The sequence below is a fragment of the Camellia sinensis genome, chromosome 10 (genome assembly GCF_055761805.1).
Source record: "Camellia sinensis isolate YWXY chromosome 10, ASM5576180v1, whole genome shotgun sequence".
In the NCBI taxonomy this organism is placed as follows: domain Eukaryota; kingdom Viridiplantae; phylum Streptophyta; class Magnoliopsida; order Ericales; family Theaceae; genus Camellia; species Camellia sinensis.
Genome location: NC_138970.1, coordinates 114,953,645 through 115,025,733, shown reverse-complemented (window position 1 = coordinate 115,025,733; position 72,089 = coordinate 114,953,645). Strand labels below are relative to the sequence as shown.

The 72,089-nt window shown below is 38.1% G+C and overlaps 3 protein-coding genes and 1 long non-coding RNA gene across 5 annotated transcripts; all 4 read left to right on the top strand.

The window, feature by feature from the left end:
* Positions 1-15,188: 15,188 nt before the first annotated feature.
* LOC114322599 (uncharacterized) lies at positions 15,189-40,029 on the top strand. 2 transcript variants are annotated; one of them, XM_082892063.1, is made up of 4 exons: positions 15,189-15,922; positions 24,482-24,955; positions 39,225-39,563; positions 39,648-40,029. In XM_082892063.1, the coding sequence occupies exons 1-2, from the start codon at positions 15,342-15,344 to the stop codon at positions 24,732-24,734; spliced, it is 834 nt and encodes a 277-aa protein (XP_082748189.1). In that variant the 5' UTR covers positions 15,189-15,341; the 3' UTR covers positions 24,735-24,955; positions 39,225-39,563; positions 39,648-40,029. The 2 variants fall into 2 exon arrangements, with proteins under 2 accessions (XP_082748189.1, XP_082748190.1); XM_082892064.1 differs by having other exon boundaries at positions 15,215-15,922; positions 24,482-24,905.
* On the top strand, positions 31,479-33,364 carry LOC145800632 (uncharacterized). Its single transcript, XM_082890348.1, has 4 exons — positions 31,479-31,935; positions 32,470-32,862; positions 32,947-33,077; positions 33,170-33,364. Exons 1-4 carry the CDS (start codon positions 31,479-31,481, stop codon positions 33,362-33,364), a joined length of 1,176 nt encoding a protein of 391 aa, XP_082746474.1.
* On the top strand, positions 36,121-50,022 carry LOC145800631 (uncharacterized). The gene is made up of 6 exons (XM_082890347.1): positions 36,121-36,975; positions 37,475-37,572; positions 38,150-38,162; positions 38,248-38,250; positions 39,648-39,694; positions 49,878-50,022. The coding sequence occupies exons 1-6, from the start codon at positions 36,121-36,123 to the stop codon at positions 50,020-50,022; spliced, it is 1,161 nt and encodes a 386-aa protein (XP_082746473.1).
* Positions 50,023-50,871: 849 nt separating this feature from the next.
* On the top strand, positions 50,872-55,434 carry LOC145801267 (uncharacterized). Its single transcript, XR_014342467.1, has 2 exons — positions 50,872-50,960; positions 55,020-55,434. It is a non-coding gene; the product is annotated as an uncharacterized LOC145801267 (long non-coding RNA).
* The last annotated feature ends 16,655 nt before the right edge of the window (positions 55,435-72,089 follow it).

Here is a 72,089-nt window from a genome sequence, read left to right as displayed (position 1 = left end):
CAAAAATGGAGCTAAAATGAAGAAACCACGAAGCTGGCGCTTTTGTAGAAGATAAGGTGTTGAGTGGAAGACAGGTGGCAGCAATTTGGAGGTTTTTTGCATTGCTGGCTGACCGACTAGTATTGGTGGCCGACCGGTCACTTTTGTAGCCAACTGGCCAGTTCTAATGGCTGACAACCATTCTTGATGGCCGGCAGCATCTACATATGGCCGGTGGCCTCTTGTTTGGCCCTCTGGGTCATCCATGTGTTGAAAGTGCTAAGAACTTGTGTTTTCTTCCACTCTTGGTGCATCTTTTCGGTCTCTCTTTAAGAATTTTGTCAAATTGCTTATCAAGTTGTTGGTTTTGCTTATCAAGTTGTTGCATTGCTTATCACGTTGTTGGTTTTTGTTATCGAGTTATTGCATTGCTTATCAAGTTTTTGTTTTGCTTATCGAGTTGTTGCAATGTGATTATCGAGTTGTAATTACATTGATTAGCCTGTCAAGGCCTTGTGTTGTTTATCGAGTTGTTTTGTTCTTTCAGTTGTTAGTTGGTTCACTACCTGATTAAGACAACGCAATTTGAACATGCAATTTTCAACTAAAAAATCAATCTCATTTTCATGTTATGCGATGTTATGCGATGCTCAAAATATAAAATGCAACACTTTTTTTAAAACAAAAAGTTGTTTTCATTCCAATCATGGTTTCTTTTTATAGAGAGTACAAGTTTTTAAGAAAATAAAACTGCCTAAGGTTATACAATGTGCTAAAACTACTAGCAAAAAGAAAACAAAGCAAAAAGCATCTGAATCCGTGCCAGCCATCTCAGGATCGGGAGGCCCTCTTCGTCTTCTTCCGCGGCTGAGCAGACTCTGAGCTGTCGCCATTGGCCCCGCTATCTGAAACTGAGCCGGAGCCCTCCTCAGCATCTCCGCTCTCCTCCTCGGAGCCATCCTTAGCATCACCACCGCCCTCAGAACCCGAGCTGGTGCCGTCACCTCCACCCTCAGATGACTCTGACTACGGGCTCGCTGGCTCCTCGTCCTCGTTTGTCTCATCATCCTCCGAGATAGGCTCTGGTGGACCACTCGCAGCATGAATACGTCTAGCTTTGCCTAGGCTGTGTGCGGGAGTCCCTCGTCTCTCTCTCCCTACTATCAGAGGAGGCACTGAAGGTCCTGCTGTAGCTCCCGCTGGGGCGCCCGGTGGAACTGGCATCTAGAAAGGGACCTGAAAAGGACAGTTTGTCAAATGCATCAGTTATAATATGCACAGATGAGTATAGTGCAGAATGCAGTGTGTGGGAGCAGTGTATTAATGCCGTGATGTAATGAATTCCGATCAGTATGGGGTAAATAGCAATTGAAATACTAATGTATTAGTAGAAAATTTCATGATATGAAGTGCAAACTGAAGGAAAACTTACTGGAATCCTGTACAGACTGAACCATCCCCATCAGAGAAGCCGCCAACTCGAGAGCCTGTCCGGTGTACTCTATGGATGCCTGTAAATATGTTGAAATGATCAGTGGTCTACAAAGCATGACTGAAATGAACTGAATGTACAAAATGTAAAGTATGGTACATACCGGGGTCGGGCCTCGAACTCCAACAAGCTCTTAACCAGCTGGTGCAGGCTCGATGGGAACCTGATAAGTCTCCCATCTTGATCCTCAGCAAGTCAGTGTGGTAGGCAGCTCTGGCCACCCGGCCCTCTGTCTCGTCTGGGAGCCTCTCCTGTCATGGGCTTGAGTCGCCCTGGATCCCCTAGCTCTCCCTGCTGCAGCTGGAGCTCTAGCTCTCTCACCTCCACGAGCGCTAGTCAGCGGCGGCATGAGATATGTCTGAATGAAGGCAGTGTAATCGCCTTCGAGCCTGAAGAAGTCGACGTCCCAACCACTCGTGAAGTCAATCATCTCCTGTGGGGTATATCTCTATGTGACCCTCGTGTATGAAGGAAGCGACATTGGAACCACCGACTCAGGCAAGCTGAGGCTTTGTCGCAGGAATCGCTTCCCTAGGAACCATGCTCGACAAACTGGGCCCTCAAGTAAAATCTGAAATCGGGACGCCTCCCGAGCACCGGCAAACTGATCTCTGACCCCGGCAGGCATCACTGCCCACAACTGCCAGGTGATCTGCAAATAGTGAATATAGAGGTTATTAGCTGCCATCAGAGATGTAATATGATGTAAAACTGAAATGACTGAAAGGTTTGAGTTACCTCTGCTACGGTCACAGTGTCAAAAAATCGGCGGAAGAAGAAGAATGACTCTCGGGGCCTCCGCTGGCATCTCCCGTCGTACCTGTGCGAGTACGGCACCATAGAGGTATCTCTACCTCTGGCTCTGGGGCGAGCCTCGAGAAATAGGCATATACCCATAGCTGCAGAAAGTGGCAGGATAACAGTGAGTGTATATCAGATGAGTACAGATAATGTAAAACAGAAAGCAGATTGTGTGCAGTGCAGTGTACAGTGTGTGCAGTGTACAGATAAAGCAGTGTACAGTGTGTGCAGTGTATAGATAAAGCAGATTGTGTGCAGTGCAGTGTACAGTATGTGTAGTGTACAGATAAAGTAGAAAGTAGAGGGTTTGCAGTGCAGTGTACTGTGTGTGCAGTGTACAAATAAAGCAGAAAGCAAATTGTGTGCAGTATAGTGTATAGTGTGTGCAGTGTACAGATAAAGCAAAAAGTAGAAGGTTTGTAGTGCAGTGTACAGTGTGTGTGGTGTACAGGAAATGCGAAGCAGAAATGTAAAGCAGAAGGGTAGGGTGTACCTCCCAAGCTCTCTAGTAACCTCCTAGCAGATGCTCGCTCTGACAAGAGGAGGAGCTCATGTATCCATATAATGTGGCCAAGCCTGCGCCGCCCCAGTTGTAGAATCGGACACGAGACAGGTCCACCAAAGCGCTCATGAGGTAGAGTCCGACGATGTTTGCCCGGTCGGCAAACAAAGTAGTACCAAACAAGAACATGAGGAACCCCGGGCGTAGTACTCAGTCTCCTCGTGGGTCGTCGGCATCGTCCCTCTAAAATGGTCGGCGAACCATGTATATCGCACCATCCCTGATCGGGAAATGGTGGGCGAATCCCCAGCAGATAGATCTGAGTAGCCTCCTACTCACCCATGTCGGTGTTGTAAGGAATCGGATGACCCCCTACTGCTATGTCAGCGAGTATAGAGAAGTCAAAGGAAGTCATCGTCATCTCCCCTGCTGTAGAGAAATGGAGAGAATCGGTGGTATCCCACCACCTCTCTACTAAAGCACCCAGTAGAGGCCGGCTCGCAATGAGATGCGCCGAAGCCAGCCTCATGGACGATGTGACGTACTGCGTTAGGAAGCTCCATATACCACTCTCTAGAGGAGATGGTCCCGTATCCGCGAAAGGCATGCGAATCCCCCTGTGAGCAAGACAAACAGATGCAAGGCAGTGCAAGAAATACAGTGCACAAGTGTGTTCAGGATGAACAAGTGAAAAGCAGTGAGAACTATACAAGAATTGTAACCTACATTGCAGAAAATAAAGAGGAAGTGTATACCTTAGAGGCACCGTGGGATAAGTGGAACTCCGACCCGCGTAGTAGGAGGTCCTCCGGTGCAACTCGCGCAAACCTCCTGAACTGGTGGATGCCATCGGAAGGCAGCACGTGTACCTTGGGATGGTACGTCACTGGGTCGAACGGTTGAATGCTAAGTGGCAAGGGCTCGAACTCGGGATCCATCTCTATCCCCGGGGGAGCTCCGTCGTGTAGAATGTCGTCCACCATCTCAAGAAAGAATGAAAGAATGGTCGCAAGTGTGGAAAATGTGCGGGAATGCCAAAAGTCAACAAAAGTCAACTCTAGGTGAAGAAAAATGGAAAAAAAGGTCAAGGCTCAGAAGAGGGCACCGAAACCAAGGATAACTCGGGGAAAGCGAACCCCAAGTGGTGGAAATCAAGAAAAAGGCACCAAAACCACTTTTCAATCAGTTCAAAGTATTGTGAACTAGGAAGGTTTCACGAATCAGATGTTTGTGGGATGACCGAAAACGCGTTTGAAGCTCAGATCGGGAAGGGGGAAAGTGGTCTAGAGCACAAGGGTGATGTTTTTTGGCAAAGGAGAAGTAAGGAAATAGGGTTTACAACCCTATATTTAAAGACCCGTGGTGAAATGCCAAAAATGCCCCAAATCTGTCATCGGTGGCCGATGAGTTTAATTTGTGGCCGATGGATGGCCGGTGGCTTCCCAAGGTGGCCGACAGGCCTCTAGTACTCTTCTTGGATGTTGTTTTGTTGTTTTGTGCCTTGATCCCTCAAGAAAGTGCAAGGGAAGTACATTTTTTAACTTCAAGTAGCCTCCGCGGAAGCTCCGGACTGTGTTTTCAGTATGAGATGCTCAGCACGTACGAGGTTTATCATTTTAACTTGCTGCAACCCCTCCGAGAGGTAAATCAGAGGTTACGTTTGAGTTGGTCTTTTTAAGACGTGCGTTTCTTTATTTGGTGTGTTGCATCGAACATGCTATTGATGCTACATTGCATAATGCATTGTTGTTATTATGCATGGAAGACGTATGCCGTGTCGCATTGTATTTAACATACTCTCATATTTGAATATGCATGTTGCATTGTATTGCATTGTGCATGCCCTTACATTCGCATAGAATGTGTTCTTTTCACGTTCGCATAGAACATGCTGTCAATCTTGCATAGAACATGCATTCCTATCTTGTTGTATCTGTTAAGTTTCTTTCCTGTGCATGCATGATATTGTATGTACGGTTCATTCAGAAGAATTTCGGGTAAGATCATTCCTGTCCTTTGAATACCTTGTTTTGGTTAGAAGCATTCGGGTACGCTCGGTGCTTACACCACTCCTTGTTGGTTAGAAACACTTGGGTACGCCCCGTGTTTACACCTCCCTTGTTGGTTAGAAACATTCGGGTACGCCCGGTGTTTATATCAACACTTATACCTTGCTTTGGTTAGAAACACTCGGGTATGCCCAGTGTTTATACCTCCTCTTTTTGGTTAGAAGTGTTTGGACTGTGTGTCTGACGCTTATACCTTACTTTGGTTAGAAACACTCGGGTACGCCCGATGTTTATACCACCCCTTCGGTTAGAAGCATTTGGGATGTGTGTCCGACGCTTATACCACCTCGTTAGTTAAAAGCATTTGGGACATGTGCCCGATGTTTATACCACTCCCCTTTGGTTAAAAGCATTGGGTTGTGTGCTCGATGTTTATACCACCCATTCAGTGAGAAGCGTTTGGGACGTGTGTCCGACGCTTATACCATCTCGTTGGTTAAAAGCATTTGGGACGTGTGCCCGATGTTTATACCACTCCCCTCTGGTTAGAAGCGTTTGGGACGTGTGTCCGACGCTTATAGCACCCCTCTGGTTAAAAGTATTTAGTTGCGTGCCCGATATTTATACCATCCTTTTGGTTAGAAGCGTTTTGAATATGTTTCGACGCTCATACATCTCTGTTTTGGTTAGAAACATTGGAATTTGCTCCGATGTTTATACCACCATCCGGTGTTTGCACTGCTCCTTTTTCCCTCTTGCGCGTGACGCATTAAGATGCTTTGGTTAAATGCATTTGGACGGAATCCAATGCTTATACCGCTCTTTGTTCCAATTGCATAATAGTTGGATGTGTTTCACCTGTTATTATTGTTCTTTGTGGCTCGGAACCTTAGGGTGTGTCCTTAGGTTCGCACCACTTCTCTCCTTGCGTATGCCACGCGCTGAGATCTTGTTTGCCGCCTCAGGTGCGCCCGACAGTTGTTGCTCTTTATCTTTCCTACGTGAAGCGCAGTTAAGATGTCATAATTTTCTTACATCCTTTCTGCATGAGATGTGGTTTGGTTCGTATTAACTTGGTTATGTACGAGTTTGCTGTAATGTTTCTTTGCACAACCTTTACATCTACATGTTTCATTACAGCCCTCATTGCATGATCATAAGTTATGTTCTGCATTGTGTATGCCATTTTGCATTTTGCCCCTGCCTGCGGGCGTATCTATATTGCTATCTTGCTTGTTTTTTTAAGTCTTCGGCCTTGTCAAAAATGGGTCGTCTCTGGTCTTTGACATTCACTTCATTTCATGACTTCCGAATTCTGTCAAAGAGAGGCAACTGTAGACACCCATTTTTGATCGTACTCAAGACTTAGACGTCATCATTTGAACACCTGATGATTGTGCATGCTCGTGTTCGTATTGAGTCTCTGAAGGTCTTGGCTGAGCGCCTTGCCTTGGAGCCTCTCAACTTGTCTGTTTTGTGCTTGGTTGTGGACCAAGAGCTTGTTGCTTTGAATCTAGAGGAGAGGGTGGCTTGTCGGCCATCCCCAATGTCCATCGGCCATGGCTTGTGCCTATCGGCCATAAGTGGTAGCCGGTCGGCTACACTGATGGCCAATTGGCTACATTTCTGGCCGATCGGCCACTACTGATGGCTGACGGCCATTTTTTTCTTTTTCAGATATTTTATCTGCCAGCTGTGCCAGTTGTTGATCACTGAGTGTATCCTCCATACACGTATATGGAGGGATGAAACCAAGATTTTGGCTTGTTTTTCTATATAAGGGGAGGTCCCTCCCCCATTTTGAGGGTTTAGAAAATTTTGTGAGCAAAATTGTTGCCTCTCTCTCTAGAATTCTCTCTCTCTTCCTATTTAGTGCTTGAAAGTGAGTTTTTATTACATTTTTACATACAACCCCTTAACCAAATTAGACTACCTTGTAGCTGAGATTCTTGGAGGTCTTATTTGAGCTCTCAAAGCTGGTTTTCGCTCAGAAAGTGGTTGTTTGTTGCTGTGCTTCAAAGGTATAGGCTTAACTCCTTTTAAGCTTATTTTTGCACACTTGTTTGGCCACCTTTGCATGCTGTTTTTGGCCTACTCTTCAACTACAAAAACCTCTATTTTAAGGTTTAAAAATGGTGGTTTAAGACCTTTTTGGAGTTAGGGGTGGTCCACTCTCATTTGTAGCTTATTTGCTAAGTGTTGAGCCATCTTTTAAAGCTTTTCAAACAACTCTTTTTATGCCTTTTAACCACTGAATTCCAAGGGAATTTCAGTGGCAAAAACTTGTTTTTGAGGTCCAAAATAGGAGGGGGTGGCCTCCCCTCCTTGTGTCTTGTTTGCATGTATAGATGGCCTAGCATGTGAGCATGATTTTCCACTTTTTTATGTCTTGGTCTCAGCTTGTTTTTGCTACTGATTTAGCATGCTTTAACTCTGTTTTGGGCTGCTTTGATCATATGAGCCATGTTTTGTATAGCTATAGTGTAAGTGTCTTCACTAGCTTTGTGTTTTAAGGCCTCTAACATGTTGTGCGTATGTTGATTGCATGTTATAGCATCATTTTATATATGATTTCAGTGTGTATAGCCTTGTCACACTCTCACATACTTCACTCTTTCATTGCTTTTGAGAGTTGTGTTTTGAGCCTAGCTTGCGAGCTAACACATGAGCATGTTTTTTATAGCTTTTTGTGCTTCAATTCTAGCATGATTTAGCCACTGTTTTAGCATGTTTAAGCTCTGTGCAGAACTAGTTTGATCATTTGAGCTTGATATTGCATGCCTCTAGTGTAGTGCTCTTCACTAGCTTTGATATTTTTGGCTTTTAACATGTTGTGCATGTGTTGCTTGCATGTTGTAGCACTATTTTTCATGCCATTTCAGCACTGAAAAATCTGCAACCTCCCTCATTTCTTCATTCTTCCATTTGTTTTGAGGGTTGGTTAACCTTATGTTGTGTTTAAACTTGAGATAGAGCTTGTGCTCAATGGCTTTAACTCTCTTTTGAGGGTTTCTACTAGTCAAAGGCATGATCTCTCTCATGTCTTAAACCATTCTTTGGTTGACCCCTCTTTCATTAGAGGACAATCACATTGGACTTAATCGGTTAAAGGATTAATTGGTAATGCTAAAATGTGTAAATAAAATGAGCAAAGAAAAACTTGTGCAAGATAAGCATTTGTGTTGCATTGCATGTGTTTGGATCGGACGTTAATCCAAACACAAGAAATGTGGGACGTTTCATACTCAAAGTGATGAAACGTGTCACGTTTCTTGGTCGCCGTCACCCTTGATCATGCATGATAGGATGGTGGCCATTTGAGTCTTATGTGTGCATTCATTAAGCTTATACAAGCTTGGTTCCTCGACCATCATGCATGAAAATGTGTAAATTGGTGGCTTGAGAGCCAAGTGTCACACTCCTTTGAGCTTGAAAAATGATAAGGAGGGTGGCAATACACACATTTCCTTGCAAATACATTGCTTTGCCTCTGTTATAGCAAAAACAGAATTTTAGAAAAAAGGGGTGGCCGACCGGCCACTTGAGGTAGCCGACCGACCAGTGTTTGTGGCCGACAGCCACCTTTTGTGGGCGACCAGCCACCAGTGAATTTTTATGCAAAAGTGTTCCTGTTTTGGATCTATGGCAGTCTGGAAGTTGGTTCGATATTCAGAAAATAGAAAAGGTGCAAACAGAAGCAGCTTGTGGCAAGGCGATGGATTTTTGAAAGAGGCAACCGAGCATGCATGTCTCCTTCGCTCGCGAGGCCAATTCATTGCTTTATTAGCTAGTTGGAGCTGATTAGTACATGTGTTGTAATTAATTAGTTTAATCTGTTTTGTAATATTTTAATTAGCTTAGCATAGCTAGTTAATTGTGTTGTAATTAATTAGCTAGAATAGTTAATTAGTTGGTTTGTAATAATTAGCTTAGCTTTGTGTAGCTTAGCTTATTTATTCAGACCCTCCTTCGAGAGGGCACAATGTTGTAATAAGCGTGCGTGTGTGTGTGCATGTCTTCCAACCCCACGTCTTTCTCCCTTTTACTTAACCGCTTTCGATGGTTAGTTTTAGGGCACGTTTTGATTAGCATACCTTGTGCTTGCATGTTTGCATCATTCATTTGTATTGCATACACCGGGCTCAGTGCATCATTCAAACCGCATTGTATTTCAATACTTATTTGAATACGTGTATCAAATTGTTGCATTCATATGCCATCTTAGATAGCCGAGCCTATTAGTTGCATGTGTTGCATTAGGCATCTAGCATAGTTAGGATCATGTATATTTCTAACTAGCTTTTGTTTTGGCTCGGAGTACACTGTAAGTGTTACGCTTTAGCATACTTGCATGAGTGTGAGTGTTGCCATGATCGCATGCTTGCCATGAGGCTATTTGCTTAAGTGCTTAACTGCTTGAATGCCTGTGGTTGAAGGCTTTGTTGCTTGAATTGGAACAATTCAACGAATGAATGTTTTAAGCCCACTTTGCGAAGTGGCAAATCATGTTTTAAGCCCATCATGTTTAGTGGCAAATCTGCGCTTTAGCCCACTTGCGAGTGGCACTTTCAAACCATTTTCGAAAACAAACATGAATCGAAATGTTCAAATTCTCGTGACTTAGTCTATATTTGTATGTGTATGCCACATAGTAAAGTTAGATTATTAATCCGGATAAGAACACACGAGGTTTATAAAACAACATATCATAATCAGTAGAGGTTGATCCTTTGATCGGGCGAGCGGGGATGCTCATTTTAGGACCTTCCCCTCTCGTACCCAAGTTCCTGAGCCGAGGAAACTTTGGTGATAATGGACACGTGGCCTTTGGCACGAGTCAGGGTTTCTTAAATTTCCCAAAATAAAATATTTAGGCGGCAATTCTGTAATCTGGCAAAGCAGTCCATGTTTGGCGCTTTTTGATTCAAAATCGATTTTTTGAAACGATTTGCCGGATTTGGACTCTTTGGTGTTTATCAGTCTCATATCGCACTTTGTGAGATTAGATTCAAAACCGTGACAGGAGTCCGAACTATAAGAGTCCAATTCGCGCCTCTCCGAAAAGGGGCGAGCGAAAAAAGTCGGGTCTACAAGTGCAGACAGGGTATTCCTAGCCATGTTTGTTTCTTCTACTCTTCTCTATCATAAAAAATACTCAAGAGAGAAGTAAACTCGGTTCTCAAACCATCTATGGTTGTAAGTTGATTTGCAAGATGATTTTGGACACGATCGGACAAAGATCAATAAATGCAATACATAACAACCACCCGTCCCTCCTATCATGAAATGAATTCAAGAAGGGAAGTAGAGACGCTTCAAGGTTCATCAAAATATCATGAATTGATGTATGATAAACCTTGACACAATAGACTTCGGCATAACGTTTGGCCGTAAAAACGCTTCAAGATTCATCAAAACATCATGAATTGATGTAAGACAAGCCTTGACATAATAGACTCGGTATAATATTCGGCCGAATCCAATATTAGTTCTTTATGTGGTTGTAATCTAATTAACCAATTTTATTAGCCTTTTTTATTATCTTTCCATTTCTTTATCTTTTCTTCTTTTTGTCCAAAAGTGATATCTACGTCCATTAAGTCCAAAACATAGAAACAAGCATCAACTTAACCTGAGAAATAAACCTTATTTTCTTCAGGGGAAATTACAAAGGAAGAGTCAAACTTATTTACAAGTTAGGGATTTCAAATCAAACCCAAGATGCACCATAAGGACTAGTCAAACTCAAAGAGCGATAATGACTAGAAAACCCAAAGTGAGCGATAATGGCTTGAAATTCAAACTTGATACTAAGCTATAATGACACTTTCCTTGATAATATCCAAGGGTAGATTAATCCCTTAAAAGTAAACACACTGGTGATAAAAAGAAATAAAAAAATAAAAGATTGGCTTTAGTATAAGAAAGATGTATGCCTTTGGTAATGAACCTCTGAAGAGATTAAACCATTAAGCATGAAAAATTTTTATGTCTTTAGTAATGAACCTCCGAAAAAGATTAAATCATTAAGTATGGAAAAATTTCTTTCTTATACTTGAATAACAATCTCAAATTTTCACAACTTTTTAATCGAATTAAGCAAAGAATGGAGGGAGGTTGCAGAGATGATTATTTGAAGTTGATTAATTGGTAAATACAACACAAACATAATATTAAAATAATAATTATTGACATAAATTAAACAGCCCCTAATAGCATAATTTAAGTTAGAAAAGGTGAATAGATTCAAGCTAGTAAACAAGTTTAAGGAAGGGTGGCTAACCCCTCACTTTTATAATTTCAAATCACATATTTTAGATGTTGAAAAACAGCCCTAAGTCAGTCCCAAATCAGCCCCAAAACAATGGCAAAAATTAGAGAAAACGAGTGGGAAACACAAGGATAAAAGCTTGGAATAAGGTTCAAGCAAGGGTGATTAACCCCTCCACATTTGGGTAGCTTTTAATCACAAGTTTCAGCCCACAAATTAGTCTAATAATAGTCCCAAAACAGCCCAAAACAGTGGCTAAAAGTGTGTTAAAGAGCACAAAAAGATAGACAAAAATAAGAGATATAAAGCTAGTAAGCAAATTCAATGAGAGATGGCTAACCCCTCCACTTTTGAGACTTTTAAACCATGTTTTTCAGCCTTTACAAACTCTAAAAATTAGTATTTAGAGACAAGAAAAATAGAGGAAAAGAGTAGAAAAACATGAAAGAAGAAGATGCAAAATTATACATTTGAAAGAGAGGTAAGCTCTTAATTAACAAACTTGGTTCCGATACCCTCAAGTTTATGAAATTAGCTTTGAAATCTCAACAAAAAGCTCAAAGAACCAGCTCTAATGGTGTATGTATTGTGTATGTATAGTTAAAAGGTGATATGAAATCAAGGAAGCTTTTGGATGGAAGATAGATACTCTATCAATGTCTAAGCCTCTTGGAAGATGTTCTAACCCTAAGATCTAAAGTGAGAGGTCCTATTTATAGAATTTGAGATGTTTTGGTCGAAAATATCTTCAGAAATGGCAAGGTGGAAAAATCTCGTGCATGGGAGGAACCTGTTGTAAAGCACTGTCTGGCGCTATTAATACCCAGCTGGACCTCACTAATCCACGGCCGAATGTCACTGATCCACGGTCGGATGTCAAAATCTGCATTCAGGCCTGACTTCAAATGCGCATATCTCCCTTATCCAGACTCCGTTTTAGGTGATTCTTGAGTCTCAATTGAAGCCCCGGAAGTCTTCTTTCCAATGGAGTGGCCTCACATCTAAATTCTATGTGTGCAAAGAGATATTCCTAATTTAGTGAAGGCTGTTCATTTATATCTTAATCAAATTGATGCCCAACTTCCAATAGTCAAATCTCCGCTATCCAAACTTGGTTTTAGATGATTCTTGAGTCCAAAGTGAAGCCCCGAAAGTCTACTTTCCAATGGTGGTGGCCTCACATCTAAAGTCTAAGTGTGCAAAAAGATAGACATGGTTTGTGAAGACTGCTCAGTTTTTCTCTCAACGGTTTCATGCTCAACCATTTCCCCAACTAGTTTTCTTCCCTTCCTTCCTATTTCCTTCAACTCCAAACCTATAAATAAGAGGTTTTAAAGATTTTTCAAAGAGTTCACCTCCCTTCTATGTATCTCCACTTTATCCTTATTCGGTTTACCGAAAAGTGAAATGTTTTAAATGAAATGCGAGCCTCGGAACATCGTAGAAGCATTTGGACAAATATTTTGAAAAGAGGGTTTTGGTCTTAAATAGTTTGGCCAAAATGGGGTGTAAGGTTTGGGATTAGAGCTTTAATCCAAATTTCTTTGCTGAGAATTCAAACGATTTGCATAGTGTAACTTTCGTCATCGGGTGTTCGGAATCAAGTGCCCAAGTCTTAAGGGTGATAAAAAATGAGGTGTCTACACTAGGGTGTAGTTGTGGAGAAGTATTTTGCAAATGACACCATGTGCGCTGAGGTAGTTCCGATATCTCGGCTAAAGTGCCATGTGGTTGAGTCATAGTTGCTGAGATGATCGCAGTATCGCCGAGGTTTGGTACGGTAATACTGGGATTATGAGCTATCTAGATAGAGAACAAGAGTCCTAGACAAGAGAATGCTCTTAGTCTGGATAAGGATAAGGCTCTTGAGGAGTTTATCCCTATTCAGCTGAGAGTTCAAGATGAACACTGAGCTTGAGTCCTATGAAGTGAGACTTCTAGAGGACTGGGTCACTGCTGGCTATAAAAGTAAGGCACCCCTGTGGGTCTAAGGTACGCTTTAATTTGTGCATTGAGTACTTGTGTGAGATCTTTGAGATTGTAATTGACTTGATCGTCGGAGTGCCCCCGGGTGGACGAACCATCGCGATATTCTCATTTTCTTGTTGGCAGGTGGTTGGTTTCATCTATTCTGTTGTGTGCTTTCCAGCTAAGTTCCTTGTTTGGTTGTGTGGTCGGAAATCAACATCCACACAATTAATCATGATCTAGTTAGGCTTTAGTTAGAATGGAACTTGAGGTGAAAATAAGGTTCCATGTTTTGTGGTGTACTAGAGTACTTTTCCATGATTCATGGATTTGTTTGAAAAAGGTGTGTGCATTTTCTTTCCCTAGGGTAGGCGGCCAAGATGATGATTTGGGAAGATTATTTTATTATTATTATTTTTATACAATTTGATGGAAATTTAAAAATATAGTGTATAATTTATTTGAATAGGTTTAATGGTACAACTATATATATAATAGTACTAACTTGAGGTCAATTTGTAATTTAATCAAAATGTGAGGGCTTTGGCTTTAATTTACAAATTGGAACATTTATTTAAGTGTAGAATTAATTAAAATTAGGATTAGAGAGTCTAATTAGGTTTAAATTTTTTGTTTCGAATAAAAATGTTATCAATCGACGAACATGATGAAAACCGGAAAAATCTAGGATTTCAAGTGGTAAATCCATATTTAGGTAGTCATTTAATCAGTATTAGGATATTAGAAATGATTCCTAAGTTATCGAAATCAATTTGGGTTTGCGAGTTTTCGCTTCTAGGCTTAAAGTTGGAATTATTTAGGAAATCAAGAGTCTTCATTTCAATATTCCAAAAGTAAGGGAATTTTAAGAAAATAAAATTTTTAGAGGCCTCACATTTACTTTTTTTTTTCTTTTTCCAGATCTACTTTTGCTTTTAGTAGATCTGTAGAGCTTTTTTTTTTCTTTTTTTTTTTTGTGTGTGTGTAGTTGTTGATGATTGTGGTTGTTAAAGATTGTTGTTGTTGACGAATAGATAAAACAAACATATAAGATTATGTGTTAATTTGAACAGATCTGTGTTGAATATATTAAAAAAAAAAGGTTTAAATTGTTATTTTCCCTCTCTAGTCTTTCTCAGTAGACAAACAGATCTAAACAGATTGCAGATTGAACAGATAGAAAAATAATTTGAATATATAGATAATAAAAAAAAACAAATAAGAAGTCCTTTACCTATGTATGTATGAGATTTTTAATAGATAAAGAGAAAAAAATTAAACAAATAGAAAAAATTGAATAGATAAATATTTTGAATAGAAAAATAATTTTAAAAGATAGAAAATAATTTGAGCAGATAGACAAAAAATTGAACAGATAGTCAAAAAATTTAAACAGATAGAAAATAATTTGAACAGATAGAGATAAATTTGAACGGATAGTCAAAAAAATTCAACAAATAAAAAAATAACAGATAAATTAAGGGACAAAATTGGAAATAAAAATCATTCAAAACAAATAAAATGATTTTTCACCAAACTATTTCATAAGGATTAATCTATCACTAATAAAAATACTCATTGAATTTAATATCTTATACCATCCTTACCTTGACCTTTCAATAAATTTCTCAATAAAAAAATGAATAATACTAAGAATATCAAATTTCTTTTTACCAAATATGGGATCATAAAAGTAGACGCCACATTCATATAAAAATTGTCATCCATTTAGTAAAAAATTTGAGATTTATAATATTTTTCATAAAAAATTAGAAACCTGACCCCACACCCGTGCTGCCCTGTTGCCATTCGTAACCACGTCACTGCTTAGCTTGGCTTGTCTTTCCGAATCAGGATCCCTTCCTTACATTCTTCTTACATTTTCTACTTGCAAGTTCATTGAGCCCACTTTTAGGTTCAATTTGGATAATTCGAATCATTCATATTTTAAGATTTGTTCAATATATCATATTTGTAAAAAATTAAATTGATCAGATATCAGAAAGTATGTGTTCGGAAAACTATTTATTAAATTCTTTAAAAAAATAATTTTTAGTTCAAATTTTTTGAACATATACTTTTTGATATCTGATCAATTTAAATTTTTATAAATATAACATATTAAATAAATCTTAAAATATCAACTATTAGAATTATTAAAATTGGGCCAATAAACTTGCAAGTAAGAAATGCAAGGAGAAATGTAAAGGGGGATCCTGATTCTGTCTCTCCCTCCCAGATGACACGGCGTAAATCCTACTCCTCCTCCTCCTCCTCCTCCTCCTCCTGCTGCTGGATTTTTCTTTCTCTATAATCACAATGGCCTCCTCCAGCCACCCCAGCCTCCCTCACCCCCTTGGCCACCCCCACCACCCTCCTCCTTCCTCATCGGCTGCATCAACCTCCACCACCAAGCCCAATTCGGAATTCCCGACTCTTCCTCAAAACCCTAGCAGCAATGGCCGCGCCTCCTCTGAAAAGAACCCTAACTCCGGCGCCGCCATCACCGCCGCCCCCGAAGACGTTCACCTTTGCAATTCCTCACATCTCACTCACCAGGAAGTCCTCAGGCGCCGTGCTCACAACTTCAACCAGCTGGCGACGGTTTACAAAGACCATTACTGGGCGATGATGGAAGAACTCAAGGCTAAGTATAAGGAGTATGTGTGGAAGTTTGGTCTGAGTCCGTTTAAGGAAGGTGAAGAGAAGGAGATTTTTAAGGAAGAGGTTGAAGACGATGGAATCGAAGGCAAGGGAGAGATGGGTTCGGAGGTGAACAGGCAATGCTTGTTCCATGGCTGCGCTCTCAAGGCAATGCCGCTAACGAAGTTCTGCTCTCTGCACATTCTTTCTGATCCGAAGCAAGTCCTCTACAAGCCTTGTGAATATGTGATCAAGAGGTTTCAATTCTCGTTTCTCTTCAACTTTCTTTGTTGGGTTTCTTTTTTAATTGTTAATTTCCTATTGTTTATAAGGAATTGATTTATTATGTTAATTAATGGGTTTATCTTATGTTGAATGATGAAGTGAAAATTTGGTTAAAAGCCCTATCTTTTTTTATTTTTTTTGTCAAACCTTTTCGAAAAATTTCAAATTTATCCCAAGAACCTGTTTTAACCTTTTTTTTTTTTAACGAAACAAAACCATCTCCAATCCTTGCTCTTATTAAAATTTCATTAGTAAAAATGTGACTATTGGGAATTTAGTGGAGGATTTGGTCCATCCTTGATTTGGTGAAAAAATTGTAAGTTCCTTGATTTAATACAAAGTTGATGGAGGATTGTAGATGCTGTTACTTGGTTTAGTGGTGGGCTTTGTTAGTTTAGGTTATCATGGTCTCTCCTTCGTTGGAAATGTTACTAGACGTATGAGGTATTAGCGTCAGATGCATGTTTGTAAATCGCAGTATCAGGACATGTTGCGGTGACAGTATCAGGAGTATTGAGCATTATGTATCACAAATCAGGTGGCGCGGTTCTGAATTTTTTAAAATTATCAACACCACGTCTATAACTCAATGATATGCTTCGCTCTCTCTGTCTCTTTAATTTGTTTTTAATTTTTTTTTTTTAATTTTAATCGTTATATTGATATATAGACGCAATTTTTTACTCATTGCAAAGTATTAAACAACTTACAAAGTCTAATTAATTAATAAGCTTATAAATTGTAATTATACTATTTTAATATTTTTATATTATTAAATATTTTACTCTTAAATATAAGTATTATAAAATTTGTATACTATAAGTTTATTATTGAAGCTGTCATTAACCACGAATTCAAACCTTTGCAATGACATTTAGAGCCATGTACCATGTTTCTTTTGAACAACTAGAGATACTGTGGAACTACAGAGCATGGTAAGCTTGCTATGTGTCAGCTAATTATTGGAGCAATCTAATTCATCTTATTGAACCGCAAGTGAACTGGACTGGTTCATTAAGAATCATTAAAAGAATCCAGTTTAGGTATGAACCTGTTGTTTTGCGATTGATTTTTCAACCTCACCTGGTATATCAGGGCGAATCAGTATTGGAGACCCCAAAAGTCAGTTCGAACTAGCCGGTTCGTATCGAACTTATATAAACCATGGTTGGATGGCATCCAATATCTCTTGTTGGGCAAGCATGCCTAGTAATTGAATATTACTACATGCTTTACATACATTTGTATTCCTTTGTTACGTGGTTGCAGTGAAATGAGTTAAGTGCCCTTGCTGATACTCCGTTCTACGTAAGAAGAACCATCTTATCCTATGAAATGACAGAACATGAAAAACATGGACAGCTAGTTATGCTCTATTTTGGTAATGAATTGTAAGTCTAGACGCTTTGACCTAAAATTTAGTCCATTTTAAGTGGATTTTCAATTTTACGCGGATGCTGATTGTATGCCATAAAATGTGGTTGGTAGAATATCAATTTAAAATTTTCAGACTTGACCCCTTAATGGAGTAAATATGGAAACAAGGTTAGGTTTTGGGAGGAGGAACCTATTTGCCAACTCTGCCTTAGGAGGAAATAAATTCCCCAAACCTTTTACAAAACTGAAAAGTGGCAGGGTGGGTAAGACAGACAAGATTTAATGGGTGGGAGCAGGCTACCCTTAGGAACCCAATAATTCTTCAAAAGTTTAGACTAGAACTGTGTCATGGCAAAATTTGATTGGTTGTATGTGTGCTCATAGCAATCAGCCAAAGCTGTTAGTGGATTTTTTTAAAACTTTCCCACTGAGCCAAATGCCATTGAATGCTTCACCACTTGCTCCTATTGAATGAATGAGCAGTACCTTTTGAAGACTTGTGAGACACATAATATAACACTTGCAGCTGATGTAGGGCACTTTGTGAGAAAAAGGGAGTGGGAGTGTGGAACTAATTCGCTTCTCCTAGCATATTGGAGCAGGGTAGGTTTGGTCAAAGTATGTCCTGAATCCATCATGGGTTTTCCTTATTTCTTCCAAACCCGCCTCGCTTCTCCTATTTGGTGGGTGAGGTGCAGATTTAGGATATTGGGTTATTTAGTCATCCCTATAATGGGGTTACCAAATGACCTCTATATCAATATATTGCGAGGATGGCCTTGTCAACTTTTAGGGTGTAATACATATTATGTAGTGTCTAGAATGCATGTTTGGTTGACATGGGAAGTCTGAAATTCTGATGAAGTTTGTGAAAAACAGATTTTGATTGCCAATAAAATACTAAGCCTGCAAGTCAACCCAGTGAGGTCAATTGGAGACCATTCATTCAATAAACCATGGGGTGGAACCCCAATCTTGGACATAATATATGTTGAGGTAACATATGCCAAAGTCCAAAGACATCCTTATCATTAATTTCTCAGAATACTTGCATAAAATGATATATCAGTCATGATGCCATACAAGAAACCATTTAAGCTAATCATGTAAGATTTCTGAAGGTTTTTATGTATATTCAATTGTATCAATTTACAAAGTGTTCATCAGTTTATATAGCCCTAAATTTATGACTGAAAAAGGAAATACTAACTAATTCATATTTACACAATTATGCCATATATACACAACATGCCATATATACAATATATTCTCACACCTCCACTCAAACTCAAGGTGTTTTAGCAGAAAACACTTAGAGTTTGTTAAGAAGAATCTGAAACCGAGCGGTAGTGTGAGTCTTGATGAAAAAGTCCGCAAGTTGCAAAGCCGACGAGACGAAACGAAGTAGGATAGAGTCAGACTGCATATGTTATCGGACAAAGTGACAATCAATCTCAATGTGTTTCGTCTGTTTATGGAAGACAGTATTGTGGGCAATCTGAATAGCACTGTGGTTGTTACAATAGAGAGAGGTTGGAGAAGACTGAGGTACACCCAAATCAGAGAGAAGACAACGAAGCCAGACAACTTCAGCAGTAGCATGAGCCATAGCACGATACTCAGTTTTGGCAGTAGAGCGAGTAACAACAGTTTGTTTCTTACTTTTTTAAGAGATCAAAGAATCGCCAAGAAACATACAGAAACAAGACGTGGATTTGCGGTTAGTAACATCACTGGTCCAATTAGAATTAACATAGGCTACCAAATCTAGATAGGAAGTAGAGGACAATAGTAAATCCTGAAATATAGTACCTCGAAGATAGCGAAGAATTCGAACCAAGGCAGCTCAATGTGTGGAGCGAGGAACAGAGATAAACTGGCTAATCACATGAACAACATAGGTAAGATCAGGACGAGTAACCGTAAGATAGATTAAGCAACCCACGAGCTCTCGATATAGAGTAGGATCATTCAAAAGAACACCATCAGTAGTGTTGAGCTTTACATTAAGCTCCATGGGGGTATCAAAAATCTTAGTGTCAGTAAGACCGGCACGATGAATAACCTCATTCGCATACTTAGCCTGATAGAGAAAGTAGCCCTTAGGAGAAGAAGCTACCTCAATACCAAAAAAATACCACAATGGGCCCAGATCTTTCATTTCAAAGGTGCGGAAAAGATGCTGCTTGACCTCAGATATTGCAGAAGAGTCAGAACCAGTGATGATCATATCATCTGCATACAGTAATAACATAACAAATCCAACAGAGGTGTGGAGAAGAAATAAAGTAAAGTCTTGGGCACAAGGATGAAACCCAAGCTTAATAATAGCAATCTGAAAGCGATCATACCAAGCACGAGGAGATTGCTTCAGACCATACAGAGCACGCTGAAGGCGACAAACCTGTCCAGAGGAATGGTGAAGGCTAGGGGGAGGATGCATGTAAACCTCCTTAGCGAGATGGTCATTAAGAAAAGCATTTTTAACATCCATCTGATAAAGAAGTTAAGAACGAACAACAGTGACAGAGATCAAAGTACGGATAGTAGTCATCTTGGCAATAGGAGCAAAAGTCTCCTCAGAATCAATACCATACTCTTGTGAGAAACATTTAGCAACCAGACGAGTTTTGTAGCGCTCAAGAGAACTATCAGAATGAGTCTTGACTTTGTAGACCCATTTGCAACTAACTATATTCTTACTAGCAGGCAAATGAACCAACTCCCAAGTACTAGTTTTCTGTAAAGCAGACAACTCATCCTCCATAGCTTGAACCCAATGAGGATCCTGACAGGTCTCCTTGTAAGACTGAGGTTCTGAAAAAGAGTGAATAATAGACAAAAAAGTACGATAAAAAACAGAAAAACATTTATTGGACTAACCCAATCTATTTGGAGGATGACGCGCTCGAGTAGGATATCGGTGTGCAATAGGATCAGAGTCGTCAGAAATAAGAGGATCATCAGCAGGGGTAGAGACAACCGGTGGAGGAGGAGCCATGCGATGAGAATAAACTAACAACAGAGGAGGAGAATAAATCGAAGAAGGAGTAGCAGCCAGAGGTGAAGCAGGAAGAGAAAATGGAACAAGCTCAGGAGGAACTGTGGAGATGTACTCATCAGACGAGACCTTAGAAGAAAACGGATCAATATGAATCAAATTCTCTTTGAAAACTAGGGCGGTGAGAGGAGGAAGCTGAAAGTAAGGTAGATGTTCGAGAAAAGAAATATAACGGAAGACATAAAGACGGTGGGAAACAGAGTCGTAACACCTATAGCCTTTCTGAGTAGGACTATAACCCAAAAAGACACAGAGGACAGGCCGGGCACTAAATTTGGTCTTATCTTTGTGGGGAAGAAGGACAAAATAGGCAGACCCAAACACACGAAGGAGAGAGTAATTAGGAACTTAGAAAAACAAAGTCTCATAAGGAGAACAACCATAAAGAAGGGGAGTAGGCATGCGGTTGAGAAAAAAAGCAGCAGTAATAACTACCTTCCCCCAACATGGAGCCGGAACTAAGGCAGAGAGAAGAAGAGACCTAGCTGTCTCAAGGAGATGACGGTGTTTACGCTCGGCTCAACCATTTTGAGCAAGTGTATCTGTATAGGAAGTTTGGTCAATGGTACCCAAATTGGCCAAATACTCACAGAACTCATTTTTAAAATATTCTCCACCTAAGTCAGACCGTAACACTTTAATTGTAGATCCAAATTGAGTAGTAATCATAGACTGAAAGGTATGGTATATCTGATAGAAATTGGACTTATGAGTAATAAGATAAACCTAAGTGTAACGGGTGCAGTAATCATCAAATGACACATGGCATGCAGAGCCCCCTTTGGTGAGAACAGGAGAAGGGCCCCAGACATCAGTATGAAGTAAAGAAAATGGTGTATCAGATATAGAAGTACTTTTACGGAAAGGTAAGGCTGTCATTTTGGCAAATTTACACCCCCCAACACTCGGTAAGTTGATTAGGAGAAATTTTACCCAATATACCTAACTGAGCTAAAGACCGTAAGCGGTCAGCAAACAAGTGCCCTAATCTGGAATGTCACAAATAAAAAGGGCTTGACAGAGAATCTAATTGAAAAGAAGAAAACGCAGTCGGAGTCGGAGAGGTAGTCATAGGCAGATGCAAGCTCTCCACTACATAAATGTCTCCAACTCTACGGCAAGTCCCAATCTGATGCTTGGACATTCGATCCTGCACAAAACAGATAGAAGAAGAAAAGATAACATAAAAATCGGAGGCATCAAGTTGACTAATAGATAATAAACTGACAGATAACTAAGAAACATATAAGATAGATGGAATAGAGATTGCAGACATAGTAGACGGTAGGACAGACCCAATAGATATAACAGACATACTAGACCCATTAGCAGCATTGACAGTAATATAAAAGGAAAGAGAAGTACAATCATATGATGAGAGGCACCGGAGTCAAAAATCCAGGCAAACGAAGAAATTTCTAAAGAAGACCCAAGCAAACCTGAATGAAGAGAGAAAACAATGGAGGCAGACCGAGATGGCTGGGAGGTAGACAATATATGCTGAAGTTGACTAATTAGTGTATATTGAAGCTAACTAATCTGAGCAGTTAAGGAAGCCAAGTCAGGATCAAGAGCCGGAGCAGATGCAGTAGAACCGGTGGGAGGTGAAACGGTACTCTGAGGAGGAGCGTAGAACTTGATCGGAAACTGCTGAGAAGACGAAGCAGACACAGGCGAAGCAAACAAACATCTCTTCTTGGGACAATGATACTTCCATTGGCCTTTCTGATAGCAAAAAGTACACTCATCAAAAACTAGAGACATCATAGTAATTAGAAAACTAAGGGGTTCAAGTGCAATAAACCCTAAATAGAACAAAATAACCAAACCAAGGGCCGAAGGGTAATAACAAAAAAGTTGAGGGGTTTAAGTGTAGTAAACCCAAAATAGACCAAAGTAATGTATATCAAATGTCCCTATGTATATCAGATTGACCCCATGAACCAGTCGAACAAGAGAGAGAGAGACAAAGAGTAGACCTCACGAAACCAGATGGAGACGACCAGGATTTTTGCGAATCAAATGGTTACGGTCGATGGGCTATGACTTAAACTCAGATGGGTCATGATGAACATAGATGAGTCGACCACCAGAGAACTCGATCGAGTCCAAAACCATAACTAGAACTCAACCTCGTGAGCCAAAAGTTGAGTCCGACGAACCAGAGGAGGTTGTTCAATCGGGAATTAGAGGAATTTCGAACCAGGTGGGATGGGTCGTGATTTTGGTGCTCGAGGGATTGCGATTTCAACGAAGGCATATTTTGAACAAGATGAAACTTTGAACGAAGAAGGAACTTCGATCAAATAGAAACCAGAATGAACGATAGCTTTGATACCATGTAAGATTTCTGAAGGTTTTTATGTATATTCAATTGTATCAATTTACAAAATGTTCATCAGTTTATATAGCCCTAAATCTATGACTGAAAAATGAAATACTAACTAATTCTTATTTACACAATCATGCCATATATACACAATATGCCATATATACAATATATTCTCACAAATCAATGGATATTTATGGAATGTTAGAATGGAATAACCGCATAAGTCATCAACGATACAATCGCCATCGGAAGAGTTCATCGACTGGAGAATAATATATTGTCGTCGGCATCATGTGGTTGTTGGTTAAGAGCAAGGTTGTCAAAATCGGGATCTTACAATGGATTGTGGAAGGGGTTTGCAAGATCAAATCGTAGAAATCAGGTCGAGGATCCTAAGATTCCACCAAAATAGGAAATTCATAATTTAATTTAAATAAACACATCTTAGAAAGTATACATAAAATAAGCTTAATTTTTTCTAAAAGTTGTTGGAAATATTGTGAAAAATATAATACTCTATGTAAAATGTAAATATAATATTATACGATAGAAAAGTTGATGATAACAGTATTGAATTTCATCAAGAAAGGTGAAGAAGAAGAGGTCTATACCATAACATTTTGCACTCTACAAAAGTGAATACAAAGAGAATGCAAAATCGCTAGCAAAGTTGGATTTAAGAATAGATCTGAAAACTCAAAAAGAGGAAAAAGAAATAAAAGAAAAAGATAGCTTGGCATGTGTCATAAAATTAAATATATAGCATTCTATAATGGTAATAAATAGTAAGGGCAACTTTGGACAATACCCAATTATTGTAGTGCTCAATAGAGTGACCAGATTACAAACCCTATGCATGTACCAATATATTATGTCTATTGGGACTTCTTGTCATCTGAGTATTGATGTCATTGGAGCAATCTCCCATGAGTTGGATGTTCCCTGAGAAACACTCCAAGATGATGGAAATAAGGGCAACAATTTTGACTTAAATAGAGATTTTCCCTGAGATTATTCAAATAAAGCAAAAATGATCTATGTAGTGCCTTTGCCTAGAGCTCATTCTTCGCTAGGCCAGTTGGAGGCTTCTTAAAGCTATTGTGTCTGAATAGATTGCCAGGCATAAGTAATTTTAAAGAATTGTGTAGTTTTCTTTTTGGTTTGATTATTATTTTTTTGGTAAACATGAAGTATGCATGGGTTTGGTATATTGTCCCATACCGAGGGCAGGCACTTACCTAACAACTGCTTTTATACGAGTTGTAGATGCTTGCGACTTTTTATTTAACTGTTTCAATGGGAAAGGTCTGAAAATTTGCTAATTATGAGAGAAATTCTCATACTAGCCTTTTTCCACTTAATAAGGGTGGTATTATTAGACATCTGAAGTTTGAGAGCAACAGGATTCAAACTACTATACTTATTATGAAACAAACTTTGAAGTGAACTTTTTCTGTCGGATCTTGCAGAATTCGAAGTTGACGTTACTCCTGTTAGTTGATTAGGTCAAAGAATTTCAATTATCCTGGCTGTTCTGAATTCAAGAAATGTAGATTAGTGTAATAGCTCTCAGAAAATGCCAGGTGGCATGTTTCTTTCCTATTAAACACTTTCAATATAGGACCGTAGATCCAGTGAATAACTAATTATATGGTATTTTGTCCTTCATTAAATAGATTTATGTATTATGTATATGTAAGGCATTTTGTATCGTGAATGATATTGGATATCTCTTTATTAATTACATTGTTGTTAATCTAGTGCACAGATGGGACAAATTACCTGTGGCAGGCCTATATTGAGGTCCAAGGTTCCTGCATTGTGCAATGTTCACCTCCAGAAAGCGCATCGCGCCCTGAAGAAGGCAGGTCTTCCTATCCCCTCATCTAGTAAGCTTGCTCCCAAATTCCATGTTATAGTTGCAGAATATGTGCAACAAATTCAAGCAAAAAGAAGAGCTGCATTGAGGGCAAATGGAAATAGTGTTGTGGTTAAGCAAGAAAGCTGTAACTGAGAGCCTCGCTATTCATAATTACAGACTTGATCCAGCCCATATGAGTGAAGAAGAGTTGAGTGATGCAAGAAGCAGACATGAGGAACTTTTGACATCTAATGAAAAAAAGATGAAGGTTTTTGGTTCCAAAGGGGAATAATGCTAGGAAATATAGGATTTGGCTTACTGAAGGTACCTCAAGAGTCTCTTGCTTTCATCATTTGGCTATCCCTTTATGTCAGGTTTGTTCTGCTTTCCTAAACATGCTTGAGTCTGTGCAGACTATCGACTCCTATTGAAAACTTCCTTTTAAAATGGCCTTTTGGTATCAGAACTCCTATTATTTTTTTTTATTTTTTTTTTTGAATTATGTTGCATATTAGCCTATGTGAAGTTAATATGTTCCTGTTTCATCGAACTTGAGCTTATTATATTGCAAATTTAGAAGAAGGAAGCTCCATGCCAGCAAACCTTGAAAACAAGCATTGTTATTATTTGAAGGGATACTAAGGCCTAGTTTGGCTACTCCCAAAAAAGTGCACTTATTTCATCTTTTTATCTTTTTTGGGTCACATCAATCAACATCTCCTCTCTACTTTTTCTACACATAATACAAAAAAAGTCAAAAAGTGCACTTATTTAGTCTTCCCAAACTAGGCCTAAGGGGTGGGTTGGCATCCCTTAAATAATCTATTTTTTTATTTTTTTATCTTTTTATCTTTTTTTTCATCACATCACCTCCCTACTTTTTGGCACAATTTTTCGTAAAAAGACAAAAAGTGCACTTATTTAGATCATCCCAAACAACTCTTAAATAATTGAAATGTGGTGAGGTGATGAAGCCCAAAGAACTATTGAGTTTTGGCATGCTGTGTGGTCCAAGTAATACATATGTATGGTTTACTAAATATGATAACCTATGAAGCACGGGTGTGGGTACAAATATTGGTACGGGTATGTCGATGCGGGAAGACTTAAAAAATAGGATACGAGTACGGCTGGGGTACGTCAATAAAATTTTTATTTTTTGTAATTTATACTTTGAGATTCAATCTACAAATCAAAGTTCAATACAAAAGTAAAGGGAGAATTTCTAAAACCAAAAGAGAAATCATAGTTCAACAATGCTAATACCAAAGCAAAGTGTATAAGATATTTTAATGCCATTAAATAGGAGAAATTACAAAATAGAGTTTCATTCCAAAAGCAAGCTAAGTGAAATTTGAAAATTTGACAACTTGAAACTTCAATTTTCACTTCCATCAAATTCATCATTGAATAATACATCTTTTATCTTTGGCACATCAAATAAAGGATTTATAATTTCAAGTAAATCAGAACTCTATAATAAATTAAACGTATCTCCACTAATATCCCATAGCTTGGTGTACTCTCGATGTACCAATCCCGTACCCATGAAGTACGCGTGGAGTGCCCAACTACCAAAGAATGTATAAAAAGTACATGGTATGTATTTCGAGTACCCGGTATGCATGCAGTCCTATTGGTACGGGTACAAGTACCAGTGCCCGGTATGGGCTTCATAGTTAAGAACAAAGAAGATAATCTCTATGCCCATTGCCTAGCACCTAGGTGAGGCCTTAGACAATTTTCATTGCTGTTGTGTTGTGTACAATTTTCATTGGAGTGCTTCTTATATCGCAACTTAGAATGTTCTATATATGGTTCATTAGTTTCTGGTTCAATTCTCGTTGCCTTCATGTGCTTATCAATATATATAGTTCATTAGAGATTTTAACTGTAACTATATTATATAAATAATTTTTCATTTCACCTAAATGGAGAACAAGCAAGAAATTAATATTAGAGCCATCTCTTCGTATTGTTTGGATGCCCTTTGTGATTGTTTTGTGGACATGTAATGCTTTGTGGACTGAACTGGTGACTTGATGATGTGTCTGTTGACCTTTATTGATTGTGGTCGATCAATATGTATTCTCTCCTAAAACTGAGGAGTTCATTAAGATGCCCCAAACAGGATAGATGTACAAAGATCCGTATCCTCCTTCAATGCATAAAAGAACTGAATTTCTTTTTAACTTGATTTAGGAATTTATGCTTTTTCTATTTTTTTCCCTTGCTGCCTCGTTCTACTCCTATTTTTTGTTGGCAGTTTCTGTTCCTCTTTAAACATAACAAACACATAAATTTTAATTCAGCAAAAATCTTGCAACATTCTTTGTGTAGTATCTTGTGTGACATGAACATTGGGCATCACCTAGGTGCCTAAGTGACAAAAGGCCATTGATTTAGCTGCCTTTGGCACTCTGAGAATTGTAATGCCTTATATGTGGCAGGTGATGTATTGTTGAAGAATCTGTCTCCTCCAAAAAGAAAAAAATGTTTGTTTCCTTTTTATTTTAAATTTGTGTGAAAGAGTCATGACACACTAGTATAAATTAAGGTGCTCATTGAATATTCAACGTATATTTGTCTTGGCTTCTCTGATGGTTTCATATCAAGGATGTTGCCACCATTCGTTAATTTAGTGACCAATTTGTAGGCCCATGAACGACCTGTGTATTGTGTGGACCAATGGAACCATACTTGCATATTTTTACCCATATTGAAGATTTAGCCATAAAGAGTTATTATGATTGTTTTTTTATGGACTTCTCATTCGGTATATACTCTGTTAGAAGATATGCTTGCCAATTTTTTTGTTATTACTATGGTGTGGTAGTGACTATAAATTTTTGTACATTTTGAACCAACATTGGGCATATTGGTTCTCTGTGTCTGACAGATGTGGAAATTATTTAAGTTTAAAATATCCACTAAGTGGTGGACAATGAACATACTGTGGAAATTTTTACCAGTATTGAAGATGTAGCCATAAAGGGTTATGGAGATTGCTTTTTATGGGCTTTCTACTTGATAAATAGTACATAAATGGTAGAAGATATGCTTGCCAAATTTCCTGTTAGGATTCTGGTGTCGTAGCGGCTATAAGTTTTGATACATTATTTATTTATTGTGAAAAGCAACAGCATATTTTTAAATAAATGAAAGGACCTACATAGAGAATAAGGACACCAAAAAATGAAAAATTACAAGTCCATACAACACACCAATCTTTAAAAATAAAAAAGGAATCCCATTGGAGAGCAGAGAGACCGAAGCTCAATAATAAATCTTGTATTTTTTTTGTGGTAATTAAGCATTTGAATAAAAGAAAAGAAAATTACATATTTTCAAGGGTATTCCCCAGGCCATACAAACTACGGATGGAGATCAGCTGGCAAAGCATAAACATCCCTAAAACTATGCTTACAAGAAGATCAAAGAAGGTTCCCTCATCACCTAGATTCTACCTAGTCAATAATGGAACCTACTCATACGATCTAAGTTTACATAGAAACACATTACACACTAGAAAACAACCAGCGAGGGAATAGCTAAATCCCCAAAATAGAGCATATGAAATCCAGGCAACGGATGCCATTTGTTCCAAAATCCGGAGTGCACCTCTTGTGATGCTAACCTCCTGAATCTCCATAAGTGTGTCACCACTTTGTGCAATAACAATGTATAACACCAAGTGCATGCCAAAAGATGTCATAAAGGAGAGCTTTGTGTGTATAGTCTTCTTGTTGCAATCCATACTATTACTATGAATGATCAGTAGTTTTGCATGTATATTGAAGTTTATTATAAAAGAGAGCTTATTAAGGAGAAGTTTCTGTTGCTGAAGAAAAGTAAGATAATAAATGTAAAAATTTAAAGATTACAATTATAGAAATAATTAGTAAGTGGTTGACCCTGAATAGCTGGGACTGATACCTTGTTGAGTTGTATAAATTAAATTTTGGGATATCCTCTTCACCTTTTAAATAAGTAGTCCTTTCTTGGCAAATTCAAGTGTTTCCTCATTCGGTATAGAAAATTGTAAATAATAACATGGTCACATGGAAAATATCTCTTAATTCACATGGAAAATAGGCATGATAGCAGCGTTGAAGAGGACAGTACTTTCTATTGTCCTGGAATTATCAAACTGGATGTCTAATTATCAAACGTTCTATTGTTTTGGTACATTGTGTCATATCTCTTAATTTACTCATTCCTAGGTTATCAAGACTTGAAGTTTAAAACAATGTCGGACTATAATTATGTTTTAAGATAATTTATCAAAAAAATAAAAAAAAAATCATGTTTCTAGATAGGAAGGAAAGTAAAATATGTAATTGCTTTAGCTTCTTTCATACTAGAAGGAACTCTTTATGTGTCAATCAGATTACATATAAAAATTTATTTATTTAGCTTTTTATTTTATTTATTTATAAAGAAAGTGTGTTGAAGAGGAGAAAGTACAAGGGCCAAAAATAGAAAGAGTCTAAGACACCCACCTGAAAGAGTATGCTCTTTATGGTTGCACAAAGATGTTACCTTTTTTTAGTCATCTCATCAATCTTGGTAGCTGCCCTGGAGGTCCAAGTCACCTTCAGCTCTACGCTATAAAGTAAGCAGCAATAGTACCATAACTTTAACCACCATGACTGTACTGATAGCCCAATTAAGCACCATTGCTGGCCTTTTGGTTGTCTGAGATTATGCCAATTTGAAGGTTCCACTCATTGATTTGTTACGCCGATTTGTTACTCTTGACGTCAGAGGTTGGGCCACGCCGGCGAATCCTTTTTCTAGGTGGTCGGTCTTTTAAATTGGAGGAGGTGACGGTGGATGCAATTGGGTGTCGGAGTTTATCTATTGTGGAAAGGGGTCAGGGGCTCAGAAGGGCGGTATTGCTTGTTGGCTTTGAAGTATGTTGGCTGGTGGCGAAAATGTGGAAGGCCTCGTTGGATCCTGGAACCCTTCGATTTATGGGACGGCTTAGTGGTAGCTGCCGTGGTGTAGCAGTTTGGGTTCGCCGTGAGGAAGAGGGTGGGTCATCCATCCAAATAGTGGTGACGGAGGGGAAGCGGCGGGCTCAGCTTTTCTTTCCGATGTCTGCCTTTGGCGATGGGCGGGGGGATCTGGCTTTGGTTATTGAAGGGTTTGGATTTAGGTGATGGTTGGGTAAAGTAACCTGGTGGTGTGTGGGGGATGGGGCTGCCTATTTCTAGGCCCATGGCGGTGGCAAATCGCAGCATGGCTGTAGGGGTTCAGGCGGTGCACACAGCGATAGAAGGCAAGTGGTTTCAACTATTGGATCGGGCAGTGTTGTGAAAAGCGCGCCTAGGCGCAAGGCGAGGCGAGGTGCACAGTTCGCGCCTGAACATGTCCCAAGCGAGGCGCTTTGAGGTAGGCGCGAGCCTTAGCTGCCACTTGAACCAGGCGAGAGAGGCGCAAGGCACACGCCTAGGCGCGCTTGATTGTTTAACAGCTAGATCTGATCTAACGGCTTCGGGGGTGTGTTTGAATGGCTCTTAACCACAGAGGATTACAACTCATGTTCAATATGACCCAAATACGACTAAAATGAACCCTAATCTGTGTCGTCTCTTCCTCTCTCGCCTCGCCTTGGACTTCGACTTCGACTTCGACTGGGCTGCTCGACTTCAACTTCGACTTCGCAGGTATGCTTAGACTTCTTGTTCTTCTTCTCCTCCTCCTTCTCTTCTGGTCTGCTCGACTTCGACTTCTTCTTCAGTTCTGTATTTTTTTTTTTTTTTTTGGGCTTCGACTTCGACTCTGACTCTCTCTTTCTCCTCCTCCTTCTTCTTCTTTGGGCTTCGACTTCAACTGCTCTGTTTTGCCCTTTTTTTTTTCAATTATGCCTTTGAGTCTCTGTCAGGAAAATAAAAATACAAATACAAATACAAAATAAGATTCTGATTAATTAATACAATGTGCTGCTATTGGTCTTTTTTTTTTTTTTCCTTTATAATACAAAATAAGATTCTGATTAATTAATACAAAATAAGATTCTGATTCTTATTAATTAACTAAAAAAAATACACTGAAAAAAATTTACAAATAATTAATTATTCACAAATAATTAATTAATACAATGTGCTATTGGTCTTTTCTTTTCTTTTATCTGTTAGGGAAAAAAAATAGATTCTAATTTTGATTAATTAACTAAAAAAAATACACTGAAAAAAAAAATTACAAATAGTTAATTATTCACAAATAATTAATTAATACAATGTGTTATTGGTCTTTTTTTTTCCCTAACATTTTTTTCCTTTATCTGTTAGGAGAAAAAAATTACTAATAATTAATTCATCACACATTACATTACACTGAAATTATTTTCCATTTATTAAATTTGTTGTGTAGAAAATGACATCGGAAAGTAATAAAAAAGATCTGGTGTGGCAATATGCCCATTTGGTAGAGGAGAATAATTTAAACAAGTTCGAGTGTAATTTTTGTGGTAAAGTATCAAATGGAGGTGTTTATCGGGTGAAACAACACCTCGCGGGAGGTTATAGGAATGTCACTGCTTGCCCGAAGTATCCAACTCATGTAAGAGAAGGGATTAGAGAGTTCATGTCAAAAACGAAGACACAAAAAGAAGAAATGAATATGTTGCCTGATTTCGATGACATGGATATGGAAAATGAAGATGAAGATGAAGATGTAGATGAAGATGTTGTTGAGATCAATGTCAATCAACGCCGTAAGTTGACAAGTAGCAGCTAAGGTTCATTCAAATCCAAATCAAAAATGCCAAAGAGAAAAGGGTCTATGGATGCTTACTTCACACCCAATCCTGAATCAGTGGTGAAAAATCGAAGAGACCAAGCAAAAGGGAAGAAAATCAAAATCGATGCAAATGACCCTTACAAAAAAGAAATGAGAGCTCGGGCAGTGCAAAGATTTGCAAAGTGGATGTATGATGCTGGTATCCCTTTTAATGCCGTAAATTATGAGAGTTTTGGACCAATGATTGAAGCCATTGGGCAATATGGTCCTGGTATGAAGCCATCAACTTACCATGAAGTGCGGGTTACCCAACTTAAAAAAAAAGTGAAACATATTGAAGATTTGATAAAGAATCATAAAGAGGATTGTGCAAAATACGGGTGTTCCGTAATGGCTGATGGCTGGACTGATAAGAGAGGAAGGACATTGATTAACTTTTTAGTTAATTATCCAAGAGGAACCATGTTTGTTGAGTCGGTTGATGCTTCTAGCTATTCAAAGGATGGGCAAAAGTTATTTGAATTACTAGACAAATTTGTGGAGAAAGTTGGAAAAGAAAATGTGTTGCAAGTTATCACTGATAGTGCTGCAGCTAATGTGTTGGCGGGTAAAAATATTTCCTCATTCCTTACATCAAAATTGTTTACTCATAGTTTGTTTTGTTTTTAAAATTTAAAATTTAAAAATTGAAAATAATAATTCTTCGTTATTGTTACATTATAGGGAGGTTTTTGGAAGCTAAGTATGAACACTTGTATTGAATACCATGTGTTGCTCATTGCTTGGACTTGATGTTAGAAGACATTTTCAAGATACCTAGCCTGAAAAAGACATTTGAAAGGGGTATGGCAGTACATGGCTACATTTACAACCGACCTTCATTGCTAAACATGATGAGGCGCTATAAAAATCTGAAGAATTTGATCAAGCCTGCAAAAACTAGATTTACAACCGCCTTTCTGACTTTGTCTAGGATGCATCAACAAAAAAACAATTTGAGAAAGATGGTCGCCTCCGAAGACTGGACCTCAAGCAAATGAGCAAAGGAGCCACAAGGTAAAAGAATGGCACAAACTTTGTTGATGCCTTCATTTTGGAATACTGTTTTTTGCCCTTAAGGTCTTGGGTCCTCTTGTCAAAGTGTTTAGATTGGTTGATATCGAGAAGAAACCTCTAATGGGATACATTTATGAGGCAATGGATAGGGCAAAAGAATGCATTGCAAGTTCATTTGATCATAAAGAAGAGAAGTATAATAAAATCTTCGAAATCATCGACAAAAGATGGGATGTCAAATTGCATCGGCCATTACATACAGCTGCGCACTTTCTTAGCCCAGAATTTTTTTACCCAAAAGTGTTAGAGGTGCAAAAAGATCATGAAGTGATGAATGGGTTTTATGAATGCATGCAAAGGTTGGTCCTGGATGTCACTGTTCAAGATTTGATCACTAATGAGATGAGTATTTATATGAAGGCTGAGAGTCTTTTTGGCAAGTCTGTTGCGATTAGGCAAAAAAATGCAAGGGCACCAGGTAATATATTGTAGACTCATAGAGTTTATTTTTAGTAATACTTTTAGTAAAACTGAATACTTGGTAACAATTATTTCTAATTAGTGATTATCGCAGCTGATTGGTGGGCATCATATGGTCCTAAAACTCCAAACTTGCAAACTTTTGCCATAAAAGTCCTTAGCCTAACATGTAGTTCATCGGGTTGTGAACGAAATTGGAGTGTATTTGAACATGTGAGTATTTAACATTCTAACTAATTTTTTGTTCAATTCAAATATTTTTTATTCTCATTATATAGAATTTAATATCTTTTTAATACTTGTAGCTTCATAGCAAGAAAAGAAATAGATTGGAACAACGTCTCAATGATTTAGTGTTTGTCAAATATAATAGAACATTGAGATTTAGGTATGACATGCGCAACACTCTTGATCCCATATCTTTGCAAAATATTGATGAAAGCAATGAGTGGTTGCTTGGGAGGATGGATGGAGAATCAAATGAAGATAATGACCTATGATGATGATGATGATGATGGCTTGACGTGGGCCACTGTTGCTAGAGCTTCTGGAGTAGAAGAAAGTAGTCATGCAAGTAGAGCAACAAGTTCACGCTCAAAGGTATAACTGAGGATATCTAGATCATCAAGATTAACTCCACTTCAATTAATAGATGAAGAGGAAGCGGGCTCAGATGACATAGAGGAGGAAGATGTTGAGGGATATAAATCAACTGATGGAGAAGAAGATGATAGTTTGCTTGCCAAATGTTGAGGATGATGATTGACTGACCGACCTAAGTTCTAACCTTTTTCTTTTGATATTGATGTTTTGAAGTGTTAAGACATATATTAGTATTTGTTGGATATTTATGTTTTGAATGTTTAGTGTTTATGTTTTGTTTTTATTTTTATTTTATTGAATGTGGATTATTTTATCTTTGAAAATTAGAATATTATGTAATATGCACTTTCATGGCTTTGAGAATTATTTTATATTTTGTCTTGAATCTTGATTACTTTTTATTTTAAAAAAAATTGTCTTAGTACTATGAATGATTAGTCTATGTTAATTTTTTTTATTTTTTACTAAGACTGTGCGCCTTACTTCAATAAAGCCCGCGCCTCGCCTTGCGCCTAGGCCCTGAGAGACCTTCAGCGCCTTAGTGCGCCTTGTGCCTTTAAAAACACTGGGATCGGGCATTGGCGGGACAACTGAGGGGCGTGGGTGGTAAAGGCTTGAGCTTTGCGGCTATGTCAGACTGGGTCCGTTGATGGTGGAAGGCGTCGGGGCAGGTGGAGGTGCGTCCACTTGGTGATCAGGCTTTTTTGTTTGTTTCTCTTCCAGACTCGAGGCGGAGGCTTTGTTGCGTTGGCGCTGGACTCTTGATGGTCGTGATTTGTTGTTGGAATGGACACCCTTGGCCCTCTGCGCTTCGGGGACGAACTCAACACTAGGACCGAGAGTATGGATCCGAGTGACGGGCTTGCCGCTTCATCTTTGTGGAGCGGAGGTTTATCGTGTGATTGGCAACCAGTGTGGTGGATTTGTGGAGGCGGACGAGTCATCGACGAATCTGGGCTCTCTTCGACTGTGTGTGAGGGGTTTGGAGAAGTCGCCGCCGACTATCTCGCTTCGGTGGGGATCATGGACATATTCCTTACCAACATGGGTGGAGGTCCGGCTGCTGGTTGAACCTGTGGCGCCGTCCGCCGACGAGGCGGGTGGCTCTGGTTGGGGAATGTTAGGGCGAGATCTGCGGCAAATGAATCGATGATTTGCAAAGATCGTGGGGGTCAACGAATATAAGTAGAGATTTGGGCAACCCATTGATTTTAAGGGCAAATGGGTTCGGGTTATTCCTAATGCCAAAGGTGGCTTTGCAGTGGGCTCAATAAGGGATTTACCAGGACAATAGTTGGGCCATTCTGAGGCCCAAAAGGCTGTTGATGTTTCTTTGGGCCAGCAAAGGTGGGCTCCGGTCCATCACCATCCAAAAGTAAGCCTAGCTTGTGGAGCAGGTAAAGGGCTGGTGGGATAGTTATGTGATCTCCAACTTGCCTAGTTGTTGTCTGGCACAGAAATTGAAACTTCTTAAGTCCGATTTGAAGAGATGGAATAGGAAAGTGTTTAGACGCTTAGAGGTTCAGAAGGCCGATGTGCTCGCTGTGTTGCAGGAGTTGGACGACATAGAGTCCGCGAGGGTATTGTTTGCGGTGGATCTTCGTCGTCAAGATGATGTCTGCTAGGAGTTTGGTCAGGTTGCCCATATGGAGGAGATTAGCTTTCGGCAAAAATCTAGATGTCTGTGGTTAAAGGATGGGGATCGAAATACAAAGTTTTTTCATCGTATGGCGAATGCCCATCGGAGGGTGAATCAGATAGGTCGTATGCGTGTAGATGGTATGGAGTTGTCTTCTTCGGATGTGGTCAAGGCCGGTATTGTGGGTATCTATGAGCACCTTTTTGGGGATGAGGGGGAGGTGTGGAGGCCAAGCCTAGACGGTGTTTCTTTTAATGTTATTTCAGACACAGTTAGTTGTAGGTTGGAGCGCCCGTTCGCAGAAGATGAGGTGTTGGAGGCTTTACGCAGTATGCTTGGGGATAAGGTGCTAGGTCCAGATGGTTTTACTTTAGCATTTTTCCAGCATTGTTGGGAGGTGGTGAAGGCCGATGTGATGGCAATGTTTAGGTAGTTTCATCAGACTGGTGAGTTTGAGCGTAGCCTTAATGCCACGTTTATTGCTTTGATCCCAAAGAAAGGTGGGGTGGAGGATATTCGGGACTTTCGACCTATCAGTCTGTTAGGCAGTGTGTATAAGCTTTTGGCAAAAGTGTTGGCTAATAGGTTACGAAGTGTGTTGGAAGGGGTCGTGTCCAAGTCTCAGAATGCTTTTGTGGGTGGGCGGCAAATTCTAGATGCGGTCTTAGTGGCAAATGAATGTGTGGATTCTCGACTCCGACAAGGGCAGGTGGGCTTATTTGCAAACTTGATATTGAGAAGGCTTATGATAATGTTAATTGGAAATTTTTATTGTATATGCTGGACAGACTCGGTTTTGGGGTTAGGTGGAGGCGTTGGATCCAATTTTGTATTTCCACGGTACGGATGTCGGTTCTTGTAAATGGATCTCCAGCAGGTTTCTTTCCTACTTATAGGGGGCTCTGGTAAGGAGATCCTTTATCTCCTTTATTGTTTATATTGGTGATGGAAGCGCTGGGGCGGTTGTTACCTAGGGCGGTGCAGGGAGGACGGTTGTAGGGGTTTGTGGTGGGGATGGCTCCCGTCATTTTGTCGGTTTCCCATTTGTTCTATGCAAATGATGCACTTATTTTCTGCGATGCGGATGTGGATCAAATTGGTTATTTGAGATGTGTGCTATTGTGTTTTGAGGCCGTCTCAGGTCTTCGGGTGAACTTAGCAAAATCAGAACTGATTCCAGTGGGGGAGGTGGCTACGATTCCAGTGTTGGCAGCTATTTTGGGGTGTAAGGTGGTGACTTTGCCAGTTACGTACTTGGGATTACCTTTGGGGCCGTCTTTTAAGGCTAAAGGGGTGTGGGATAGGGTGGTGGACTGTGTGCAGCGGCGGTTAGCAGGATGGAAATGGCAGTATTTATCAAAAGGCGGGAGACTTAAGTTGATTCAGAGTGTTCTATCTACTATTCCAACATATTTTATGTCCGTCCATGTGATCCCGGTGTCAGTGGCCAAGCGGATAGAGCAGTTGCAGAGGGATTTCTTGTGGGGTACTGGGGGGGAGGGTTCTCATTATCACTTGATGGCCTGGGATCGGATTTGTTGTCCCAAGGTGCAGGGGGGTTTGGGGATTCGAAGGTTGGTCTTGTTCAATGTGGCCCTATTAGGGAAATGGTTGTGGCGGTTTGTGGCAGAGCAGGACCATTTCTGGAGAAGGGTAGTGGCAGCAAAGTTTGGTGTGGGGCATGGTGGGTGGTGTTCGGGGCGGGTAGGGCATTCCCATGGTCATGGTCTATGGAAGGGGATTTGGTTGGGGTGGGAGGAGTTCTGGAAGCGGGTGAAGCTCAAGGTTAGGATAGGGGATAGGGTTCGGTTTTGGCGAGATCGGTGGTGCGGTGACCTCACTTTAGAAAAGCGGTTCCCTTTGGTTTTGGTATTACTGTTGATGTTGAGGTTTTGGTGAATGCTGTGCGGTTTGGCCAGGGGGTTTCGACTATTTGGAATATGAGCCTGCGTTGTGCTATTCAGGATTGGGAGCAAGGTTAGTTGGTGGAGTTGTTGGCTTTTTTATATGAGTTGAGAGTGGGAGAGGTTGGATAGGACTCTTTGGTATGGAAATGTCCTGGGGCTAAGGGCACTTTTTCTGTATTTTCTTATTATGGTGTGCTTGCTCATGAGGAGGTGGTTGCTTTTCCTTAGAAGTGTGTCTGGTTCCGGGTACGCCATCTAAGGTGGCCTTTTTTGTGTGGACGGCTATGTTGGGGCGTGTTTTGACTTTGGATAATTTAATTCGTTGTGGCCACATATTGGTTAATTGGTGTTGCTTGTGTTGTGGTGCTACGGAGTCGGTGGATCATTTGCTCATTCATTGTCCGGTATCTTCTCGCCTTTAGATGTTAGTTGTTGTGACTTTTGGTTTGGCTTGGGTGCAGCCAGCGTCGATTCAGGCAGTCCTGCATAGCTGGGCAGGGGGTCGAGTTGGGAGGAGACGTTGGAAGGCGTGGATGCTTGCTTCTCATTGTATTCTATGGTTGGTTTGGTTGGAGCGAAATAGGCGCGTCTTTCAAGGGCTGTCTCATTCAGTCCTTTGGTTAGAACAGCGGCTTCTTACGATATTGTATGGTTGGGTGACTAGATCAGTTGATCTGGATGTCTTGGGTTTTGTAGAATTCGTGGAAGATTTGATTTGTTAGTTGGTTTGTTTGTGGAGTCTCTATGGCTTCCTTTTTTTGTATTATTTGCATCGTCTTGACGCTTTTCAATAAAGTTTGATTATTTATCAAAAAAAAAAAAAAAAAAAAATTTAGTGTTAACTCACGAGAATAAGAATGAGGGAAAAGGTGGAATATAAAAACAAAAGATAATATTGAAAATCTAAAGTGAAAGAGGGACACGGGCTAGATATTTTTCTGGTAAAGTAACCAAGCTATATGCATTTAATTTGAGAAAATGCCATGTGGGCAAGTCTCTGATGGGCTACAGTTGCCCAATTCCCTGTTTCGTACCAATAGAAATTTCTACTACAGGACAAAATTAATGGCTGTATTTGGATGTATTGTTAAAGAGATTCCCATGGAATGAGCTTTCAATGCATCATTGATTTTTAGCAAGGACAAGCAGGTAATTAAAATGCCATGTCAATTTCAATTACTTTTTAGTAAGGGAATCTTTACTTAACAAGCAAATTCATTCATTTCTTGGTTAGAAGGTAAGTTATGAATTAACCATATTGGTCATGAGAAAATTAGGTTTTCTTTGTGCAAGGTTTTTATAGTCAATGAATACTCTATGTTAAGTCTACATGGTATAATTTTATAAAGCTTGTGCGGTTCTCTATTTTTTTTTTTCAAATAGATAACCAAATCTTACATGTCTTAGACGAGGTTTTAACTTTTAAAGATGTGTATTTCTGGAATAGACTAGTATTTTATGTTTTCTAGTGTTTCTTTTCTAATTGTGCAAGTAAAGCTCAAATAGGCCCTTGAGTACAATTAGTAGGAGCTATGGTTGAAGAAATATTCAAGGTGAAGTGATAGATCCAAAATTTGATAGTCCATTAAATTCATTATTAGGTTGAAATGAGTCATATGACTTCAGATATCATTTAATTTTCTATGAGACTAGTGACTAACGCTTGTTCCATCTTTCTATGTGCGTGTTTGCGCACTGTAACTTTTGAAGTAATATACTATGTAAAACTCAATAGGCTTGATTTTTTTGAGACATCAAATGCCTTCTTGCAGAGAGTATGAGTTATATCTTGTAATGACAATTATCAGTGCTTAGACTTTAATCTGGGACAGCCCATTGCATATTGACCCAAGTGATCTGTTCAGAAATCCTGAACAGTGGTAAGTTAGATTAGGTTAATGGTTTGTGACATCTCAATGAAATTTATTTTCTCACAAGGATAGCTGTAAAAAATAAAACAAGCCATAAAAACTTGAATATATCGAATTATTCTGATATTTGTTTATGGTGAATTCTACGACAGCTTTTCTCCATTATTTTGTGTTCCGCTTCATAAATGACACAGCTTTTTTATGTGGTGTGTTTCTTTTTCCTTTTCTATTTGCCCTTTAATCGCAATTTCCCATGATTTTATAATTTCATTACAGTAGTTTTCAGCTGTCATTCTAAAATTTTAAGAAACTTTATACTTTCAATATTTGTTTTTCTCAGGAGCTGAGGTGGTCATACCATTAACGTAGAACTAATTTCTGGTTTCAACAAGACATTGACAAGTGGGCTGTACTAGGACAATGAAGATCCCTTCATGCAGTTGAGATGTGTACTTGCTTGGCTAGTTACTCTATTTGCGTTTTTGCCACAAAGTGGGGTTTGTGCTTCTAAAGTCTGGGTTTGAATTGCGTCTTCTATATCTTGCCTACCCAATATTGGAAAATAGGTCCAACCTAACATGAATCACTTTAGGAAGTTCAACAAGTGGAGCCTTCAGGATGAAACTCTACAAGAATTTGATTCTTTTTGAAGAGATTCAATTTTTATACAAGACCAAATGTAAGGCTCCTTTGTTGTTTCCAGCTATGGTTCCTTATTTTTTATGTTTCGTATTCATGGTTCATCTTGCAATCTCTTCTTCAGGTGGAGTATCTGCAGATGAGCCCTAGTTCAACTGTGTCCACAGACCTGTAAACCCTCAAGGCAACATGAAAGTGAAGAAATGCTATGGGTTTATTATTTGGTTGCAAACTCACCCTCTGCTGAGAATGAAAGTGACATCAATATCTTACAATTCATGATACGATACTTTTTAGAGGTAAATCGATATTGTTATCAATACTTATATTAATTAAATGTATCTTACGATACATATACAATATATATATATATATATATATATACGACGCATGATACAAATAAAATTTCGGTAGCAATTTTGGAAAATAGTTTAACTTAATTTATGTAAATTAATATTGTCGGAAATATATATTAACTTAATAAAAGAGTATTTTTGAGATGTGAATCGTGCTTTTTATTTTAATTTTATCTACTTTTTTGACAAATATCTACTTGTATAGTTTCAAGTGTCTTGTGTTATGGATTGATGCCTACTTACATGGTTCAAGTTCAAAGTTCTCTTTTATGGACAAGCTATTTGAGAATGTCAAAGTTGACAACTATGAGTACTTTGATGCCATGTTTCTTTGAAGTACATGATATCTTTATCTCATCTCTCAACTGTTTGATGCTAAGCTCTCTGATTGCCTTTTTAAAGTTCATTTTGGTTGAGTAGTGATGGAGGGTAGGAGTTGCACTACTGGTTTGTCGGGCTGCCAATCATGTTGCCCAATGTCATGGTGTCGTATGGTCATTAGTGCATCATCGTCTATACTTTAAAACTGTCTCTGGTTCTAAAGTAAAATTACTCGGAAATCTTAGGATTGAAGCTTGAAGTTTACTTGTTCAAAATAATCTTCGGTCATGAAGTCATCCATGAGGCGCGATGAAACTTGTTCCGCGCAAGTCTCTTACACAGACTTTAAAGTTTGCAGAGGGTTTCTGAAATGCATTATGTTATCTTGTTATCCTTAGCTGGCCTTTTGTTTTCATGACTTTCTTAAATTGTCAACAGTGGTATATTTTCAGGACTCCGGATTTTGTCCTTTTATTTCAAGCTTCTTTAGCTTGTAGTTGTGAGCAAATATCAATTATTTACAAATTTAGTCTTTAGATTTAATAATATCTTGGTGGTTGATGCTGCAGTTTAGTTAATTCTTTTTCTTTCTTCTTTTTTTTTTTATAAAATAAATAAATAAATAAATAAATAAATAAATTTAGTGTTTAGTTTGAGTTTTCTGGATTAAGTTTTTTGAAAATTGAGTTTTTTTATTTTTCGTGTTTTTTTGTTTTTAGTGAATATTTTTAAAATTTTAAGCATTTTTTTTTACTTTTTTAGATGCACTTAGTTAGATGTATCCATAAAGTAAAAAATTTATGAAAAAATATTTTTGAAAATTAACAAATACATAAGAATACAAAAAATATATTAAATTTTCAATTTTTTTTTTGTATTTTTTGTATTTATTGAGTTTTTAAAAGATTTTTTCACAAAAGTTATATTTTTTATGTGTATTTATGTTAAGTGTGTCTAAAAATTAAAAAAAATTATTTAAAATATTAAAAAAATTCAATAAAAACAAAAAAAAAAAAAATTACATAAAATAAGAAAGTAAAATTTTATAAAAACTGTTTTCAGAAAAACGAAACCAAACAAGTTGGGATTTTTATTTTATGTCTTAAACTATAACGTCTCTTCTCACTTGTTGCCTTTTATCTGACCTGCCATTTCAATTAGTAGCATTTGGGGAACAAATAGCAAGTTGATATTGGCTTTGTTTGGTGTAGTTTTTAACAAATTTAAAGTTAATAATTAAAAAATAAAAGATAAAGGAGTCTCCCTTTGTTTTAAATAATTAATAAACTATTTTATTTTAGGAAAATGATTGGTGGCCCTAAAAAATTTGCCCCTAATACCCCTAATTTCCATTTTTAGAAACTGTTTTTTTTTTTTCTTTCTTTTTTCCTTTTTTTTTTTTTTTTTTTACCTAAAGTGGAAATTTCGGGGCATTCGAGCCCCGAAATTCGGGCCCTCAAGCAGCGCCGTTTATTTTATGTCTTAAACTATAACATCTCCTCACTTGTTCCCTTTTCTCTCACGTGCCATTTCAATTAGTAGCATTTGGGGAACGAATAACAAGTTGATATTGGCTTTGTTTGGTGCAGTTTTCAATAAATTAAAAGTTAATAATTAAAAAATAAAAATTAAAAAGTCTGTCTTTGCCTTTTAATAATTAATCTTTCTAAAATATATAATTAATTTTTTTTGATTAATAATTAATTTTTCTTACAACAAAGACTTTGACATCGGTTTCTAAAATAAAAAAGTTTTACTAAGTAGTCCGCAATAGAGATAGTCCGTTTTATATATATCGAGTTTTACTATTTGTCATGTTTTAAAATTTTGATTTTTTTTTTCTTTATAATTTTTTTATATTTGAATAGATTTTGTTTGAAATTTTTTAATAAGAGACTTTCAAAATTTTAAATTAATTAAAAATTGATATTCAGTACTAAAATTAAAGAGTGCTGGGTAGTGGTGACAGGTGGGTGGCGGATGACGGGTGGTGGTGGGTAGGTGGCGGGTGGTGGTGGTGGGTGGGTGGGTGACGGTTGCGGGTGGTGGGTGGTAGCGAGTGGGTGGTGGTGGTGGTGGCAGGTGGGTGGCGGATGACAGGTGGTGGTGGGTAGGTGGCGGGTGGTGGTGAGTGGGTGGGTGACGGTGGCGGGTGGTGGGTGGTAGCGAGTGAGTGGCAGATGACGGGTGGCAGGTGGGTGGCTGATGACGGGCGGTGGCTGGTAGGTGGCGGGTGGTGGTGGTGATGGTGATGGTGATGGTGGGTGGGTGGGTGACGGTGGCGGGTGGTAGCGAGTGGGCGATGGTGTGTGGTGGTGGGTGGTAGTGGTGACGGGTGGCAGGTAGTGGGTGGTGGTGGCAGGTGGGTGGCGGATGGCGGGTAGGTGGTGGATGGTGGTAGTGGTGGGTGGGTGGGTGACCATGGCGGGTGGTGGTGATGGTGGGTGGTGACAGGTGGATGGTGGGAGGGTAGTGGGTGGTGGTGGTGGGTGGTGGGTGGTGGTGGCGGGTGGTAGCGAGTGGGCGGTGGTGGGTGGTGGTGGGTGGTGGTGGTGGTGGCGGGTGGCGGGTAGTGGGTGGTGGTGGCAGGTGGGTGGCGGATGGCGGGTAGGTGGCGGGTGGTGGTAGTGATGGGTGGGTGGGTGGGTGACCATGGCGAGTGGTGGTGGTGGTGGGTGGTGGCAGGTGGATGGCGGGTGGGTAGTGGGTGGTGGTGGTGGTGGGTGGTGGGTGGTGGTGGCGGGTGGGTGGCAAGTGGCTGGTGGTGACGAGTGGCTGGTGGTGGCAAGTGGTGGATGGTGGTGGCAGGTGGGTGGTGGGTGGTGAGTAGTGGTGACAAGTAGGTGGCGGGTGGTGGTGGATGGTAGTGGCGGGTGGATGGCAGGTGGGTGGTGGTGGTGGTGGCGGCGGCGAGGGGTGGGTGGTGGTGGCAGGTGGGTGATGAGTGGTGGTGGCAGGTAGTGGTAGGGGGTGGGTGATGGGTGGTGGTGGCGGAAGACAGTGGTGGAAAATGGTGGCGGGTGGTGGCTAATGTTGGGTGGTAAAAAAAAAAAACTGAAAACTCAAAACGGAAACATATTTTTTGTGTTTTCATTTTTTGGCCAAATTTATAAACTGAGACCACTGATTTATAAATCAAAAATTTTACCAAACAAGTTTTTATTTGAGTTTTTAAAATTTTTGTAAATATAAACAGAAAACTGAAAACGTGGCACCTTATTATATATAATCTTAACTCTAACTTATTATTTTTGAAACTTTAGTATTTTAATACTTTTTTTTTTTTTTTTTTTGGTTTTTGTTAATTTAGGAATTAAAAAATATGTATTAAATGGATGGATTAGATATGTTTGAAATGGTAGACAAATAACTAATTTAATATTTTTATATAGATTAATGATTATATTTAAAAGTGACTCAAGTTTGAAAAATTTTAAACCGATTAAACCGTACCAAACTGAACCGTTTTAATCGGTTTGGTTTGGTGCGATTTGATGGGAGAAACGGTCTGTATCGGTGTTCAAAATAATAAAACCGACGTTATCGGTTCGGTGTAATTTTTTACCTAAATACCGACCGTGCCGAACCGATTACAGCCCTACTCACTACATTATGAATTAGGGTTTATGAGAGCACTCAGCTCCATCACTACTTATCCATCTTTCCCAAATCCCATCTTCAAAATTTACCCACCCTCAAAACCTTAAAAATCCTTTGGCGACAATATTTCGACAGTGACAGTGGCAACCATTTGACTGTTTACGCCTCTCCGGCAATGACAATGAGTGGAAGTTTTCTTGGTAACCACAGCTCTATAAGATGAGAGGAGTACAACAACAAAAGCTTAGAGGAGGTTCATAGCTTTGATATTATTCTTAGCTCAGAAGATGTTGGTCTTGTAAGAATAAGTTTCTTGAAAAAAATGGTAAAAATAATAAAATTCGTTCATCATTTTTTCGGGACTGAACTCCCCGAACATGTGATTGAAATTTGGGAATACATGATCGAACATTGTTTATTTGTTCGGGAAGTAGTAACCGAACATTTATTATTTATTCGGGAATGCATGTTCGAATATGGAAATTTCTTAACATATTAAATGGTCAAAATTTTTAACACTTGCAGAAGTTATCGAAAGTAGACCAAATCCATTATCAAGTTCAAAAGTTATTCCTTCATTGCGTATCTTTGATAATATTACTACGTAATTCTTTGCTGAACTCACAATTTTATAATATCTACCAACAAAACCAAAAAAACCAATTATTATAATTTTTTTCGTACAAGAGAAGAAATTATTACAAGAAAACCAATAAATTATATATATATATATAGAGAGAGAGAGAGAGAAAGAGAGAGCATACCAACTGTAACAATGGTGGATTAGGCAACAGAAACAGTAATCACATTGGCTTTTTTTCTTTTTGTTGGGTTTTGTTAGGATTTTTTAAGAGAGGGATTTTTTGAGATATGAGGGATGTGCATTCAATGGGTGAAATGTTTTTACAAGGATAATTTTGATATTATTTGAGGGGAGGAAAAGAAATTTTGAGAGTTTCAAATTTATAAGTGGGGTCCCAAAGAAATGGGGGTCCAAAATAATTTATAGGGTACCAATAGCACCACTCAAATTAAAACACTTTAAAATTTAAACACCAAAATAGGATAGACAAAAAATGATTAGTACGTGAAGATAAATTTATTTGGTAATTATTCCATAATTTTAATTGTTTAAATCAAATAATGGAGTCAATTATTAAAAAAAGTAATTATTCCATAATCTTAATTGTTTAAATCAAATGATGGAGTCCATTATTAAAAAAAGTAATAAATTATAATTGGTCTAAAAAATTTACCTGCTTAAACCATAATTCTACAGGAAGAATGCTACGTACCTCGAAATATTAAAGGCGCGAATGGCTCGAAATCTCAAAACGACGTCGTTTTAAGGGTTTTTTTTATTCTCTTACCGGTAAGATAATATTTTCCGTACTATTCGCGCCATTCGCGCTCCACACATTCGAGGCCTCAATCTTTAATGTTATTTCAAGCTCTATAAATGATGGCCATCTTGGGCAAGGGCAAGCTTAATAGGTCAATAGGCCCATGTCAATTCCTAAGTTCAAATCATTCAATTTGTAGGCCACCGGAGTGGTGGCCCAATGAATTATGCATGTGCTTTTAACAAGGATTTGCAGGGATCGATTCTTGGAGGTGTAATTTATCTTTGGATTTGTGCGTTATATTTTGATTGTCATGTGGTCTCTTGTTGCGGCGAGTGGATGAGATTTATTGTGTGTTTTGATGATAGATTTTTTTTTTTAAATTGAATTAAATTTGACAAGTAACCGATTATTTCAAAATTAGAATCTAAGGATGCTATGATGTCTTCATAAAATATCTTTTTTTTTTCTAATAAAAAAAAAACATTCAATTTATAATATTTGTTAAGTAGATCATATTTATTTGATTAACCTTAAAATTTTGTCAAAAAATATGATTTTAAAAATAAATAATTTATTTTTTAATTTGTGTCATAAATAATTTTTGTAACAAAATTTACAAATAAATAAATAATTTAAATCATACAAATAAGTCCAAAAAAATTGTACCCCACTCAGGCCAAGTTTGGCATCCTCAAAAACATTCAAAAAGTTAAAAAGTCACTATACTATTTAAGTCACATCATCTTATTTAAGTTACATCACCTCTCTATTACATCATTTCAAACCCAACCCATAACCAACTCATATTTCATAAAAAGTTAAAAAATATACTTATTCAGGACACCCTAAATAACCCATTACTCACAATGATGAGCCCAAAACAAAAACAAAAAAACTCGGTCAAATTTGCCTTTTATACATTTTTACTTTGGTTTATGTGTCTCTGGCATTTAGATTTCGTTTGTTAATTATATATTTTAATTAAAAAATTATTATAAATTTTACATCATTTTTTTAATTTATTTTTATATTTTTTTATATAAAAATTAAAAATTATTAAACGAGAGGTTACTGAAACCAACGAAACTGATTACAGAGCGGCCACATCACATGACCTGGATTTAGGTTGTGAGAGAGAGAGAGAGAGAGAGAGAGAGAGAGAGGAGTAGCTCAACTGCGGGTGCATTTTCCTGACAAGAGTATGGACAAAACTTTGGCTCTGTGTGTGGGAAGGCGTTCCAAATACAATTTTAGGTTAAGTTTGACATTTTCTAAAAAATTTAAAAAGTCAAAAAGTTACTATTCTATTTAAATCATATCATCTTATTTAAGATACATCACCTCTCTAACACATCACTTCAAACCCAACCCAAATCCAACCTATATTTCATAAAAAGTCAAAAAATACACTTATTTAGTCTTCCCAAACTTGGTCTTACTTATATTTTGAAGTGTGGTGTTTTATGTTTTTAAATCATAACTTTATATCTATTTTTAAAAAATCCTTTTCATGTGGGAAAATTTGATTAACGTGGTCGTTCTTTGGACGTCCGATCAGTTGATCAGAATAGTATTCGTTTTTTTAATTTTGTTCGTACTTGTTATTTTTTTATTTTAAATAAAAAATATATTCAATTTTTTTTTATGAGTTTTGAATAGAATTTTGAATTGTGTGTTTAGTTATGAGTTGTAAGTTTTTTAATCAAATCTTATATGTCATATCATTAATTTCAAAACTCATAACCAAACAAATTTTTTACATTCAAATCATAATTTCAAAATTTACAAACTCAAAATACAACTCTATTATCAAATCATAATTCTAAAACTCTACCAAACACTACATTTATTTTCTTTTGAAGGTGAAATTTTGACTTTTTACCTATTATATGGTAAATTGACTTCTCTAAAACTGTTTTTTATAATACGATTTTTCTAAAATCATTTTTTTGCTGTTAAAGTTGATTAAAATAATAACCAAAATATTAAACAAAAAAGGGCTTTCTAAAAGTCGTTTTTAATTAAGTTATACTAAGGCCTCGTTTGGCAAGAGGTTATTTTAGTTAATTAGCCAAAAAGTTACTAAATTAGTCAAAAAGTCAACAACCCATACCAAAAAGTCAAAAATTCTCTTTTCTCTCTACTTTTTGCACATCTTTTCGTACATCTTTTCGTAATTAGCCAAAAAGTCATCCCAAGCATACAAGTTTTTTTTACCTACTTTTTTAGCCAAATAGCCAAAAAGTTACTAAATTAGCCTGTTCCCAAACGAGGCCTAATTATCTTAACTAATTAAAAATGACTTTTGAAAAGTCAGTTCTACATGAAAAAAATTAAATTTTATTTTCAACATAAATATTTATTTTCCGTGCAAAAAATAATATTTATATATAAAACGTTTTTTTTTCTTTTAAAAATCATTTTTTAATAGAGAAAATTAGTCTAGGGTCCCTCCCCCACTTTTCATAATGGAAGAGATCCACAAAATTATTTTTTGATGTCTAAGGTCCCTAAACATATATCAGAGAAATTTGACTCTTTGCCCACGATTCCTCCCTCTCTCTTTGACTTCGCGTTGTTGATTCTTCATCATATATGGCCGAGCCCAGCAACAATAACAATAACAATAACATTGCGTCTTCCTCTTCTGCTGCTACGCTTATGGAAATAGCCATCGATGGATCTGACTCCCACGAGTGATAGTCTGAAGTGAAGCACCAAGATGAGGTGGAGATGGTATCGGCGTGAACCGATGGTAGCCAGAGTTGTCGCAACGTTAATGGTAACCGAAGCTATGACCGCCGATAGTGTGCAAGGTGGCTTAGGCTTCGGTGATGACGACGACCCCTAGAGTGGCAGCCATGGGCTATGAGCAAGCTGGGTTTTGCCCCTGTGGAGAGAGAGAAGGTGATAGATAGAGAGATCATGCATGTGTCTCACAAACAATACTGTCTCTCCCACTCGAGAGAGAGAGAGGTCTGGGTATGCGTCTATTCATCCGAACCTCGGTCGCTTGGTTTCTTGCTTCACCCGAACAGCAACATCGTCTATGGTGGTTTCAAAGGATTTGCTTACATGTGATGGATGGTCTCGGGCTAGAGAGAGAGAGGAGGCCACCTGAATTTTTGAAAACCAATTTTATTCATAATCCAACAAAGTGGAAGATTTGAAATCACAGCTTCAAATTCAAGATTCTAATAATTGTACCAATTTTCTCTGGTTTGAAAATTGGTCAAACTGAACCCAGAGAAATTTGAATTTTCTCTGTGATTGAATCATTTATACAATGCCTGTGTTGTAGAACGATTTTGTTGTATCCATGCATTTTGGTACTGTTACTCTTTCTCTCACCAATATATATATGCATGCTCCTATATTGTATAGTCTTTCATTTAGTTATCCTTCCATCTAGTAACTTATTTTACCTATGATGTATTTGGTAGGCAATGGATTTGAAGTTATGAGTTAGAATAATTTAAATTATTTTTTTATCACTATACTAGGTTTTTTGAAACCTTCAACAATATCATGAGAATGAAACTGTGTATAGTAAGCAAAATGTGAGTATTCTAAGAACACCACTTTCCCTGATCTCCCTTGATAAGCTTCAGATTTTGGCCAAATATCAAATATTTGTGTTGTTTTGTTATGACTATACCTAGATCCAGATTGGATTTTTCTATAATTGATTTGCCCTGAATAGAGAGAGAAACTGGAAAAGGCCTATAATGGATTGTACATACACTCAGTTCTCACTGATAATCCTTGGAAAATATACAAATGTAGAAAAGTTTTCACCTCGTGCATGGTTTGGTTTTTGAAATTGTGAAAGAAAGAAAACATATGATCAATGTGCATATATATATAGATTGTTATAACTAGCTACAAAAATGATAATTTTCTCTAGACCAATTTTCTCTAGACTAATGGTATTTGAATTTCAATACTACTGCATATATATCACTGCGTTTTCATTTTCTTAATGCATTTGTTCGATTTTAATTCTATTTATTTATTTATTATTATTATTTTGTGTGTAATCCACCAATGCACCGCTCTATTGCCCATAGCTGTTTGAAAGAAAATTCAAACAAATCACAAAACTCATATATATATATATATATATGGAGAGAGAATGGGTAGGCATTAGAGATGGCAATTTAAACCCGGCCCGACGGGGACCCGATCCCCCGACCCCGAATTGAGTGGTTTTTCCCCGAAAAATACTCCCGATGGGCCGGGGATGGTGATCAAAAATAAATCCCCGATGCTATTCGGGCCGGGGACGGTGATACATTTTCTAGCCCCGGCCCGTCCCCGTCCCCGTTTAGGCCCCGATCTATCTATATATATATATATTGTGTGTGTTTAGTGTTTAGCCCCAAATTTATATAATATATATATATATGTTTACGTTTGTTGACCATCGGTCAAACACTCCAATTTATATATAATATATATATGTTTAGGTTTGGTGGTGACCATCTGTCAAACACCCAATTTATATATAATATATATATGTTTAGGTTTGGTGGTGACCATAAGTCAAACGCAAACAGAGTCTCATCTCTCTCTATCGCCTTTATCTCTATCGCTCCTCTCGGTCTCTCTAACAGTGATTCACCTCTCTCTCTCTATCGCCTCCCACTCTCTCTGTCTCTCTCTCACACACGACCGCCGCTCCTCTCTCATTGACATCGGCTTCTCATGTGTTTAGGGTTTGTTCTTCAGATCTAAAAATGCTGAAGATGAAGATGTTCTTGATGAAGATGATGATGTCGATGTTGTTGTTGTTGAAGGTTTTTTCGTTTTGTGCTTGATGATGCTGTTGTTGATGATGATGTTGATATTGTTGATGAATGGTTGTATTTTCTGAAGATTTATTTATTTATTTATTTTTTGTAGTCGGGGAAACCCGATCCCCGTTAGGGGACTGGGATGGGGGCGGTGATAGGTTCCCTGTCGGGGATCGGGGGCGGGAACGGGGGAAATCTGACCATCGGGGATCGGGGACGGGGAGTGTGATCCCCGGCCCCGCCCCGCCCCGTTGCCATTCCTAGTAGGCATTGAAGAACTTGGAAAGGAGAGAGAGATGCACAAAGGGTGGTGAGAGAAGCTGAGACTTGAGAGAGAGAGAGAGAGAGAGAGAATGTGGGTTGTTGCTGATATTGGGGAGGATGGTGACCAAGGGAAATGATTGACAATATTGCTTTACCTTGAACCACAATAGGTGTAAGTGCAGGTATTTGAAATTTTATCTGGATCAATTTTCTAATTTTCCCTTCCTTTCTCAAATCAGAGAAATTTTTAAAATTTCTCTGGATTCTCAGAATTTCTCTGAACCAATTTTCTCTAGACTAATTTTCTCTGGACCAATTTTCTCTAGACCAGTTTTCTTTAGATTAACTTGAGGGATCTTAGACATTATGAAAATATTTGGTGTCCTTTATACTATAAAATGCTAATACCAGGGACCTTAAAAAAAAAAAATCCCTTTTAAATATGGTTTTACAAAAATCATTTTTTAAATACGACATTATAAAAGCAGATTTTTACTTTACTTTACTTTAGTTTAGTTTTTATATATATATATATATATATAAAAGTTTGATCCAACTTAAACCATTTTGCCTCTTATCACTTTCACCAGACGAACACGAGGTGAACGACAACGGCAAAGGAGAAGAAGAAAGGAAGAGGTGAAGACGAAAATGACGCAATATGATACCCCTCTCTCACGCTGGAGCATCGCGTTGCCCTACCCCTCTCTGACGCTGGAGCATTGCGTCTCTTCTTCCCATCATCCATATTCAGGTTTATTTTGCAAAAATTAGGATTTTAATTTTTGATTTGGGAAGTTTCAATTTCAAAATTAGGGCTTTGATTTTGATGCTTTCTATAATAAATTTACATACAAAAAATAATGGTTCTATTAAGTAAACAATGGAATGAAATTTAGAACAATGTAGGACAATGTAGTAACACTTCGCTACTACTTTTGAGGGTCGACACCCTCTATCCTTAGGGTGGACACGGAGCTCCCTGAGACCGAACACTTCCACTACTATTTTTGAGGGTCAACATCCTCTAGCCTAGGGTCGACACCGCTTCTTTTGGCCATACCCTTGTGGTTTTGGGATTTTTGCCTCAAAAATGTGTGGGTTTTTTTTTTTTTCTTCTTTTTTTCGGGTGGTGAGATTAAGATCTAAATGACTATGTTGTGGTTTTGGGATTTCATCACATTAGCTTTCATATATGCGACTCACTTCAAGCACTCACTTCAAATATCTTATGTTAATTTATATATGCATTGTAATCACATTCTGTCCTATCAATCAAATGTCATATAGTTCTTTTCCAACAATTTGAATCATTTATCTTCCCCAAAATACTAATAGTTGAATAATCTAAACCAATTTCCCCAATGTGCTTTGTTTGTGATTTTGGAAAAATTGAGTTAGTTTGAAATTGAAGGTTACAAATAGAAGCTATGAGCATTTTTTTTGGGTGGATAAAAAATTTTTGGGTGGATAGGAAGCTATGAGCATTATGTTCTATTGTGGAGGAAACATTATGCAAAATCCCCAAGAAGGTGTATCGTTTGACACCAAAGCACAGGGGTTGTATAATGTGTAACAGGGGATAACATTGGGTGAGTTGGAGGCTGTTATGGTACCCAAGGTCACTAGGTACGAGGAAAACATGCGATTGAAGTTTAAATGTAGATTCTTATGTATGGAGAAGTACAAGTTGTTGCCAATTAACGATAATGAGACCTTGGCTAATGCCTTGGATCTCCTAACAAAATTAGGGGGATTGTCACAACCTAAACTTGCTCTTTATAGGTTTTGCATCTTACCCAGCCAACAATCCTAAGATTTCCGAAGGCCTCTAAAACAGAATAACAAAATAAGGGGCTAGCGGAAGCGAATAGATAAAATATAATGTCCATAGAGCTGTGCAGACGTATATAGGACGAAAAATTTAAAACTTATAGTCACGTATATGACGTCATCTTATATACAGATAAACAAAAATGGTTCTTAGTCCAAAATGCAAAATATACAAAAGCTTGTTCAGTCTTAAACAAAGGAAAACATTAGACTTAGACATGGTTCACAAATTTGACCACTTGAAGCATTTCGGGAACCTCCTTGGGAGGCACGGTGGTTGGCCGACACAAAACAGATCCAAACAATCATCTCTCGGCTTCATCACGCGTCTAATCACCAACATACATAAATAATACAATGAGCTGAAGCCTAGTGAATAATAACAGAGTAAAGGGTTTATAAATGATGTCCAAATCAGATTCAGAAATTAGAGTTCATAGCAGAAACAGATTCATATACAGATTTCATAAACAGTTATATGTGGTACACCCATTAGCTAATAGATCAAATTGGTAATAAAGACCCACATACATAGTCGATACCGACGACTATAATGGTCAATATCTTTGTTCACAAATAGCCATGGTATTGTTATCTGCAGGTGAGGGCCACGTGAACATAGGCCTTGGTATTGTTATCCTCGGGTAAGGGCCACATGAACATAGACCACGATATTGTTATCCCCAGGCAAGGGCCACGTGCATATTGGTCACAGTATTGTTACCCTCAGGCGAGGGCCATGTGAACTAAGGATGACACAAATACATTTCAGAAAAATAGACATTCATTTATGATTCATAAAATAGCATTTCAGAAAACAGATCATGTCATTTCAGTCAGAAGCTACTTATAATCAAACATAGCTTTACAGAGTTGTTACTCACAGATGGCTCCAGTAACAGAACAGACAGAGCAGACAAATCGGATGAACTATGGCATGTGACCTACAGAAATACGTAACAGATACACAATAAAGCACACGCTCTGTTGGTGTTTAACTTATTACTTTTCTTTCTTGGTGTGCTTCTAATCCATCCTCATTATTATAGCTTAATCATGGTTTAGGAATGCCTAGGATGCAATGAGGATGCCAAAATGCACTTGAAAACACTTCACAAAATTTTCAGAAATAGGGCAGTTTGCTTGAGCAGAACTTCTGTTGCTCGAACGGTCTGCAAAATCTGTAAAAGTATTAGGAGCTCTCATTTTACGTTCGAGCCAACTTTTGGTCGCTCGAGCCGAGACTTAAAATAAAGAGTGGTCGCTCGAGCCAATCCCCAAACTCTACAAAACTTTTGAGAGCTTGAATTTTACGCTCGAACGAAGCTTTGGTTACTTGAGCGGTGCGACCACATTCTAGAATTTCCAGATTTGTTCATCAAGTTCAAAACCTAACTTTAACTCATCAAAACTCATCCTTTTGGACCAAAAGTGTAAATGTAACAACCCTCATTTCAACTTAGTCATACTTGCATACAATTATGAATGATCTTGTTTTGGTATGTGCATTTGCAAATCTTGTCTTGTTTTGCCCGAATGTTGCTTGCATACTTTGTTCTTGCCTGGTGTGTTGCCGAGGTCATCCTAAGCCTAGACACCTTCGAAGCCTTTTCCACTTAGAACTGTCGTGGAATTCCTTCGGTTGACCTCCATCTCCACCCTAGCATATTGGCCGAGATGTCACCATCTAGGCCGAGGCGCGCGTCGCCTTGGCCGAGATGTGCATCATCTAGGCCGAGATGTTAATATCTAGGCGTTCTAGATCCTTGATCCTTGCATTAGTGATTTTGTTCTTGGAATGGTATGACCTAGACCGAGGTGTGGCACATCTAGGCCAAGGTATCGCATAGTTTAGTCAAGTGTTATCCTTCCAAGCCGATGTCATTGTTACCCTGCTTGCCGAAGCTTTGCCCTTAGTCGAGATCATCACATGCCGGAGTGCTCTTGCCGTCTAGCTTGCTGAATACACTTTGTCTTGGTCTTGTCTTGTCATGTCAGTCACCTTTTTGGGTAGAGCCAATCAGCCGATGCCACGTGTCCTAGCAGAGGGATTAAGTCAGTGACTGTCGGGAGAAACATATCATTTGGTATCAAATCTTGCCTTTCAGAGAAAGAGACTCTAGGAAGAAGAAAGAGAAGTTTGAGCAAGAGAGAGTGAACTTCCAAGCTTGATCGTTGGAGCTAGAACTGTTAGATTCGAGTTTTGAGGACTTGGACTTGCCTTGACCCCGACGTTTGACGAACTAGGTGAGTGGTATTTTTGATAAAGCTATGTTATACGTTTTGATAAAGACTTTGCTTTGCTTTGTTCTGAAAGTATTTGTTAAGCATGAATAATTGTCCCTATTTTGTATATCAAGCATGATCTTGTTTTGATGACCTTCTCGGAAAGTCCCTTGTGCTGGAGGACTCTAAACTTTTGCAGCACATCTCGTTTGAAAGTCCCTTGTGCTGGAGGACTCTAAACTTTCACAGCACATCTCGTTTTGGAAGTCCCTTGTGCTGGAGGACTCTAAACTTTCGCAGCACATCTTGTCTTGAAAGTCCCTTGTGCTGGAGGACTCTAAACTTTCGCAGCACATCTTGTCTTGAAAGTCCCTTGTGCTGGAGGACTCTAAACTTTCGCAGCACTCTCGTGTTAAAAGGCTACGGGCCTTTGTAACATAGGTCCCTTGTGCTAGAGGACTCTAAACTTTTGTAGCACCCTTGTTTGAGATGTCACTCTTGTTTTGTCTTGTTTTGCCACTGACGGTTTACCGTGTGGATATGTTTGTCGGAACGTTATCATTTGTAAAATGTGATACTAGTAAGTATCCCTTGAAGCTTTGAAGATTTGTCAGATGGACGAGGTCCATCCCTTGTTATCTAAAGTTTTGACTTGTATTGTTTTGAAAGGACTTCGGCTATTACTCATGCGAACCCCTTTATTATTTATATCATTCACTGAGTTTCCAAGCTCACCCTCTCTATATATATGTAGGTGATGAGCAAGAAGGCGGTGACGCCTAGATGTGATTCTGGAGCTTATTTTGGATTTTGATTATGTTGGCTTAACCTGTATTTACGTCGGCAGTCTTGAAAATTATGCTTCTCGACTTGCAATATCTGTATTTTGTACACATCGGCTTGAGAAGCCTTTTGATCAAGATGTATGTTTCGTATGTATGTTATGTCGGCAACGGGGATGTCGGCAATCTGGCAGACTTCGTTCCTTGACCTGTAGTTCGTACATTTTGTTTGTGCCGGCTTGTGAAGCCCTTTGTTAAAATTTAAGATGTAATTTGTACTTTGCTTCATTTGTAATTAAGTTGTAACCCATATGCAGATGATTGTTATTTCATTTAGCTTATGCACAGCTCTTATGGACTAATCTATTTGTATAAATCACTTCCGTACTTGTTAGCCCCATATATTTATACTCTGATTGTGTGTGAATTTTGAAAGTTGGCTTTCGGTAATCTCGGATTACTGGCCATTACGGCGCCCAAACTATTAGAGGCGGTTTGGGGTCGTGACAGTAAAAAACATGTTGAAACTTATGGAAAAACATGGAATAAAGCTCAATTCACAAAATCAAGCCCCAAAAGCATGCCAATTCTTCAAAATTAAGTTGTAACTTTGTATGTATATAACATGCATGTATTGATTCAAGATCTCAATTTTCAAAACATGATCTCTTGAAGTAAAATGGTATGAAACTTGATGAATTTCCAAAACCAAGCTGGAATGACTATATGCATGTGAGAATTCTTGAAATTAAGTTCAAAATGTAAGGAAATATGCATGCATTCATGGATGGTATAACTTAAATTCCTTCATTTTTAGTTCAATTAGTATACTTGATCACAAAGTCTTCTTAAATTCTCTACATTAATGACTTAGATACAAAGATTAGGAGTCAATTACTCACCTAAGGATCACAAAGTCTTCTTAAATTCTCTACATTAATGACTTAGATACAAAGATTAGGAGTCAATTACTCACCTAAGGTTTTCAATTGAGTTTTAATCAACAAATTATTGAGCTCCTACAAGCCAAACCTTCAATTACAAAGCTAGAATGCCAAATTCCAAACCTTTCTGACTCACTCTCTCCCTTCACACATTTTTTAAACCAAGAATGATGAGAAGAAAATGTTTGTCTCAACTTAAGAGGTCTATTTATAGGTCTAATTAAGTTGGATTAATTCTAATAAACCTTACTTATATCTAATTAAATCTAATCAAATCTAATCATTTTATTCTAATTATTTGATTGCGAATCGAATTCTAATCAAACTCACCATAAAATTCTAAAAATTTTAACTAACACATAGACTTAGTCAATTTTGTGTTCGAATGCCGATAAGGCCTTCAATTCGCATATTGAATCAGAAATTCAGACAGATATTCCTGCGTCAGACAAATATAAACACAAATAACACAATATATATGCAATTAACTCAGAATTTCCTCTTAATTACTTATTCGGTATTCTTAATCATGGTTTATTGACTAATCACAATTCGGGGTTGTTACAAGGATGATTTCTTTTTGGAATTTTATGTGGAGAAGGAGAGTGCTAGATATATTGATTTTGATGATTTCGTTTTGATTTAATTGAAGAGTTAAATTTTTTGAAATCTTATAATTAATTCAACATCATAATTCATCCTCATTTTGTCTTATTTATGTTTATTATAGGCCAAAATTTCAGCTCAAACAAAGTAAGAACTAAGCAGTAAAACACAACAACAAGTAGCAGCAGCGACTCATTGTTTTGATTTTGTTTTGATGGATTATAATTGAAAACTTGTTTGATTAAATCATTATAATCTATGATTCTCTTAGTATTTAACTATGTTTTTGAAGGCCAAAAAGAAGCTTAAACAAGTGTTAAAGAAGTCACATAACAACAACAAACAGCAGCAACAAGCAGTAGCAGCAGAAACGACCAAAGCAAAGAAGGTTGAAAATACACTGGGTGGACGTCCAGGCGAACGTTCGGGCGGACATCCGGGTGGACGTCCCTATAGAACAAAATTTCATTTTGAACACTGACTACTCTGTCTGCAACGGCTATTTTTCAAAGTTCAACTTTGCAACGGCTAACTGATTCACATCCATCTTCCAACGGGCAAAACTCACATGGGCTAGAGGTAAAGGTTGACATTGATGATATGCATATCATCATTCCATCTCCTCAATAGGAAGAAGAAGATGGGCTTGGCATACAGAACAGAGCACTAAGCTCTGCTATATATATAGAGCTCTGATGTGAAGAGCAAAGATGTAGAGACAACAAGCAAAGCATTTCCATATCATTCATCACTCACTTATTTCATCTTCTCTGAGTTCCTGAAGTGTTCTTCATTTGAGTTAATCACGCATCCTTCAGAAAATCAAACACTGAGCTTAGCCTTAAGCATATTTACATTTGAGAGGTTTTTACATAAAATCAGTGAGCTTCATTTTGTATATCCATCTGGGAGAGATATTTATTGTAAGTTTTCTTTGAAAACAAAAATACCATTTCATCTTGTAAAATTGTTGCAAACACTGTATTCTTGAAATCTTGAGAGCGATTGTGAATCACCTAAGATTTACAAGGGTTTGGGCTTGTGAAGTCTCTGTAAAATCTATGGAGGATTGCTCCATGTTTGTGAGGTTGTTAGCACCTCCGTCAAGCTAGAAGACAGTGAAAAATCTCAAGTGAAGCTTGAGAAGTGGATGTAGGTTGGTTAAAGCCGAACCACTATAAATCTGTTTGTCTCCTCTTTCCTAATCTCTTTATTTTCCTACTATTGTTATAGTTATCTAATATTCATGTGTTAATCATTTGATTTACCCTATATGTTAGTTATATTTCATTATTATTTTGCTTGATCATTTGCTGGTAAGTTCATTATTGTGCTTGTTAATAATTTGTTGTACTAGTAGTTAATTTTATTGGAGTATTATTAATTTTAATTTGTAGAAACCTAATTCACCCTCCTTCTTCGGTTGCTTTTTGGGTAACAGAGCATTTTTGGTGACGCATAGATGATAATTCTGGTGGAAGGGTCATTTACTAAACTCTTGACACAGTCGCAGTCCCCTGATAATGCACTTGTGCAGTCATCACCGGTGTGTAGTCAAGATTACACTCTATTCAAATCTTCACATAATTACATTGAATTTAATTCATCACAGAGCTTGGATGGTTATCATTCCCAAGGATTTCACAGTTATTGAGTAGGGCCAAGTGCTCTAGAAATGCATAATCCTATTGTTAGCACTCATACAACCTTGTCTGCACAGTGGAGTGAATAATGTCCACTGTTTGTGAATCTTGAACATGCAAGGGAGACGACTGTACGAAATTATGTAGCCTTCGATAATACAATGCCAGATCTTGGTTTCGATGTTCAGTCTAGAGTGAATGATGAAAATTCTATAGAGGATTTCAATGCAACGATGGAAGGTAAAAAGAATTTACATGTTGATTATGAAGTGGAAGGGCACGATGATAGAGCAACACCCAAATATCCCTTTCTACCATAATATTCATCTCGACAATGATGGTTCCATTACAAACCACGATGTGGTCAAACGTTAGCCATTATGGGACTCTGGAACTGCTAAATTGGAGAAAGGAATGTTTTTCAATGATAAGAAAAACTTGGTGCACGCTATTCATTTGTATAACCTAAAGCACAATCAAGAGTGCAAGGTTGTACAATCAAAAGAAACAAGTTAAGTGGCTGAGTGCAAGCATGGCTGCAGTTGGAGGGTTCGTGCGGCGAAGTTGAAAGACGGACTTATTTCAAATTAGAAAGTTTGAGGGGCCACATCAATGTGTCTACCCGAGGATGATTAGGGACAGTTGTAACCTCAAGTCCGAGCTTATTGTTCATTTCATCAAGGGACATATTGCAGTAAGTTAAGTGTTTGGTTACACCATATGATTTTGTTATCAGTTTAATATACTAAAATATACTTTGTTTTTATAGATATCACCAGGCTTGCCTCTTGCTAGCATAATTGAGATCGTCAAGGAGAAGTTCAAGTTCACGATCACATATAAGAAAGCTTGGCTTGTAAGAACGAAAGCAGGCGCAATGGTTTTTGGGAACTGGGATAAGCCATACAAAAGGTTGCCTAGATATATAGCTGCATTGCAACAATTCAATTCAGGCACCGTTGTCATGTGGGACACTTTTCCTAAATCTACCGAAAATGAAATGTACATGAAATATGTATTTTAGGCATTTAAATCTGCAATTGAAGGCTTCAAGTACTGTCATCTAATGATATGCATTGATGGCACACACTTGTATAGAAAATACAAAGGCAAGATTGTTGTAACCACTGCAATGACTAGGGCGGACAAGGTTATACCTCTTGCTTTTGCCGTTGTTGATGAGGAAATGCTCGAGAGTTGGGGTTGGTTCATTACTCTCCTTAGGCGACACGTTTGTCGTGATCGAGAGAGGGTCACATTGATATCTGCTTGACACAAGGCTTTGCTTAATGTCATGTCAAGAATTTAGGACAATATATCATTGCAACCTAGAGGATATCATAGTTATTGTTGGACACGTGTAGCAATTTCAAAATGAAAGATTCAACAATACAGTTGCTAAGGATCTTGTGTGGAGAACTAGTTTTGCACACTAAGTGCGAAAGTTCAACAAAATTATGGAGGATATCTAAAAGGTAGAAAAAAATGCTAAACGACGATTTAGAAAGATGAACCCTAGTCATTAGGTTTCGTGCCATGATGGTGGTCATCGTTGGAGCATATTGTCGAGAAACCATATAGAGGGCTTCAATGGTGTACTAAAAGGCGCATGTAGTGTCCCAATTACAGAATTCGTTAAGATCACTTTTTATCACCTCGTCAAACATTTTAATGAGGGCAAGACCATTGCCAAAAATGAGAGTCATCAGGGTAAGTTGTACACGAGTAATGTTGAATAATGGATCAACGAGCACAAAGCTAAAGTGAATGTGCATATTTTGATACCAGTTAATAGGTAATTTTCATTATATGCACCAATTCACAAAATCGTGATCAGTTCATAGTGGTCGTTTGTCACGGTCCGAACCCGCCCCTAGAGGTTTAAGTCATGACCGACCAGTAATCCCAGAGGTTAAACAACAACCTTCACTTATACATCAATATCTTAGATACAATACAACATACAAACATATTTAAAAGACAAAGATCTTTGAATTTTGATTCATCATCTGACATGTAGTAGTCAGACAGATATTTTTCGTTGTTTAAAATATTATTTCGCTCGATCTCAGTCATTCTCTATTGCTTGCTTCTGCCATTTCGGTGGCTAGTTAAAGCATGAAATGTCGGTATCTCCACATCAACATTTTGTTCTCCTTTTTAATTTTATTAACTGCTTTTTCATAGTCACCCACATTTCGTCTTGGCATGGTTAATGAACGATGGTGGGGTACCGATGCCCCTAAGTTGGATAGATCATTAAACAATCTCTCTTGCTTCGTTATCCTAAATGCCCATTCTACCCAAATACCAACATAATAATCCTAGGGACTCGAGTATTTTTTGCTCTTTTAGTCATAACTAAATGGAGGTAGTAGCCACACTTTTGGAAGTCTTTGACGGCGTGAACTTCCTGTACCTCTTAAAGACATTGTTGATATAGAAAAAAATAAAATACCATTAGGCTGATGGTATATTATTATTATGACTTAAACATTCATTATAGTTTGGGTAGCTCTATTTATATACATGCAGAGGAGATGATATGAGTATGATAATTGAGAGAAGGGGTGACTGAGTTAGAATTGATGCTCGTGATATTATTTTGTCTTATTCATTTGCAACCCTTCGAATATGTCGTTCGTGACTTTTTACAGTTTATATACTCAAGATATTGTTGATTCGTATTGTGGCGTTGTCGGCATATGTTATTTTGTGATTTTTTTAATATTCATTATTGATGCAAATATATGAAAACTTTTGCAAGTCTATGGCTCATCTACCGGAGGAGATTCCACTGTTGATCCATCAGCATCGAGCCTATACGATATGGCAACATTCAATATGAATTATTTATTTTTACTTGATAATCGTACTAGCACTCAACCTTATTGAAATTTGAATTTCAAATATTTAAATGGAAAGTATAAAATTAAATTTGTTTATATCAACGATTCTTTAATTTTTAAATTTTAAAAATCTTAAAATTGAATAATCAAATGTTTCATTTGTACTTGTGAATAATAATTTAATAACCAATAATAGAAGCAATAGTTGCATTTCAATGGAAACAAATGATTAAAGGACCTTGCCCCAACCCAACATTTGTGTTTGGATTGGATAAGATAATGACAGAAACAATTTATGAAATTTAACCTATAAATTATTCTTTTTCATACATCGTAATTGTATTGACAAAAATAATAAATGAAGATGTGATTAAATTACGTTAATAATTATGAAAGTTTCCTTAAATCGAATTGTCATTTCCTTAATGAGATGCTAAGCTAAAAACATTATGTCTTATACAGTTGGTGGTGTTGTGCAGGCTAAAGATCAATCGCGATTCAAATGCTAACGATCTGATTCAGGCATATAGGACACTGCATTAGACCATAGAGTCCTACAGTGCCTACTGCGTGCAGGATTTTATGGGGTGGATTGGATCGGTTTGATTAGATTGGAACAACATCTCATTACAAATTTGGTTTAGAGGTGGCTTACAGAGACACACACTTTTCATTTCCCTATCGAAGAGGCCATCGTTACATTACAGGATGTGTTTGTGCTTTTCGGCTATTTGTTGCTGGAGACGTAGTTACCAACAAAGACCCAAGAAACAAGGTGGAGGATTTGATAGGTTTATATATGGAGTTGTTAGGAGCAGCACATACACATTGGATCTGTACTTAAGTTGAAATGGATATCAAATAATTTCCATCAGATTCCACATGATGAGACAGATGAGACGGTGCGGCATTACACTTGAGCTTGTATTATGTGGCTTATTGGAGGGGTTTCTAGTCCTCGATAAGTCACAAAATATAGTGAAGATGATGTTTTTGCCACTACTGAGAGACTTCAAATGTATCCATAAGTACAATTGGGGTGGTGTCACATTGGCTTGTTTGTATAGTATGTTGTGTTGAGCGACTAAGCCCGATACAAAGGAGATGGCTGCCCACTTATGTTGTTACAAGTGAGTCCCAATTACTTCAATAATTATTTCATATTGTCGATTATGTTTTATTAAATGCCTAATGTATTGAAATATACATCAATGATTATAGGTTTAGGCATGAGAGAGATTAGTTCGCATTGCTCCGACTAGGAGTGCATCACTGCTGATGGCAAGCGTGCCATAGGTCAGGGAGAGCAAGAGTTACCACCTAGCCCTCAGTCTTGTAGGTGGAGGGTTTCGTTCAGCCATGAGGTGATATTGTCTAATGTTAGTGTCATTTTGATGGACCAATTCGACCACATGATAAAAAGCGAGGTTTGACAATTTTTACGTACTTTCAGTGGATGTTTTTAAACTTGTGATTTATGGATCCTTGTGTAATCTAATATTCATTATTTCAGTTCATATGGTAGCCTTACGAGAGAGATGATGAGGTCATTGAAGACTTATCATCATACTGTCGCATTGGTTGAGAGATATGGATGGCACGAGTGCCACTTATTTGCTTTGATATCATTGAGTGGCATCTCTTGAATCGTGTACTCAGACAATTTGGTCGACTGCAAGGTGTGCTTGATCCCTTCAACACAAATTTCACGTTGTATTTTAAATATAGGCGTAGCAAAATAGGCATTGATTAGGCAAATGAATATCAAAAGTTTACAGATGATTGGAATAATAGACGTAACACCATTATCCATGCTGAGAGGAGCGATCAAGTGCTTACATAACGATATGCACATGTTATGGTTTTGGTGACATACACATCTAGTGCTGAGTAATGCGAGCGACATTGCTACATTCAGATACCAAGGAGTGGGGGGTACTTTAGAGGGATTAGTAAGGACCTTATCTTGTAATCTGAATTGTTTCTTTGTAAGTTTGCGTCAGTGGTTATGTAACATAACTTCATTTCTTTACAGATATGTGGATTTGTGAGGGCATATCAATTAGCAGTGGCTGCTTATATGAGACGTGATGGTTGAGAGGCATTGGATGCCATTGTTGAGATATGAGAGCTATTGTATGATGCTTTGCAATAGGCACATCGACATGATCGACTAGATTTCGGCCACTTTGGTGATGATCCTTCTATAACAGTAAATATTGGTGCCACATTAATGTCGCCCATGACTATTCCATCAACTGAGCCATCGACATCAATGCCTCCACCTCAGCCTACCCCACCTCATGCACATTAATATTATCATATGGATTTTGAACACTTTGGTGAGGGGCCTTCCATGGAAGTGTCAACTAATTTTCAATATACATTAGTGCCTCCACCTCAGACTTCTGCACCTCAACCTACCCATTACACATCATAATTTTCCCCCCAGTTGTATCCTCTCATGTCCCCATATACTCCCATAGACCACAACCAAATACTGGACCCCTCTTGGTCACCACCCCCATATAGGACAGAGGTTGTTACCCTATCCGCTCAACATTGTCCACTATAGGTGTTTCTACTACGATTCCCTCTACTTCGACATTGACAACACCCGATCTTGGGACAATAGATTCCTCTTCCAAACTACGTCCATTCACTTTTGTCGAGACTACGTCAAAATCCACTCCCTTACTACCACTGTCCACTATAGGTATGTCTACTACGATTACTTTCACTTCAATATTGACAGCACCCGATACTGGAACAGTGCATTTCTTTTCTACACCATCTCTGTCCATTTTTGTTAAGACTGTCAACATCATCTCCTATCGTACATACGACCTTGATTTACCATAATGATGCACTCATTACTCAGGACTTCTACATTTAGACTGAGGGACAAGTCCATGCCCCTACCAGAAGAAGAAGTAGAGGCAGAGGTCGTGGCGACCGTCGAGGCCGAGGTTGTGGTGTGAGTAGAGGCCAAGGTCTAGGTCGAGGTACAGACCATGATAGCATTGTGTAACTGGTTTTTCGTACTCCTCGGAGGGGTTTAGTCTCCTCGAGTACGATAGCCCTTCAGTTCAGACTCCCGTGGTTCTGAATCTGGTTTCACAAGTGCAATGCGAAACAAAAAAGAAAAAAATGAATGCGAGTCCAAATCCGGAAAATCTTTAGAAAATCCATTTATCATCAGAGATGCCAAAAATGAACTACATTGCCAGATTTCAGAGTTGCCACCTAAATATTTTTAAAAAATTTAAGAAACTCGTGACTCGTGCCAAAGGCCACTTGTCCGTCATAACCAAAGTGTCTCGGCTCAGGAACTTAGGTATGAAGGGAGGAGGTCATGGATTGAGCACCCCACTTACCCGATCAAAGATTGACCTCTACTAATCATGATGTGATTTTATGGACAGTATATGCTCATGTTCTGATTATTATACTAACTTACTATGTGAGGCACACAAGTATAGACTACGTTACCCACTTTGGAATGCTTTGATTTCATGTTTGTTTGAAAAGAGTTTTGAATATGTGCTACTTGAATGAAAGGCAAGCTCATATGTACATTTATCAAAGTTGTTCCAACTTAAGCTATTGCCTTCATCCATAGGCATTCGAAGAGGTATTTCAAATAAGCACGTAACCTCATGGTAGTATGCTAGACATGGCAATAGAAACACATATGTAATATGCTAAAGCAAAAATGATCACTTGGTACTCAACCGAGGCAAGCAAAAGAAAATAATATGGTTAGAAAAATGCATGATCATAACGATGTACATGACAAATGCAACACATACAAGAATGCAACTATTAGGTTCGGCTTATTAAAATGTCATATGGATTAACTGAAAGCATGCAGTGACGCACGTATTCAAGTAAGTAGGAAATGACGATGATATTTCAAGAATGATAAACCAAACCTTACGTATGTAAAAATGGATACGAAGCATGGCAATGATATGAAACAAAAACATGATACCATATACAACCATGATAAGCATGTAAATAAAAGGGAGAAAGAAATGGGGGTTGAAAGACATACAAATATTACAAGTTTGCCCTTGCACAAGAGGGTCCGAATGAATATCCTAATTAACTAATTATTACAACACAATTGATGAACTAAACTAATTACAAATTCGAATGGAAGCAAACTGACTAATTAATTACAAATTATTACAAATATGAAATTAAAACTACTAATCTAATGGACTCGAACGAGAGGTGAGGAACCGCATGCGCGCAACCAAAAACACCCTTCGAAAACCTCTCTGTTCGCTACCAGAACCTACTCTGTTTTGCTATAAAAATAGCACTGCCTGTACAAAAATTGGTGGTCAGCCGGCCTGATCAGGTGGTCGGCCATACAGAGTAATGGCTGGTTGGCCACTGTTTCTGGAGAATACCCTGCTGCAACAGAATTGAAACAGAGCAAGACAGAGTGTTTCCAGGAGATGTTTATCCTCTCTGCCTTCCCTATCATGAAGATGATCAAGGGAGGAGCAAATTTGATTCTCAAATCATCAATCATTGCAAATTTGTTGCATGATGACCTTAGAAATGATAGGACAAGAGCTTAATAAATGCTACAAAAAATAAACAATACCACCTCCCTATCATGGAGTTACCTCAAGGGAGGGGGTAGATGTGCCTTATAAATCATCAAACATCACAACAATAGTATGCGATGATTCTAGAAGCAACCGATTCAGTATAACATCTGACTAAACCTAACCAAATTTTATTCTTTTTTTATCTCTTTTTACTCCAATTTTATTAGCCTTTTCATTTTACCTTTCCATTTTCTTATATTTTCTTCCTTTTTGTCCAAAGGTGATAATTACGTCCACTACGTCCAAAGCAATAAAGATTAGCAAGCATGACTTGACCCAAGAAATGAGCTTTTCAAGCCTTTTTCCATGGGGAAAACTATAAAGGAAGAATCAAACCCATTTACGAGCGATAATGAATTTGGAGTAAAACTAGAAATGAGCGATAATGACTCCAAATCCAAACCCAATAATGAACTATAATAACTCTTTCCTTTGTGATTTTCAAGGGTCTAACTAGAAAGTTAGTCCCTTAGAAGTAATGCACCGGCGATAAAGGGAAGTTTCAACCAAGAGATCGCACTTTGCATGAGAGAGATGTAATGCCTTGGTAATATACCTCCGACGAGATTAAATCATTTAGCATGAGGGGTCTCTTTCTTATGCCTTGAGCGACAATCTTTTGTTTGATACAACTCTTAATACAAAGAAATAAAGAAAGGAGGGAGATTGCAGAATGCTAATGGAAAGGTGGATGATTACAATGACATGAATATATGTATGATGGCTATAAAAAATGAAGGAAAAGACTATCAACTCAAATGGATTGGAAGCTATGGCCTATACACCAAATTCATGAGGACTTACAACAACACAACTATAATATTCAAAGCATAAATCAAATAAACACATAAAACAACCCTTAAACTCCAAAAAACAGTGGCTAAAACCAAAAGAAACAAAGTGGGAAAAGGCAAAGCAACAAGCTATGGAACAAGGCCTAAGGAATGCTGGCTAACCCGTCCTTTTTTTCTGACTTTAAATCACATTTTTAAACTTAAAATAGCTCTGAAATTAGTATGATAAGGTAAAGAAAAGAGATCGAAAAGATGATCAAAGAGCTCATAGTTTACCTCTTGAAAGAAAGAAAGAAAAGCTTTTTAGTTTTCAAATCACGAACCAAACACTTTCAAAGAGCTAAAATTGTGTTCAAGAATCTCAACCAAAGCCTCAAGTTCAAGCTTAGAAGGTGTATATATAGTGTATGTATATTGCAAGAGGGTAGAGAAGATGTGTTGGACAAGCTATAGCTCTTGGAGGATTGTTTCTAACCCCAAACCATGAGGAGAGGTCTTGTATTTATAGAAAAACAGGTTCTCGTGTCGTAAATATCAACAAAGAGATAGCTGGTGCAAAGTATACACATGGAGACAGCTGGCTGCTGTCAAAATATCTGCTATGCTGAACATGGCTGGTCGGCCATGAAGGGGTACAACCAGCCCCATGAAAATGGCCTGCCTGCCATTTGTTGGCCAGTAATTCTTTGAGTGGTTAGGCCTAAAAAAATAAGGTTTCGGTCCAAAGGGGGTACAAGGTTTAGGTTTTAAAGCTTGAAATCAAAGCCTTTTGCTGAAGAAATCGAACGACTGCACAGTGTAACATTTCATCATCGAGTGTTCAGAGTGAGGCGCCCAAGTCTTAAGGGCTGTCAAAATGGGGTGTCTACACAGTGCACCAGATGAAGGGGTTTCATAGCTCACTGCGGTATCCCAGGCTTTGTCGGATGTGGTATTAAACATTTGTAGTGCAAACTTTGTTGATGAGAAGCCACATTTAGCACACCCAAGTGAGAGAGTACTACATACAGCATCGCAAGTTATTCAAAGAGTTTATATTAAGACACCTAAGAGAGATGTACATGGAAGGAGTTGTGGAACTGGGGGGAAATTAGCACATTAGGGATAGTTGGACTGGCTTAAAGTTAGTTTGTATTTTTTTTTATTTTTTATATTTGACTTATTGATACGATGCTTGACAGATGTCAACTATTGGGTATATTTGGAGTGATTTTGTTTGTAAATTTGACTTACTTATGCGTTGCTTAACATTTTATTTTTGTATATTTGGAGAGATATGTTTTGCATGGAATAGAGATGTCATGTATGGTGATTCCGGTTTTTGACCCGACCTTTGTTGTATTCCGGACTCGAGTCTCGTGGTTTAATATTGTTATTTATATCTTTTTCCCCGTTCACTCTTTAAGTTTGAGTTTTGGAATGCGTTGGGCATGTTTGGAATAGATTGGTGCTAGTTGATCTAGATTGTTGTTGCCCAAATTTTGGCATCTTCTCTCGAGCAAGCTTTGTGATCTCCTAGTATTTTTTTGGCCCGCAGAGATTTTGAGAGGGTATTGTTGTTTGCTCGAGCGAGAACTCTTGAGCTTGAGCAACGGTCTTCTGTCTGCAAAACTTTTAGGAATTTGTTTCTGCGCTCGAGCGATGTTTCTTGCGCTTGAGCGAGGACACTTATTGTGTCTGGTCGCTCGAGCGACAACTTTTTCGCTCGAGTGAGCCTCGCGTATATCAGTTCACAGCAGCTTATTTTTACATCATTTTTTGGTATCTTTTCACTCAAAAACCCTAGATCAGCTCTCTCTCTCTCTCTCTAAAATCCGACTTCTCTCTATAAATACACCTAGATTTAGGGATCTCTCTACCCTACTCTCTTTGATAGAAAGATAGGGCATCTCGTGGGTTCCCATTTGATCCGAACAAAGTCGAGTTTGGACACCTTCGAAGTTTCTCCACTTCTCCTTTGGGCTTCTACACTTGAGGTAGGGATATTTTACACCTTAATATGATTTTTAACCTAGTTATTTGTTGTTACATATAAATGGTGAAATATTGGGGATATAATGTGGATGAACCTAGGGTTTGGGTATGGAATGAAAGAGGGGCTTTAAAATGTAATTGGTAAAATGGTTTAGGTGTAGATGTAAAGGTTTGTTGTTGAAAAAGGATTGATTTGGACACTTGAGTTAATATTTGGATAAATGAGAGTTGCGCCCTAGATGGGTCAATTTGTGTTTCGTATAAATAAACGAAATTGATTATGGTAACATGGATTTGGATAGTTGTTGATGTAAATGGTGGAGTCGGATATGCGTTATCTCGCTCCTATGGGAATTTGAATAAATTATCTGTCTTGAGATTGAATATCTGTTTAGAATATCTGTATTAGGCTATCAATGGAGGATATCTATGATTGTTGTAGAAACTGCATGAGGATTAGGTGAATTGAAACTAATCATTGAATTGTGTCATTGAATATGACGGTACGTTAAGGCATTGAATATGTATAATTGATAATCATTGAATATGACGGTACTTTTAAATACATTATATATGTATAATGTCTTAGAAGGAGAAACGGGGTGTACTCCATGTTTTGGGAGGAGATAGGGGATGGACTCCATTGAAATTAAGTTGGCCGGAGTGTCTAGGGTGAAAATCTCGAAATCATGTGTATACATGGGTGCCGATCCCGCGGACGAAATTTCTGTAAAATGGCAAGATTGAAGTGCTTGTAAGATGATTGTGTTGATTTGAGAACCACTGAGTTGTAGTCTCAATTGGGTTATTCGGAGAATTATAAACTTAGCCCATGAATCATGATGAAATGAATTAACTTGAAATGAATAGATGGGAATGGATTGAGATGTGAATATCAGTACCGTATGTTTGTGTGGAGAATGTGTGTTTTTTCATGAATATTGAATATACACTTGACACTTATATCTTTGTTAAACCTCATATATTGCGATGGATTGTTTCTACTGGGCTTTGGCTTATCCTACTTGGGAAACCATTTTTAGGTACCGGTGACATGCCTTCTTTAAGGACATAGCTTGGGAGGACTTAGGAGCTAGAGGCTTTATTTTGTGTTTTGTGTTTAAATGCTTATTGAAGCCAAGGGCTTTATATATATATATATATATAGAGCTTATGACTCTCTTTTGTTGTAACCAAGCAATGTCTTGGAAAGATGTAAGCCCTTAGGGTATTTATTTTGTTGTTATTAACTGGTATTACATGCTATAGATTCAGGATGAACATTTATGAATGTATATTGCATGTGTTATCTTTTGTAATACGAACTTTGATAAATGAAAGTATACCAATTCTATTATGCTTACTTCTCTTATGGGGTTGGATTATTTGTATTATTTTGGGGGTGTCACTTCATGTATGTCAATTAACAAAGTTAAGCCTTTCAATGAATTTGAATTTCGCTTTATTACAAGTAAACTTGGTAAGATGAATACTATTTATAATGTGTTTTGGATGCATTTATGGGAAAATTAATATGAGAAACACTTTTTGAGGCCTTTTAGACCTTATAGGGTCGACACCTACTATCCTTAAGGTTGACACCCTAAGCTACACTTAGTTGTTGAAACTGACCCAAAGTGTTGACACCACTCGTTGCGAGTGTCGGCACTAAGCTCCTTCAAACCCAACTTGTCAACACTGTTGTCGATACCTACTTGCCATAGGGTTGACACTAAGAAGCGCACCGTTTGGCATTCCACGTTCATTAAATAGAGTGTTGACACTGAGCTCCTTCAGATCCATTATTTTTTAATGTTGACACCTACTTGCCATAGGGTCAACCTCAAGTAGTGCACTATTTGGATTATGTGCTTATTAGGCAGAGTATCGACACCCATCTATTTCAGGGTCAATATCCACGATAAAGGTATTTAAACCTTGCGCCACTTCATTCCAACAATCACGACCCTTTTGAAGCCCTGGACGTCTCTTTCTGTGGTGATTCCTTTTCACTCCTCCAATTTTTGTCAACTGTCTTCAAATCTTCACCTATTTAGATCACATTACTCACATTTCCATGGTATCTCAACACAATCAAACCACCACAAATAGGAAAAGGGCTTGCATCGCCACTACTGCGACACCATTAACTTCTACCTCTGCGATAAGGCAATTTCGCGACACCTCATGTGAATCGTCATTCAAAAAACTCTTCCACTCTAGAAAGGTACTGTCTGATCATTCTGTGGACCAAAAATTATTCAATGATAACAATTTTCCTATTGTTCAATGGTTCAAAGACCAAAATCGGTCTTCTATTCTCAAACTGAATGAGAATGTCTACCCAGCCCTCATCCGAGAATTCCTTGCTAATCTTTCTTACAATGAAAAAACTCAACCTCGAACTCTTGAATGCTTTGTTAAGGGTAAAGAGTTTACCCTGACTTCATTTGTAATTAATGATATTCTAGGGAACACAAATGGTGGAGCCACCATATCTCTCACTATGTATAGAAATCCATCTAGCTACAATGTCTTACATGCCCAGAAAGTCATTCTGAATAATATGGACTTAGTTGCTCCTATTCAACTATCTGCGAAAGAACTAAGCTTGAACCTTCGCGTTCTGCATCATATTATTTTTCATAATATTCTCCCACGCTCTGGTCGTTATGATGACATCACCAAAGCCTATACCTTTCTCATTTGGTCCATCTCAACTGGTTACCTAATTAACTTGGGTAACATTGTCATTTGCCAAACTATTGAAGCTCACAAAAAGTCCACCCAATCCCTGCCCTTTGGAATGATCTTTACCAAAATCTTTACACATTTCAAAATTGATCTAGGTGCCCACTATGGGATGCAACCAGGCCAAGACCAAAAACCACTTTTAGGTTTTTGGCTTAGGGGAAGTACATTGCTCGCAGTAGGCTGCGGTAAGGGGTTGCGATAGCATGGTCGTACCTACAGTGTCCTAGGTAGAGCTCAAGACTAGGTGTGTTATTTGATCGTGCCCATGAAATATTAGACCGCGGCCACAATGACGAGTCTATATAAATCTTCAATGCGTTGAAAACCTTACTTCTTCAGATCTTTTCTCTCTTCTCTCTCCCTATTGCCATTTTAACCATTTCAAGCTTGGCTTTCATTTATATCTACCTATTTCCTACCCCTTTTCCATATACCAAAATATAGAGCTCAGCGAGGGCTTTCATTTAATCTGAGCGGATCGTGTTTTTATCATCGGCGATTTTTCTGCTTATCTCCTCTTCGCTTCGAGATGTAGGGATTCCTTTACTCATTTTTAATACCTCGTTATAGATAGACATGTAGTAGTTTTTATCACATTAAAAAATGATTTTGTTATATGGTTTTCTAAAACATAAAAGGGGGCTTAGGGTTTGAGTTTTGGGAGTTTATATATTATGTTTTGGTTGATTTGGTAAATTAGAAGGGTAGTTAATCACGTTTATGTTGATAGTGATGAAAAGCCCTAAATTGGTAATTGAGGGTTTAATAATATGAATAAGTTAATATTGGGTAATTGTTGGGCTATGTGTTTACATAAATGAATTAGAGTTTGAGTGCTAAAAAGAAGTTA

Coding starts and splice junctions, on each gene's coding strand:
- LOC114322599 (XM_082892063.1), top strand. CDS start 15,342: ATGGCCTCCTCCAGCCACCCCAGCCTCCCTCACCCCCTTGGCCACCCC. Junction 15,923..24,481: donor TGTGAATATGTGATCAAGAG/GTTTCAATTCTC, acceptor TTGTTAATCTAG/TGCACAGATGGGACAAATTA.
- LOC145800632 (XM_082890348.1), top strand. CDS start 31,479: ATGAGAGCTCGGGCAGTGCAAAGATTTGCAAAGTGGATGTATGATGCT. Junction 31,936..32,469: donor TGCAGCTAATGTGTTGGCGG/GTAAAAATATTT, acceptor CTCTTGTCAAAG/TGTTTAGATTGGTTGATATC. Junction 33,078..33,169: donor ATTGGAGTGTATTTGAACAT/GTGAGTATTTAA, acceptor TAATACTTGTAG/CTTCATAGCAAGAAAAGAAA.
- LOC145800631 (XM_082890347.1), top strand. CDS start 36,121: ATGGCTCCCGTCATTTTGTCGGTTTCCCATTTGTTCTATGCAAATGAT. Junction 36,976..37,474: donor AGCGGTTCCCTTTGGTTTTG/GTATTACTGTTG, acceptor GCTTGGGTGCAG/CCAGCGTCGATTCAGGCAGT. Junction 39,695..49,877: donor TCAACTGTGTCCACAGACCT/GTAAACCCTCAA, acceptor TTTGTTCTTCAG/ATCTAAAAATGCTGAAGATG.